Source organism: Lepeophtheirus salmonis, chromosome 9 (assembly GCF_016086655.4).
Source record: "Lepeophtheirus salmonis chromosome 9, UVic_Lsal_1.4, whole genome shotgun sequence".
In the NCBI taxonomy this organism is placed as follows: Eukaryota; Metazoa; Arthropoda; class Copepoda; order Siphonostomatoida; family Caligidae; genus Lepeophtheirus; species Lepeophtheirus salmonis.
In genome coordinates this window covers 25,731-97,819 of record NC_052139.2, presented here as the reverse complement: position 1 = coordinate 97,819, position 72,089 = coordinate 25,731, and the positions used below count along the sequence as shown (strand labels likewise).

The 72,089-nt window shown below is 32.2% G+C and overlaps 4 protein-coding genes and 2 long non-coding RNA genes across 7 annotated transcripts; 3 read left to right on the top strand and 3 right to left on the bottom strand.

Moving 5' to 3' along the window:
- Positions 1 to 23,871: 23,871 nt before the first annotated feature.
- On the bottom strand, positions 23,872 to 27,386 carry LOC121124304 (extended synaptotagmin-2). Of its 2 annotated transcripts, XM_040719461.2 has the most exons (6): positions 27,181 to 27,386; positions 26,861 to 27,118; positions 25,241 to 25,464; positions 24,699 to 25,146; positions 24,199 to 24,642; positions 23,872 to 24,131 (listed from the first exon to the last, which is right to left on the bottom strand). In XM_040719461.2, exons 1-5 carry the CDS (start codon positions 27,297 to 27,299, stop codon positions 24,207 to 24,209), a joined length of 1,485 nt encoding a protein of 494 aa, XP_040575395.1. In that variant the 5' UTR covers positions 27,300 to 27,386; the 3' UTR covers positions 23,872 to 24,131; positions 24,199 to 24,206. The 2 variants fall into 2 exon arrangements, with proteins under 2 accessions (XP_040575395.1, XP_040575394.1); XM_040719460.2 differs by having other exon boundaries at positions 23,872 to 24,642.
- Positions 27,387 to 28,400: 1,014 nt separating this feature from the next.
- Positions 28,401 to 29,448, top strand: LOC121124305 (uncharacterized). Its single transcript, XR_005866276.2, has 3 exons — positions 28,401 to 28,552; positions 28,740 to 29,134; positions 29,191 to 29,448. It is a non-coding gene; the product is annotated as an uncharacterized lncRNA (long non-coding RNA).
- Positions 29,449 to 30,808: 1,360 nt separating this feature from the next.
- LOC121124163 (extended synaptotagmin-3) lies at positions 30,809 to 34,876 on the bottom strand. The gene is made up of 6 exons (XM_040719289.2): positions 34,752 to 34,876; positions 32,979 to 33,132; positions 32,592 to 32,849; positions 32,299 to 32,522; positions 31,798 to 32,245; positions 30,809 to 31,729 (listed from the first exon to the last, which is right to left on the bottom strand). Exons 2-6 carry the CDS (start codon positions 33,032 to 33,034, stop codon positions 31,294 to 31,296), a joined length of 1,422 nt encoding a protein of 473 aa, XP_040575223.1. The 5' UTR covers positions 33,035 to 33,132; positions 34,752 to 34,876; the 3' UTR covers positions 30,809 to 31,293.
- A 103-nt stretch (positions 34,877 to 34,979) lies between these two features.
- Positions 34,980 to 36,791, top strand: LOC121124190 (sn-1-specific diacylglycerol lipase ABHD11). Its single transcript, XM_040719323.2, has 3 exons — positions 34,980 to 35,466; positions 35,531 to 35,872; positions 35,932 to 36,791. Exons 1-3 carry the CDS (start codon positions 35,203 to 35,205, stop codon positions 36,274 to 36,276), a joined length of 951 nt encoding a protein of 316 aa, XP_040575257.1. The 5' UTR covers positions 34,980 to 35,202; the 3' UTR covers positions 36,277 to 36,791.
- Positions 36,792 to 36,938: 147 nt separating this feature from the next.
- On the top strand, positions 36,939 to 42,017 carry LOC121124316 (ribonuclease H1-like). The gene is given in 5 exon segments (XM_040719469.2): positions 36,939 to 37,505; positions 37,580 to 38,841; positions 40,485 to 40,653; positions 41,344 to 41,490; positions 41,493 to 42,017. Coding segments are annotated over 4 exon segments (693 nt in total). The 5' UTR covers positions 36,939 to 37,505; positions 37,580 to 38,742; the 3' UTR covers positions 41,771 to 42,017.
- A 6,394-nt stretch (positions 42,018 to 48,411) lies between these two features.
- LOC139906315 (uncharacterized) lies at positions 48,412 to 62,314 on the bottom strand. The gene is made up of 7 exons (XR_011781754.1): positions 62,265 to 62,314; positions 60,864 to 62,157; positions 52,189 to 52,509; positions 51,996 to 52,135; positions 51,719 to 51,933; positions 48,986 to 49,093; positions 48,412 to 48,941 (listed from the first exon to the last, which is right to left on the bottom strand). It is a non-coding gene; the product is annotated as an uncharacterized lncRNA (long non-coding RNA).
- Positions 62,315 to 72,089: the final 9,775 nt, after the last annotated feature.

Genomic DNA, 72,089 nt, shown 5'->3' with positions numbered 1-72,089 from the left:
TATCAATGTGCCATAAATCAGATAGGCTTCTTTGTCATATCTCTCAGAGTGGAATCTTAAATTTAGATTAATTTCCTAAAGAAATTTTGTCACTTTTATGTATGTGTTAATATCTTAAACTTATTTTATGGATTAAATAGACCTACAAACTATAGTATTTCATAATTTCGACTAAAAGACGACAAATTTCAAAGATATGAGTAGGTTATAGTTAATAAATTGTTTGTCACTTAAGAGGTAACACCACATTTATCAACAATGGAGAGAAAGGGAATATAATTTCAAACCCCCTAGAATTGAATGACGTGTTCATTTAGCATGCATGACGTCATATGGGGTCACGGAACAGAAGTTTTAATATATATTTTTTTAAATGAAATATGGAACAACCTTCGGGACTGTTTGATGTCAAAAATAGCCCTCTATCCAATAAAATTCTAACAAAATATCAAATTTAAAGCACTCAGAGGGATTCAAATTCGTTGGAAAAATTCAAATTACTCCGTTGATTCATTTTTTTATCATTGAAGCTTACAGTTTATATTTTTCACAGTCATCGTTTTCGTTTAAAATCCTATTACATTTTGCCTAGCAGCGTGCATCTCTATAAGAGAAAATATCCACGAATGATTAAATAAAGATATCAGCTGACAAAAGGGGTATACTATGACGTCACATTTGTTTGTTTTTCTTACAACCATAATCGGTATTTCCAAATGAAAGAAATGATTATCAACTCTGATTCACTCTAATGGTGAAATAAGAAGTTTGCCAATCAAATATAAAGATAGCCAAGACTGTAGAACTGATGTGCCACAACTTAATTAATGGAGAAAAACCTGGACCGATTAGAAAAAAGACTCAAAGGATAAAAAAACGAATATGACCTATCCTACACTAGTTTTGGTGTAAAAACCAAAAAAAAAAATTCATAAAAAAAATGAAAACTAGTTTTCATTTTTTTTATTCCCAAAATAATTTTCAATACGTTGTTTATGCTTAAATTACATTATATATGTATGACAATACACATGGATTACCTCTGTGTCAAGTTATGCTAATTACGATGCTCTAAAGCAAAAATGGTATAAGAACAACATAGTAGAGCTTTATCCATTGATTCCAAATGTGACCTTGTTTTATCTCTGTATACCTCATGATCCTCAGAAAAAGGGAAATATGTTTTCGTTATTTTTTACTATTTTTAAGGTTCAACGCTTTTTTAATCTCTTGCAATTGAGGATAGTGATAAATTAAATTATGTGAATATATTTCAAAGACTAATGTTAAATTATTCAATAATCATTTTTTTAAATATTTCTTTCATGCTTATAATTCGAGTTTTCTTTCTATAAAGGTGAAAATAGGTGATTTTTATTTAAAGGCTCAAAGTTTCAAGACGAATACAATATGATATTTTAAAAGTATATCATTGGATAGCTGGAAATCGTAAATTTAACTTTAAAAAAAAAAGATATTCCCCACAAAACTTGACTCCTTGTAGATCCATAGTGAGTGATTGGGTCTAAGAGACGGATATGCAATGGAGTCCTCAGAGCAAGTCCTCTCAAATTCAAATTTCAATGGCCATGGGCAGTTCAGGTGGGATTTCAGTGTCAGGGATTCCTTCCCACACATCGTGGGCTTAGAGCCAAAATGTAACAAGTCAATTTTTCAAAAAACTTATCACATAATTTTTAATCATTAGAGTCATCAAATATAATTTTGAATGTGGTGTCTATATCTGAAAACATCCCAGTGGCGAAACCGAATTACAAAATGTAATAATAATTTTTGTAACCGTCCAATTTTGGAGCTAAATTTGTAACATGAGTATGTTGTAACAATTTGCTTCCAAGATTAACCCCTACTAAATGGTATGCCAATTTGATGTGTTTGTTTATTTATTTACTGACACAAAGAGACGTTATGTCAGCGAGGAGAATATTTTAGGCGAAACCCAAGGAGCTTTTGCAAGATGAAAATTTTAATGTGGCAACTGTTTTAATAGAAACAATCGAAGGAAAACAAATAGCCCACATTAGACCCAAAAAATCAACTCAAGACACTAAATAAATGTACAAACAATGCACAAACAATGCACAAACGGATTACGCATCATTACTTTCGATCTCCAACTAGTACTAACAGCCCCACAACCATTCAATGGAGCAGCTTACTATAAACTTAAACTAAACTGCTACAACCTTACAGTAAACGAGTTCCAAACTAAAAGAGGATTCTGTTGCACCTGGTATTAGGGAGAAGCATCTCAAGGAACCAATGAGATTTTAAGCTGTTTGGTGAAATATTTGAACCAGATTGACAGAGAGAGAGGTGTGGCAAAGGTGATAATGTACAGAGACACAAAGCGGAAGATAGAACCACAACAAAATCTTCTGCACCTCCATGATTAATTTCCTGACAACGTCTACCAATATAAATACCATCGAACATAAATATTTTGAGTCCCTCCACTTGCACGTGGAGTGCGATTCAATACAGAGTATAATATAAAGATCCTCCAAAAACAAAGAAGTTGATCTTCCCTGCGGATGTATTCCGAACATGATTTGAGCTCACTCGAATAACCTCTCAGTGGCATTATAAACACACACTACATAAACTACAAAAAGTATTTAAAACAGGCCGTGATCCAGCAATGGGATGATTAATGAAATAGGTGTGAGACAAATTTCTTACAGAAAATGAGTAGGGAAACATGCTCTGGATGTCGTTTTGGAAGCATACTCTGAATCCATTCCTCTGAATAAGGGAAAAAGGCTGATATCCTTGCGTTATTACCCTTCTGCACTTCCAGACAGATGGCAACAGTGTTTTAAAACAGTTTAAAATGTGACGATTGAAATATGCAAGACTATTTTCAAAATAAAAATTTTCAAACTGCCCTTCGATTATTATTTAAGAGTCAAATTGTAACAATACCTACTTGTAACGCTTTGCTTCTAATATTTTTATCTTCAAAATTGTGACAAGTGACATTCTCCCTAAACGAAACCAATTACTGTATTTACAATAGTCTAACTCTTTTATAGTGTGATTAAAAACTAGTATTCAAAAATTTATCATCTAGTGTGTTGATCTCAAGATTCAGAACATAAGCTCAAATTTCATTTACTATTAATTCATATATGATACATTGAGACTTGTTACATTTTGGCTCTAACCCACGACATGGACTCTTCACCATTGATGAATGCCAATCCCAAATTTGGGATCCTACTCTCAAGAGGGATTTCATTTCACGCTTTTTTAAGTTCTACCGTCTCCTTTTATTTTTTTCTCTCTCTTTCCTTCACTTTCCGTCTCTTCGTAGCTATATGACATGCAATTATCTCACTTTTCTTATTAGATACATTTCAAAAATGAATTTTATCCTTCAAATGTTGTCATAGTCTTACCTCAAATTGAGAACGATATAGTTATATTTTCTGTCACCAGACTTAAGTCGAAACTAAGATCAATGTGAAGATCAAAAACTCATAATTCAAAATATTTATTTAGAGTAAGAATTCCTGAACAAAAAAGAAATAAGGAATTAATGAGGACATGGTGAATTAGTCTTATAATGATTTTAGAGTAATTTGTGGGATATTTCAATCTGTTTCCTTAAATACAGGTCGATTATATAGTAAAATGCACTGCAATATGTAACTTTTTTCCAATCTTTTGATGAGTTATGTGAATAGTAAACTAGTACTCATTTTTTATCTTCTACTTCTTTATCAACAAATGGCAATTTTTCTAATCATAAGATAGTAGTTGTTTGTTGGTCAACCAATTCGATTTTAGAAATATGCTTTTTAAGGCTGTTATGGCCTTGAAGGGCAAAAAATTATTACTATCACTTGAGCCTTAAAAACCTACATGAAAAATAGCAGCAAAAATATTCATGGGTTTATCTGTTTGTGACCCACTTACTCACTAACATTCGCATTTAATATAGATATAGATAATAGTAATATGTATATTAAAGAATTAATTTTTTGTACGTCAATATGTACAATAAAGATGTACATATTTTTTTTTTTTTTTTTTTTTTTTTATCCCTAGATGTTGTATTTATTTAAGAATTATTAGTATAAATCTACAAGTTTGATATTTTATAAATAGTTTTTACATATCCAGGTACAAGCACTAAGTTTTTATACGCCTCTTAATATAGCAAGAGGAAAAACATCTGCTTCATCTCTCATATGTTTTTAATGATGTCTCGTAAGATCTTATGCATGAATACATATGTATACCTGGAATACATATTTAGGGTCTCTCATATCATGGGGGAAAAATAATTTAAATTTTGAGATATTTTAGTAAAATATAAATATTGTGAAGTTGACGTATTTTCTTTTTATTTTAAAGAATACATGTTAAGCTAGTCTTACCCTAATCTACAAAGTGGGGTTCCAAAACTTGACGTAGCATTTATTTAATATTTCATACCCATTCTTTTTGATAACGAGGTACCATTACACAACTAACCAAACGATAGCTGAAACGAAAATAGACGTGTCTGTAAGTGTAGAAATGTCGGAGTTAACAACAAAAAAAGCAAAGTCTACGCTGCAGAAACCGTTGGCATATCCATTCAGACTCCCTACAGCATCAATAAATTCATTTCAACTCGAAGCAACGAAGGAGAAATAAAACTTCTGAAACAATATGCATGACTTCTGGCCTGTCTCCATGTGGTCCAGGCTTGATCTCAACCCACTGGACTTTGCAGTTTGGGGGTTATTTTAGAAGAATTTCCTCTGCACCTCTCATACAAATTTGGATTTGCTCTGAGCTGCCATGCTGACAGCGTGGTACGCCATGAAATGCCAATCTGTACGCCGGCGTTTCAAGGCTATTATTGCTTGTGAAATGAAACATATTGAATTAGAAATTATGACTAAATATAGTACTTAAACATATCACAAATATGTTGTGATTTTTCTTTTCTTGATTCCTTAAAAATCCAGTTTTTTTGTAATTTAGTTATGCTATTGCAAGTTTTGTAACCCAATCTAACCTGCATTAAGAATTTTATCCATTCCCATTTTCAAGTCTTCCTTATTTACATATCAATCTCAAATTATACTCCAATTCAGGCAACTTCCATGCCAAATTTTTCATATATGGCCCTTACATATATAAAATTCTTTTTTAATTGATTTTTTATATTGGGTATATATAAGGATGTCATTTTTAGTAAAGAAAGATTATTGCGAGGAGAAAAAGGGAGCAAAACATATAGACCCTTGTTACTATCAGATGCTGTAATATTATTTTTGGGGAGAGAAAATGAGTTACTGCTGTAAAAAAGAGGACCTTCTACATTTTAATAGCTTTAGTGCAGAGAAAATATAATAATTATATGCAAATACATATAAACTTATTGTAATATTCCTTTTTAAATCAATTTTTTTAAACAAAGTTAACTCCACGACGACATATTAAAGAAATGGCACACACTACAACCGTTTTTCTTCTTCTAATTTTGATACTTAGTTTTTTCATTACAAAAATGTCATCCCCAGCTATAACCACGAGCGTGCCTAGCTGAAGCTCCGCGTGTCTTATTAAAAAATAAAAGTAATGGGGTGAACATATTTATATTTAGTGATGAAAATCGGTTGCCTTTTTAAGCTCGCCTGTTTATTTGGGATTGACAAACTTAATAGTATTTTTCATATGCTTTTATCATAGTTTTTTTATTTCTTTCGAGTAAACTTTGTTTTTTTACAACAAACAAGTTATCATGGATAAATACGAAACCCGAATTGAACATTGGCGTGGTGAATAAAAGACGGAGAGTCACCGTGAAGATTTGTTATGGAATTTAATTGTTATTTTGGATTTGAGGATTGGCATTGGAGTAATTCTTGCCTATGTCTTCTCCTCGTCACAACTGTTTTAAGCTGATCTAAGGTAATGTAATGACATCTAAGTCATTAATAAATTGTCAGAATTATTAGGTTGTTTTTTGATTTCTTTTTTTTTTTTTTATATTTTAACAAATTTTTCCCAATTAGCATCACTGTCTCTATTATTTAAAAAAAAAAGAGTACATTGTGCGTCATACTTTCTCTTTCTATCTCAAATTAGAAACAGTTACAGCTGAAAGTTGAAATTCGAAAATTGCAATCTTCATATAATAAAAAATATCTAAGCAAATAATATATTATAATTGGAGTGGTAATAGAAGCACTTTTTTGAGATATTTGAAGCACTTATGAGGAACTTGAAAGTAAATGGAAGATCTCATTAAGTGGAGGAAGTTGTGATTTTGTATCTTATGAAGTATTTTGCGGAAGAGGGAGGAACTTGGAGTCGATCCACGGACTGAGGGATGAGTCCAGAGGAGACCACATCGCTTTATTCCCAATATTCGCTTTATTGGGTTATAGCCTTATTTTTAAAAGGTTGGGCTAATTGAATTTAAATTATCCGTTGTTACTCTCTCCAATTTTGAGATAGAAAAGAAAATATGACGTGTTGGCAAACTTATACAATGCACAGAAACAAAGTTAATTGGTAGGCTAATAATTCCGAGGAATACCAAATAATCCCTCTAGTTATTAAATAAGGAAATATGTAAAAACTGATACATTCCAGGAAAATGGGATCCTGAGAGAGAACCTAAATTTACATAAATGAAAATATACAAACTAAAATTAATATCTAAATTACAGCCTAAATGCACACACATTTTTTAACATCAAAGTCAACTTCATATTATAATCATTATTAATTCAAAGTATGAATGTAGATGTATAATATTCTTTTTGTGGATTTTTTTTATTCTTTTTGTATGATTATAATATTATGTTGCATGTAATGGATTCTAATGAATATTTATATGTACATATATGCTTTAATTATGTTTTATTGAGCCCTATAGAGACTTATTTGTATCTCGAGAGATTCCTGTACAAAAAAGCAACTTTTAAATTTGAGAAAAAATGAACGAATAATAAAATGATTCGATATTGTCTGTTAATAAGTATTAAGTTAAATAGTATAAGTAGTTGTTGAGGTTTGAAAATTTTTTGAAGCAGAAGTGTGATTCCGGATCTGGTTAATTGAAAGTATTGGGCTTTCGGCTGAAGTTTCAAATGCTGGCCAAGCATATAATCTTAGCTTTTTTACAATAAGTACTGCTATAGGAAAACATTTATACCTTGTGTTTTTGTGTTACTTCTATCTAAATGGCAAGAGATATACTCTGTCTTTTCTTAGCGCTGAAAGAAATATATGAAGCTATGGAGCCGGGATTCTCAATAATTGCTTTTGAAAAGCCCATATTGAATTCATTTGGCAAAGTGGTGCATGTTAAAAAAATGAATTATAAAGGAATTTAAGTGAAGGAAGACACATTTTAGCTCGAAAAAGAAGTGTGAAGATACATGTTTATGCAATAATACCGGGTGTAAAAAAGTATTGAGACCTTCTAAAATACAATTTTAAATAGGTAGATTTAATTTTTAAGTTCCGATTATTTTTGAATGGATTAGATTCTAAGCCTTTGATTGTGTACATGTTCTAAGCAAAGGTTCCATATATGTCGCGCTGGAGTTTAGAAGATACATCATAGGCAATTTAATCCGCGCCTGGAGGACCACCTCGGACATCATTAAGGCCTTATACCTCAGCAAGGCCACAGTCAAAAATCGTTTGGCTGATGGGGGCAACCTTAAGTACAAATCCAAGAGTGGAAGACCTATTAAAGTGAAGCCAGAAGACATCAAGGAGGCCTTTAAGGGCAACCCAACAAGAAGATGTCACAGTACGCCAAGAAGAAGAAGGTGTATCGGTCTACTGTGGGCAAGGCTATCCGAAAGGTTGTAGGAAGGGCAATTAAGAAGAAATGAGAAACCACTCCTGTCCCAACGTCAAAAAGAACTTCCTATTGGATACTGCGACCGACTACTTGATGGTGTAGAATGAAAATGTGGTCCCATAAATCACCAAGACAAGAAGTCCAACCAGGCCACGTTTGTATTTCAGCAGGATGGGGCTCCGACCCATACTGCTAATATTGTAAAAGAGCGGATGACTAGCAACATGAATTTCTGGTCCAAGAGCCTTTGCTCCATCAGAGTCCAGATCTGAAACCACTGGATCACCCCATTTGGTGGCAATTGAGAAGAAGGCTTGCAAAGTCCACCGCACTAATATTGATGAGTTAATTAGCAGTGGATGATCACAAAAAAGGACTACGTTGCCAATGTCTGCAAGGGGTTCTGGAGACGGTTGAAGGCTGATGGTGGCCAGACTCATAATTAATGTGCGTTGTTATAATACAAAATAAAACTTTCCATCTACACTATCATCATGATCAATTATAAGTATTTCAATGACTACTTATAGATAGGTCTATGTACTTTTTCTACACCCGGCAGATATATATAAGGGCCAAAGTTCCTCTGACAGGTACAGTGTTGATCTTATTTAGTGGTAAATATTTTATTATTCTAAATTTTTCAAAAGTGAAATTTAAACTAGAGGTTTTTATGAGTCCATTTATTTTTCAACTTTTATTCAATAACTGAGCCTTCAACTCTAATCATTGAATCAATACGAGGCTTAAATCCCTTGCAGACCTTCAATATGTAATCAGACTCGAGCTTGGGCCACTTCTTCTTGATGGAAGCATGTAAAGACTGGATTGGATACTGGATAAGAGAATAAAACTTTCTCCAAATTTTTGTTGCCCTTCAGAAAATTTAGAATTTTCTTTGCTCTTTCCAATCGTCTCAGCTTCTTCTATTAGGAGATACGATGTATTGCTTCCCTCCTCCGTGATTTTGCACAAATTTCATTCCAGATGAAAATAATAATATGTGAACCACTAGATAAGATCAGCTTTGTCCTTGTAACGCAACGGTTCAGTTTTACCCTGGTGGTTAGGTGAGACTGTTTATTTTCAAAACACACTTTCAACAAAAATCAGCTTGTTAATCACTTATTAGTTAATTTTTTTAAGTCTTTAAATATTATCATCCTTAATAAACAAACGTGTGTGTATTCCAAAGCTTACATGTCTCTCAAAATAGGCTAGAAACTCAGCCAACCCCACCCTTTCTCATTCTTCTATTCTACACATTGGGATTTTCCTACATTTACTCAAGCATAGAAAAGTAACCCAGAAATTGATGTAAAAATCATTTTTTGGAAACTAACATTGAACATATGATTAAGGGTGGTGGACTCTGTCATTTCTGTGACAAGTTGTCATATAAACTTTGAGGATATATCATGAGTAAAAGGGTAATTGTGCAATTTGGTACAATAAACTGATAAATTGCAATTCAAAAATTATTAGTTAATTTTAATCTTCTCTTACTTTACTGGGTTCTTTGGCAACTCCTGTGTGAACTTTTGATCCTTCTTTAACGAAAATTCCTGATTTATGATCCTTATAATATGATTAATATTTCCAAAAAAATTATTTAATATTACAGGAGTCTTTGATACAAAAAATAGTAATAATACATTATCATTGACCTTGAATGTTGAAAGATATAAAAAAAGATAAAAGAATACCTTAAGAATGGGGGGTTTTTTTTTATGTTCCTTTAAATAGGAAGATGGAGTTGCATTGACTAAGTATAACATAAAAAAATTTCATCTGAACAAGGGATTGTCTTTGAAGTCCATACATAATAAGCATATTTCCTTCTCTATGAACGACTGAGTATCAAACCTACAAATATTAAGTTCAATAGAATAAATTCGTAGACCGGTCTGAGACCAAAGTATAAGATTTTTAGTGTATCGAACTAATTCCGTCCTTTAAAGGAATTTAGCTTCATCTTCAATTTGGTCTACAGCGCTTTTATTGAAGATAAATGATGTAAATTCTGTTTCAAAATGGGGATTATTGGAAAAAAAATGTCACAGGAAGTTAAATGAGTTACATAAACCATATTTGTACAGCTCAAAAATTAGGAGTAGGGAAAAATGCGGTTCATGATTTGAAGACGATTAAATTTCTGTCTACGATCTGAATTCGAAGTTGGGACTAAAATATCAGTCCAAATTGGTGTAAAAAAATCCTAGACAAAGTTTCAACACTAGTCATTACAGGATTAAAACATTTTCACAAATTGTTTATGAGTCCATAAAATTTTACTTTTTTGTTCTAAAAAAGTTAAATACTTTTTCTTGATCAATTTCTATTTATTTAATCCGAAAGATACAACGAAAATACAATTCAAGGCCTTTGTAAGTATCATAACCATATTTGCTCAATAATACAACTAGCAACGTCGATCCTCTATTGTAAATTCATTCTTCTTTATATTTGGACCAGCAATCCCCACGATCACCAAAACTTTGATAAAGTTTTGGTGATACAACAATATTTTTTCCGGTAAAAAAAAAAAAGAGACCCATCAAACAAATGCATCATAACAAAATTGCCGCTGCACACAAGCGCCAGTTTGATTTAACAACCTGAATATGTTTAATATTTAAATGAATTGTCTACAAATCATCCAAAAAAGTGGTGATTATTTATTTCCTGTTTATTTGAAGGTAGAATTTATCAAAAGTAGTAATTTTAAAAAAATGTTTCAAGAAGATCTGGGAAGAAAGGAAAAGAAATCGTGACTCACATTAGTTCAATGATTCATAGTAGCAATTAGATGTAGTTCCTACTTTGATTCAAAGGCATTTTTGAATGAACAATGAAAATAAATACCACTCAATACTCAGTCATGAAAAGCCTTCATAGACAACAAAAGAAAAAACAAGGTTAAACCCGATTTTATTCTTATTTAAATGTTGAGGTATTTTGCCTTAAATTTTGTAAAAGGCTATGGATTTTTCAAAAATATTAATTTTAGTATTTATTTTCAAAGTTGGGACGTTGTTTGTTGTTCTGGCGGCTACCCAGAAGTTTTTGAGGTCTGCTAAAAAAATGGCACCGATCAACAATGTATTTATTCCACAATCTTGGAAAAGGCTGACTGTCCAAATCTGGACTGGATGATACAATGATGAGATTGCAAACTTATTATACCGGGGAAAGTCATTTTTTTTGGAGAGCAAGGAAGAAACTGGAAGAGTCTGAAGGTGATTATGAATCTACAGCAATATGTGCTGATGACAAGATGAGGTCAAACTGCCAGAAGGATCAGGATTACATTGCAAATTTGCAAAAATCAAAAAATGATGAGTCATCCAAATCGATGAAGTCCCTATCTAGGGATCTCAACTTGTCTAAAAAGCTGATCTGGAAGAGTGTGGTAGATAATTTGCTATACAAATACTACAAGATGGAAAGAGATCAACATTAATCTAGATCTCAGAGTTATTATTTTTACTATGTTGGACCTTGGCCTCCATGCTTACTGGACATCAGCCCCTACGGACTTATTTTTTGAGCTTTCATCAGTATATATTGGATTACCTTTATTGTATATATTCTCATATTTTGGCCCGAAAGCCCGCAGGCTGCCCTGAAACACAACATCTGTATACCAACTTATGCCGAAGTCCGACATTATCTTGCCGGATCCACCCCTAATCTACAACAAGCAAAAATACCTTGTAGTTTGGTTTGGTAATGCAAGAAGAAACATTAAGACTCTGATCAAGTACCGTATCCTGGCTTTTGTGAAGATGTTAGTGATCAGACCTCCATGGGAGAAACAATCTTTGCCCTGCTGGTGCAAACTAAAACACTAATGTAAGCTCTTCCACCGTGATTATCTTGCCTCTTTAGTTTATCACATATATGCTGATAATCTAAGCTTTCAGTTAATTGGCAGGAACTTTTTTAATAAACTCACTAATCTTATCAAAAAATGCGATTGGAAATGGTATCAAGACTTTTCTCATCCCCTTAAATAGAAATTGAAGATAAGAAAAGAAAAGAGAAAATCTATTTATAGGGATAATAAATCCTTGTTGCATTTATTAGCAATATTTTATCCTTATTCACATTCAAATATTTTATATACAAAGTATAAATAATATTGTACATACTTCGATTTATTATTTCTTAATACCTATAAAGTATATATGTATATTCTACTTTGATGATCGTGAGGGAATTGTACTTGAAAAAACTATCCATAAATAAAATACGTAAGTGCATTCACCTCGTGTGTATACGTTAATCGTCATTGCATCATATTTTTCTAGGGAATTAAATAAGCTTTAAAAAATATTTGTAGCTTAGTTTTAAATTCATAACCTTGAAGAAAAATACTCAATTTGAGAGAGGTCAACAACGTATGGGGAAATTTGGGTGTTAAAGTAATCTACAAATTTAGGATCCAATTTTGATGTGCACAATATTAATTATGCAAGCAATTCAGTATTTCCACAACAACTGTAAAATATCTTACTATTAGATATTATGGCAATTATTTTTTTTTAAGAATTACATTCCATGTTATTAATATTTATTTTTTTTAAATAAGAACCACAATCTATAATTTTTCAATATGTTACTGTTTTGGGATTGTATAACTTCGCCCACACCTCATGCATACATTCTATTTCCAAATTGGAGACAACAACAGCAGATAGTTGAAGTTCAATCTTTGCAAACTTTTAACAATAAGGAAATAACTGCACTAAATGCAATGAGATGGCACTTTTGCAAAACGAAGAATATATTACTGGAATAGGTGGAGAGGGATCCTCCTCCGGGCTCATTCCTCAGTCTGTGAATGGACTCCAAGTTCCTCCCTCCCCCGCAGAATACTTCATAAGATACAAAATCACAACTTCCTCCACTTATTGAGATCTTCCATTTACTTTCAAGTTCCTCATAAGTGCTTCAAATATCTCAAAAAAGTGCTTCAATTACCAACCCAATTATAACATATTCTTTGCATTGCAAAGTTATTCTTTATTATTAATGAAAACACATCGCAACATTTGAATTTCAAATTATACAATGTTTTGTTCTTATTTAGATATTTTTACACTCTTTGTTCACTTGAAAGTCTAATTGGTCAATCTTTTTCATCCGTATAAAAAATTAAATAACTGAAGGCACCACGACATTTAATCTCTGCAGGTGCTAGGGTTTTTCTTTGGGGAGGGAAGGATTGAATATTTTCCCCAAAGATAATATAGGGGTGTCATTTAGTTTATTTTTAATCGAATGGCTTTTTTTCAGAAAAAGATTTCAGATCTACTCCGCTCCCTACCGGATACTTTTTGACTTCAATGGGGGCATGGTAGGGGGACAAGGAGTACTGTTGGAATCTGAGTCTCTTACATATCTGGCTATACAATCACCTATTGGCAACCATGATTATATTCAACTGTTTTATTATAGAGTAAGTAATTTCATTATCCTTGGTTACTGAGAGATGCCTAAATCCTCACAAGTACCAATAGGTGATGAAGCCCTGGTTGGATGTCAACTACTCCGAAGGTCATTACTGTTACAGCAAGACTCAACACCTGGTCATAAGTCTATAATAACGCAAGCTTTGTACTAGGAAAACCTCCTCACTTTCTGGCCTCTAAACGTGTTTCTCCCCTCATCACCGGATAGTTCGCTATTGGACTATGTTATATGGAGCTTCTTGTACAATAAGGTCTGCAAAGTTCCCTACCGCAATGCTGATTCCCTGAAGGCATTCGATAAGAAGAAGTGTACTGATTTGTTCAATGACCAAGTCGTCACAGTATTCAAGGCCGTAGGGACCAAACTGGGGGTCATGGTGGCTGCAGAATGAGGTTATTTTAAGAAATATTCGTTCATATTATGAGGTATTATTATGATAATAATAATATTTGTACAATTTACATGTTGTTCTTGATGAAGTTGATTTAAATCTTACAATCAAAAACTGTACTATTTCCTTAAGTGTAAATAGGATTAAACTGAACTTTTCTTAAGGGCCCTTTTATAGGCTTTTTGAAACCGAACTTTATATAATGGAAGTAAAATATTTCTTTTCACTTCTAAAATGAACTTTTTTCGTCGAAAGATACTCATTTGTCTATTTTCTCACATTTTTTCCCCCTTGACCCCTATGACGTGATTTATGTCACCTTGGCTTATTATACAGAGCAACATGGCTGACTCCCTCCCCCACCACCGATAAGTTGGCACGTGGTATGTATATTTCCCTTTTCAGATTCAACAGATCAAGTGCTTCTTAAATTAAATATGGAGGATTTTATCTACTAGGCCATGGTTTTTTTTATTATTTAGTTAATTACACCTTATAACATCGTCAATGGTATGTTGCTATAGAAAAACAAATAAACATGTACAATAATTCTTTCAACATTAAAAACCTATATACACTCTATGATTCTTCATTATTTACTTGCTCTACCATAAAATACATTATCCCAGAAACCACATACAATTGTTAAGGTAATATGAATCAATATTAATACCAACCTCATGTATACATACATACTTAAGCTCATTACATACATAGATTCAATATTTCTTTGAATTTAGATAAGGATCTAGAATTAAGCAACACAATTGTATGTACAATGCACGTAAACAATATTTAAGATAACGTCAACATCTTGTTAGTCGTTATAAATAGCTATTCAAAGTACAAACAGAGCGCGGGATTTCTGATCAATTTAATCGCATTTCAGTACTTTTTTTTGTGAGATATTCTGCGATTTTTTGATTTTGTAATTTCTTCATGTATAAGCCATGCTTAATACTGTATTTGTTTTGAGTCGGACCCAAATCAATGAGGAGGAGGCAACCAAATGCCATCCCACAGCGAAATTTGGAGGGCCTGAAGTCAAACATCTCCAAGGTATAGGCCAACTACTTCGAAAGCAAAATTGTTAAATCGGTGTGGCAGCTTAAGCACCTTATTGAGGCTGTCGTTATTTCATATGGAGACCATATCGAATAAGATGCAGCCTTTGTGATTTACCAACATTTTTTTTAAATATTTTTTTTTTCAAATAAGTTAATAAAATTTTGAGTTTTTGAACCATTTTTTTTTGTTTTTCCTGGCAGAAAAAAATTCAATCAGCCCCCCTTAGAATGGCCCGTCAATACATAAGCAAGATAGCAATATTTATCTAAGAATTAAGTTTGGATTCCATTTGTATTCTTCGACGAATATTCATCAATTTCTAATAACAAGTTTATCTTATTAACCCTATGAGTGTACCAATAGTTGCACTTGAAGTAGCCAAAATTGATCATAGCAATAAAAGAATGAGTGAATGATATTTTTTATTTTAAAGGGTCTATAAGTTTTCTTAATTTAAAATAAAGCTTTTAAGCTACAGTTAAAATTCTCAGGTATTTTAACTCATCTCACAAAGTTCAATATAAAGCCTATAATTGACTCAAATGTATGAAGTGTTTATGTGGCTTTATGTATTTATTAAGTAAAAATCAAATTGGATTTTCTTTATTTCTGTTCAAGATTATTTTATGTTGACACATCACGAATAAGGTTTTTACCTTGAAATATACATACAATATTTATTATTCCTATGCGTAAAAAAAAAAAATTAGTAATAATTGGCGTTCATTTAAGGAAACTTTTTATAAATATTTCACGCATTGGAGGTTGATAATATGTTCGTGTATCATTTTTTTTTTTTTTTTTGCTATGGGGGAGGAAATATTTGAAGACACAATAAATAAAAAAAACGACTAATGACGAATTTGTAATTATTTGTCTACATACGTCATAAATATAAATAAATGATTTTTTAAACCTGACAATTTTCATTTACCATACTTTACATTTTTACAATCTAAAAGGGAAAAACGCATCGAAAGCGACTGAGAAAATTTGTAATGTATACGGGACAGTACTCATTCAGTTTGTGTTGCACAAGAGTAGTTCGAACAAAATTTTTTTCTACCCTCTAATGTGAACAACTCGACCATTTGAAGCTGGCAATCGAACAGAAGCGGCCAGCATTGGTGAATAGGAGACAACAAAACATCACCAGGCCTCACACATCTTTTATGACGCCTCAGAAGCTCCGGGAGCTCGGATGCAAAGTTCTAGTGCATCCATCAAACAATCTATAACCAGCAACAAGTGACTACCACCTTTTTCTTTCTATGGGCAACTCGCTTGGGGATACAAATTTGTTCTCCACTGTTTAAATTGGTGGTACAAGTTTTTTGCCAAGAGGTATAACAGATGTAACAGAAGGTCATACTTGACTTAAATTGAATGGTCGTAACACTTCTTATAAAGTTTTGAAATAAAGCAAAAAATACGAAATTACTTTTTTCTCAACTTATTATTTATAGCCAGGGGCATTGCATCAAACTTTTCTAATAAATCTATAGTGGTATTCATCGTCATTCACGCAAAATATGGTTACTTTATACTTATAATATATATGCTAAAGTACCAGGCATTGCTTGAAGTTTGCTTAATAATTATAGATATTTACCTCTTTTTTCCTTTTAATTAGATACACTGATCTTTAATAGCTGGATGCTTCATTTCTTTGATCCAATAGTTGCGCAGTTTTAGGATATTAAACACACTTTCAAAAATGGATCATGTGCTGACAAATAGAAATACAGAAAAACTTTACTTTAAATATATATATTCTCTTCTCAAGAATTAAAGAATACTGATGACAGCTTTAGAAATAAAAAACACTGCTCATGTCGACAATTAGAAAAAAAATATCGCATCCTTTTTAGTTTATATTTTTTACATCTCTATTACAACTTTTATCGGCCTGCAATATTTCAGCTACAAATAGTTTGACTACTTCATCAATGGAATGGAATTTTTAATAGGATAAGTAGATTAAACCATAATTATAGGTTTTTCAACTATAAATTTCTAATTAAGATTGAGTTTTGAACAATATTGATTACAAATTTTAAGAGTTCAGTCCAATAAATGTTCCTGCACTTACAGTTTAACAAATAAAGACAATATTATTTAGAGGTTTATATAAATATATATTATTAATAATTTGTTGTTATTTGCAACAACAACCTTTGAAAAAAATAGGAAAAAGATTATTGAATTTTTATTGGAACTGCGGCCTAAATATCTGTGAAATATACAATTCGACCTGCGCCCATAATTAATAGATAAATATTAAATAAAATTTGTAGAAAGTATTCCAAACTATTAGAGGGATAATAGTAGATTTTAGGGATGTTAAAATGGTCGAAATTGCAGTTATATATGAGAATATCATAAAAATAATGTAACTTGAGAGACAACATATCTACTGACAAAGATCACTGACGACTATAACCGGAGATGTAAAAAATATTACTTTATGCAAGTGAGATACTTTTTGTAGTTGGAACTTGAACAGTATCTTTATATTTTACGGGGCTATTACCATTATTCTTTTATTTTTGAGGAGATAACTTGTAAGTATAAAGTGTGAACGTCCATAAATGACATAGAGTAATGCTGAATATTTCTTGTTAAACATTAGAGGCTCTCTGCATCTTTGATTAGAACAGTTTATTAGTTGTTTTTAAATTTTCGGAGTCGACATATAGGCATATGTGACGCTGAACGTTTTGGACGCCGTGCTGAGATTACTCCTCCAGAAATCATTGATAAAAACCATGATATGGTGGTGGATGACAGAAGAGTAAAGGTGTATGAGATTGCTAGTACTGTGGGCATACCGAGTTGGAGCCATGTTTCTATTAATTTTGCGACATCAACTGTTGAGGTTCCAGCCGGTGCATTGTCGGGATGGAAAATGACTTTTTTTGTGGCCCAATCGTCGGCGTTTTTCTTGCAGCTCGGTTTTCAAACCGTCCAATAACGATGAATAATATGCACCTATAATAGTTTTACCCTTTTCCAGATAGTCGATGAGGATTATTCCTTGCGAATCCAAAAGAAATTCGCCATAATCTTTAGGAGCCGATTCCTCGATTCAAACAAATGCCAAAAAGAAAGAAATAGATCAATCTGGCTGAATGCTGGTGTGTGTTCTTCCAAGAGTTTATATTAACTAAACATAACCTCGATACGGCCCAGTAGTGACATCTCTCGGACTTTGCGTGGACTTTTCAAATGACCCTTGTAAGTGTCAGTCCCTAATAGACGCAGAGTAGTGTCATTTTCCTTGTTATATACACGGTCGAATTTGTGTTTATTTCGTTCATATCAGAGCAGCTTGTAGCTAATTTGATGAAACGTCATAACAGCTAAGATTTTTTTTTCTCTCAAACACTATTCGAACTCTCAGGTTTACTACGTAATTGTCGGCTCACTTTTTTTTAAACATCGCTGCAGGTGGTATTTTTTACAGCTATAAACTATTGTGCACACAAATACGTTTGAATTTTCAAAATAGGAAGGCCCAAAACTATAAAACAATTGGCGAAACCTAAACCACATGATCAATATATGTGAAAAAATATATGTCTACAATCACTTTTTGTTGTCTGCTAGATGTGTTTGGGTGCTATGAAACTAAGTACTTAACGTACAAAAATCCATCCTTTTCATTTACAGTATGTCCAAAAATTGATGGTGGTTTTTTTTAAAAATCATGAAATAACCTAAACAAGTAATTTTTTTTGGCGAAAAACTTTATTTACTTCCTAATATGACACCCTAAAAGCTTGATACATTATTTTATGCGTTTTGCCATCCCTTCATAAAGATTATTCAAAGTATATGGAGAAATTTTTTCCCAAGCTTTTGTCAGTTTTTTTTTTTTTAATTCATCCTCTCACATTGCCTGGTGGCCGATAACCACCCGAACCTGACTTTTCAGAGGAAATTTCACAGTTGGAGTGGGTTCCACATCTTTTTTATCTCTTGCCCAAACCCGATTTTTTTGGGGGATTGGGGTCATTAAATAGCTCAAATGGACTTTCATCACTGAAGAGGATACATTTCCAATCATCTGCAGTCCAGTGTTTCCGCTCACGACAGAATTGAAGCCGGGCCTTCCTTTGGATTTCTGAAAGTTCGGGGTGCAGACAAGGTGTATATGGAAAATCATTCAAGGAGTGCCTCAGGTAGTTGAGGACAGATGAATTGGATATTAGATAGCCCTTTGAAGTCAATCTTGCTGCAAGTTTCCTTGTGGTTTGCTTAGTTTTGGTAAAGGATTTTGAAATCGCCAGTTTGGGAACTTTGCTAATTTTTTTCTTCCTTCCTCGACCCTTCTGATTTGTAAGGTTTTTTTTTCATCCTTCCTTTTCTTACCCCAATTCTCAATGGTCCTGAGAGGAATCTGTAACTTTTGAGCAACGTCGCTCGGGCTTGATCCACCCTCTATCATGGCTTTGGTGCTGGTCTCCAACGTGTGTTTTCTCACCATTTCGGATATTGAATTTCAACTAACATCCTGTGGTGTTTTCTGAACCCTTTTGCACTGATGTATGGACATACTGTAGTTAACAGTGTGAATTCTGCGCAGGGGAGAAGAGTTACATACGTCATGAGAGCAAAAGATAAAGTAATGTCCTGTGAGGTACTGACATCTTGTAGAGGGGGGGATTTCACATAGACAAATAATCTACTATCCCTAATGGGGGTGCTTCGCCATTTGGTTTATAGTTTCGTGGACAATTTGATAATGAATTAGGACACTAATAACTTTCAGGTTACAAAAAAAAAAACTTTTTTTTTAAATTTACGCTGACGAGGATTTTGATATTTTCCACATCTCTAATTATAATAAATATATAAATATTAGTCAGCTGTTATTATTCATCGCTCATTAGTTATAAGTAGTGTTGTATCCGTCCCTACAAGAATCTTAGGACCACTCCTTCGAAAAGAAGAATACAGTTGGGTGACGTAATTAAGGACCGAACTTTATTAGATTTAGAACTTATATGGAGGACCTTTCTTACGTCTTAAAAAAAGGACCGAAACAACAGTAGTTATAAGCAGTAAATAGATATTTAACTTTCTTTCTCATACTTCAAATAAGAGTAATGAAATCAACAAAGAACTAAAATGATGATCAATAAAATGAAATATTATAAACAATGTAGAAAGCATCATTCCTTTAATATAAGTCTAGAAGATAAGTAATACATGAATTTGTAACATTCCTTATAATCTATTGTGCCTGGAATAGTTTAATTTGTGATATAAAAGACTATTTTACAAGATACTTTTTAAATTGTGAATTGTCTGATAATTTGATTGGAATTTGATAAAGATTTAATATATCTTTGTTATATATGGTATATTATTTTTACAAAAATTGTTATGGTTACATGATGGATCCTTGTACGATGCAAGATGATTTGCAAATACGGTAATATCTTGTGATTTTCTCAAAATGGATATTTAAGTTCCTTTGTAATTTATTTTTGGCAACAGGTACATTAGGACTCAATATTGCATTATCATTGGCAAAAGATATAATCAGCTCTTTGTCTTTCTATTACTTTACAGAACTCTTGTTTGAAAAAATAGTCTACTCAACATTTACATACCTTGATTAATTTGATTTATTCGGTTGATATCAACAATTTTTTGAAGGAGACATATTATGTGGTATTTTTTTAGGTGCTTTTTTTTTTCGAGTCAACAACCTGAAAACGTTTTTTTTTGTTTTTTTTCATATTCTATAGCTGTTATCATTATTATTTCATTCTTGAGGAGATAACATCTAGTTATAAAGTGCAATCATACGTGTGTATCCCCGTAAATAGTGATGAAATTCGGCTGCACTTATTAGATCCACTTTTTTTTTCTCGGAGATGGTAAACTGAAGAGTAAATTTTCTTTTGCTTAGATGGTGTCATTATTATTTAATTCTTGAGGAGTCAACTTCCTTTCCTACTATATGCAACATATCATTGATATATAGGAAACGGGATGGAACATTTGCTTGAGCTCATAAAAGACAGAGAGTAAACCTTAGGATTTGTTGTAGAGTTATAAATGTATGTCCTTGTTGGACAGTTGATGTAAGATTGACATCGGAGTAATTCTTGTCCATGTTCTTTTTTTTTATTTGGCTTCACTCCCTACATTCTCTACGCAACTGCAGTTAGCTTATTATGTTATTTTTTATCATAAATATTTTTTATTTTTAATTACTATGTCATTTAATGATAATGTTTCAATTCCTTCAACGCAAAAAGGATCCGTAACTTACTACCTTAGCACAAAAAAAATGAATAAGTTTTGTCTTTAAAATACTTTTATCAAACAATATAACAAGAGGTGATATACTATTTTTTTCATGCTGGCTTGACCATAATACAGAAAACTTGATGAAAAGTTGACACAATGTGAAGAGGTTTTTTTTTAAAAAGAAAACACAAAATAAAAAATATTATATGATGATACAACTACACTTTTTCTGGAAAAATTATATCAAATAGTAGAAGGACAATAGAACCGATTTAACGATGAGGAAAAAAAAGTTGATAGAATCTTTAATATATCCATATCAAAAGTCAGAATTTTATTTTAGCTATATTATTTAATTAATCTCTATTTATACAGAAGGAAAATTAACATGGTACTCCTGACAATTTGAAGTATGTTTTGGAGGAGTGAAGTATGGCTGTCATGATGTGAGCGGCTATGAGAGTAAGGAAATAAATCCACCTCCGTATCTAACAAGGACATAGTCAGGAATTACTCCGATGTCGATCATCAATGATGATACTATGAATCCAACAATGACTTACACTTAAATTGCTTTGAAAATCTTGTGTACTATAAAATTGTTTTTTTTTTTAAAGCAACGGAAAGTAACATGGTAACCCTGACAATTTGAAGAATGTTTTGGAGGAGAGAAAGAATAATGCTCATGACGTTTCATTAGATCTACTAAAATCAGCTGTGACAAGAGAGGAAGGCAAAAAGGATATAAACTAGGACATTTGCTAGAATTACTCCGAAGTCGATCACAATTCAAATTCTAATTATAACTCAGTAACCAATCCTGAGTGTTACGCTCCGTCTTTAGGAGCACACACGAATGTTCAACCAGATTTTGAATATAATTAAATCTGTTTAGGAAAGGAATTACTCAGGAGTTTTCAGATGACCAATTCCAAAAAAAAATGGGGCAGAATATAACATTCACCGGATTTACATCTCTGCTTATAAATTCTAAGCGTTACTCTTTGTTACTTATTAGCTTAAAAAAACACATCTCAGGTTACCATCAACCAAAAAACTTGCATACTAAAAATGCTTAGGATTTACAACTGTACATATAGGTCATCGTAGTTTTTTTATTACTTGAGTAATTTATACATGGGATGTGTACTTTTTTTTTTGTTTTCTTCATTTTTGGTCAAATGTGCCGCCTAATTTTACCTTCCTTCTGTTAGTAAAATAATGATGAATTTAAAGAGTGAATCGAATTAAAACAAGGTATTAATTATTGTCTTAAGGAATTAAAATAATTAAACTTGGTTTTGCCAAATCCAGGCCAACAACTTGAAATGTCTGACCTTATAGTAAAACTCAATTATATAGGAAAAGTAAGTTTATTAAAATTAATCGGTATATTTGAAGGCCGCAAGTGTATCCTTGGAATAAAAAACATATTCTGTCAGATTGATGTTTGCTACTAAAACATAAACAAGACATCATTTTCTGAACAGTCAGTCTTGTACCATTACAAAATTTGGCAAAATGTATACTTCTTAAAAATGTATCATTTAAACTTCAACTTTTAATGACAACCGATACGGAGGCATTCCATGTAGCTCCGTAGAAATAAGAAACTTGGTAGGATAAAGTACTCTGGAATTTGTATTGATATCTTCGTTCTTAAAAGTTCAGATGTTTTACTCAACTTTTTTTCTCAAATTCTTGATTCCTTGGTACAAGAGTTGTTCTTTCTTGTAATCATCTTTGTAGCTATGAGCAAAAATAGTGAATAACTTCTCTTGAATTTCTGCCGAAGCAGAATATTTGAAACAAAAATCCGATTTTATTATCCCATCCGACAGAGCAACAGGGATTTTAGCTCTCCTTTTATATATATATATATATATATAACGCGTTAAAGTGTCACCAACGCTCGTTGCTACATAATTATTTCATTGATCAAGCTGTTAGGGAGTTCTAAGATATTAAACACACACTCAAAAATGAAGTTTCAACAAATACACTGACAAACTTCACTTTATACGGCGGTAATAACTAACATTAACCGAATTAATTAGTTGTCAACTAAAAGACAAACTTTTCTTTAATAATATAGAAGATAACTTCCAAGAAGTCATCAGATTTACTCTCCGGTTTTCGTGAGTACACTCAACGTAGCTACTCAATATTTATATATATATATATATATTCATATGACGTGTTTTGTCCTCAAGAATGGAGGAAAAGGAATAATAGTTTGAGGTTGGGGAAATAATATATTGAGATGAGTACTTTAGTCTCTAGAGCGCTCATTCACAAAAAAAAGGAGGGAAAAAAGTAATGCTTCCCGTGTGGCATACAAAAAGCTTATGAGAGTTAATTCTTAACATAAATATTTCATTAATACGACTGCATTGTTATTTCTTGGATCAAAAGCAGAATTGAAGATCTACATAGGAGTCATTCTTGCCCATTTGCTTTTTTTATTTCCTTCTTTGCCTCCTCCTTTATCTCACCTGATTGTAGGTGATCTCCTCCAAAACATTCCTCAAATTATCAGGGTTACCATATTGATTTTCGGTTTATTTTTTTAACATACCCACTGTACACAAGATTTTCATCACTGGATATACAGTGTTCCCCGTAGATACATTCCTTGTTAACTGCACACGCCTGCAATATTTCATTAATATTACAAATTTCTTAGACCGAAATATGTTTTAGATATACATCAGGAAGCACTATATACAGTGCCCCCTGTGACCGTTTTTTCAGATATATATACCTACAGATTAACTTTGCTCTATTAATAAGGTATTATAAAATGAATAGATAATTTTAATTATTTTAATTCAATTCTCTATTTCATTCCTTAAAAACTAATTGTGGTAATACAGAAAAAATGACACTAAGGTACTCAAAAAAGGAAAGAGAAAAATGTATAGAGTATTCCTTCAACTCTGTTCATTTATAAATAAGTTTAAATAGTTGTCATTAATTCCCAATTTTTTAGATTTATAAATGTTTGAATAAAATAATATGCTGAATCCGATCAAAAGTATATTGGTCTATCCTGATGTTATTTAGATCATCAATATTTTTCTAAAAGGAATAATTAATATTAGATACACTTGTGTAGATGATTAAATAATATTGTTATATAATCTACATATAGCTTTATAAGGTTTTCACATATGCCGATAAAGTAATGGTCATTGCTGAATTCTTCATATTTAATGGCTTAATCCTTTTTTTAATTGGATTGCTTGCTAGTTCTTTGAGGGTTAATCGTATCCCTCCAAACAGAAAACCGGAAACATCCATAACATTAATATCAACGTAATGCTTCTTCCAGTCTCTACTAAATTGAAATATTTTCCCATATTCGAAGTTTGGATGTTGCTCGTCTTCCTTTGTCTCACTCTTGTAAGGGTAAGGTCCATTGCTCTCTTTTATTTCCAAATATGAATTAACAGTCGTATCATAATTACCTCCAACAACAAGATTTGTGCAAGAATGAACAAAAAGAGATAATATCAATTCAGTAGGGCCGGTATAGTCGACATTAGACCCACCAAGAGGAAGCCATCGCATCGCAACCGTAATTGTACCCCTATCAAAATATGTATTATTTGCTACTAAGATGTTTGATTATTTTGACTGCCTTACTGAATAACGTATTGTGATCGTCTATTTTCATTAAACTTTAAGTTCTTTTTAAGTTTTATTTCCTGTCCATTTTCTGCACCTTGACTAACAAACTCATTCTGAAGATCAATAAAAACTTCGCCGAGGAATTCATCACGACTGAATGTATCTTCATCAAAAAGACGAATGTTGAGTCTATGTCCCTCAAATAATTCTAATAAAAATTCATGCCAATATCCATCTCTCTCCCAATTAGGATTCTGTGAATTTTTTTTCACGTCTGTTTTATATTTGTACGCTCCAAGACATATTTCAGCATAAGTATCTGGAGAGCCTTGACCAACTAAAGATCTGATTCCTCCTTTTTTGGGGAGATTATGAGCACTTAATAATTTGACAGCTACCATTCCGATGGGAGTAAATGCACGATATTTCATTGGGTCAACGTTATTTGATAAAGGGATTGTAACTGTAAATAATAATAGTTTGATTCAATTATAAATAAATAATCGTATGGATGTCATAAAAAAAAAAGATTAATATGTAAAAAGTTATAATCTTACTTCTGTTTGGGTAGACAATTTTTTTATTGATGCTCTCATAGAGTTCCTTCCTTACTTTTTCTCGAATAAGTGGCCAATCACACACAGCAGCAATGCCATCGAGATCAAAACTAATTATGGGTGTTTCTAACAAATAGAACTGAGCTCCACCAACAAAAAAGGGTAAAGCCTTTTTAGATGTTGGCTTTAGTACAATTCTACCGCGACTAAATAGGCGCAGATCCCTGACATTGAAAATTGAAGTTTAAATTTAGAGTTGCATAAAATATGAACTTAACGCGTGCGAGATTCTATCTTTTTTGCAATCTCAAGAGTGTTTTATTTTTCCAGACCCGTAATCATTATTCGTTAATTCTGGAAGAGAGAATATCTAAACAATCATTAGTGTGTGTACTCATGAACGACAATTTATCTCTAAAAACTTATAATGTGTTTAGTTTGTAGGAGTGAAAAGGACATAATAAATTAAATTTCGTAAGCACCAAGGTTAATAGAAATACAAAGTTAGACTATCTTTGAATCGGCCTTGCTATAATTTTCAACTCTATGTACTTAAACGACTGCTAGATAAGACAGATAAATTTTGACGTAATAGAGAATAACAAAGGTACATTAACACCATATAATACTAGAAATTATAGGATTAATGGTAATAGTATATGCTCTTTGACGTCACTATTAAAAAGCGTAGTGGAAGTCAAGCATCAGTTTGAAAGGACTATGGTATAACCTTGTATTTTTATTAACCTTTGGAAGCACCAAAAATTTAAACGCGGGATATTACCTCTCGTAAAACCAGAAACATTTTAAATCACTGCACCTCTATATTTTTACAGAGGGAGTTGTTCAGATTTGAGGATTATAATATGGAAAGTTTTTAGAAATACATGGCAGTACGGTTACCACCCTTATGTCCTTGTTGAGTACTATAATTGAGGATGAAAGTCGGAATAAATCGTACCTTACTAGATACGGAGTAGGATTTTCTCCTCTCAAAGTTACTGATTGACGCTAATATAATCAAACGTCATGAGAGCTAAGCTGCTCTTCCCCAAAAAATCCTTCAATTGTCAGGGTTACCACATCATTTTTAATTTATTTTATTTTACACACCGGCACCACATATTTTATACAATTCTATAGATTTGTATAAAATATGTCTGACAATTGGAACAGTTTTTGTTAGAAGAGCTGCTTAGCTACCATAAACTTTTATTAGATTAGCTGCGAGCAACTAGGAGTTGAAGAAAATAAGGACAATTACCACTCTGTAGGAATTGCTATGATGTCGATCATAGCAATTCTACTCTGAGTCCAACAAGGGCATGCATTTACTGTTGCGTCTTGACATAAATATCAAATAATAATAAGAAACTGGCGAAGAAAGGATAGAAGAAGATCCTTCGACATACACTACACATACAACCAATCATCTTAATTATTCTCAGTCTTTCATGAGGACAATCACTAGTGATTACTTTATACTTGTTCCCTCCTCAAGAATAATGATAACAGCTTTGGAAAATAATAAAAATCTTGAGACTGCCAACTGGAAAAAAATCCCACATGCGTTATGTTCATATTTTTATAACTGTTTGCATGAATTTATTGCGTACATACTTAACCCCACTAGAAATTCCTAACAGAGATACTCTTAGGTCACAGTTTCCATCATAATTTAACTCTCCATCAATAATAATCGTAGTTTCATTCCCTTCTTGTTTTTTATGAGTCTTGACATTCAGTAGCTTGGGTGGGATGATTCCAAAATCAATGTTATTGAACTTAAACGTGCCTGGGAGGCCGTTTTGAGACATTACATTTTGAATGATTGGTTCTACATCATTGTGAAGTACGTCAGATGCATACTCTTCAGCTCTATTTTGAAAGAAAAATTAAATGAATCAAATCATTGTCAAATAGTAAATTATCATCATTACTGAGGGGAAAGTTGTTCCACGACGTTGTGAGTCCATTTTTCATCTCCGACAGGCTTCATCATCTGGACACTGTTTATTCTTGAGATAAAAAGCATTTGAATCAATAAAAAGCAAATCATCGTATAAAACTAAACTCTTCTTTGTGTTGTAGACTATATATCACCTTACATTCAACATCCACACATTCAAATGATTTTAGGTTAGAGTATTTAACTCATAATTTCTTATCAATTCTCTAGACACATTTTGATTCATTTTGTATGCTATACATTTATATTCATATTCAATACTAGGCTCTGATAAGGTACTTAAAACCTAATTTTCATTTGTTGAAACATGTTTCAAAATAATATAAAAGTTCGGAGAAAAAGTCATTTTGTATATTTCCCCTTATTTCAATGCTTCATAGAAGTGTTATCATACAATTTAAGCCAAATATGCCCGTTCTGTTCGATAGGTTGTTGCCAACGAGAATCCAACTGCATAATGCCCTTTTCGTAAAAGCCCTTGTACCTATTGACAAAAAACTCGGACAACATACTTTCACAGGCCTCTATTGAATTTGTACCCCCAAGGGTATTGACCATAGAAATGCACATCTGGTGGTCACTTGGTTCCAGGTCAGGAATGCAGATACATAAAAACTTTCCATCGGATTTCCCGGAGCTTCTGGCCTGTCATCAAAGATTTGTGCAGCCTAGTGTTGTCTTGATAATATTTTGTTGTCTCCTATTCACCCATGTTGGGTGCTTCTGTTCGATCGCTTGGTCCAAACGGTCGAGTTGTTCACAGTAGAGGGAAGAATTGAGCGGGCAAAAATCCCTCGAACCACTGTTGTGTAACACGAACCGAAAGAGTATTGGTCACGTATACATTGCAAATTTTCTTGGTCACTTTCGACGCTTTTTTCCTTTCAGGTGTTAAAAATGAAAAATATGGCGGATTTCTTTCTTTGAGACCTCCATACTCGACGCACAATAATTCACGACAGAGCTATTCCAAGCGCAACACTGTCAAAAAAGTGTTTGTAATATACAGTCACATTTTTCCTACATCTTATTGCAAGATCCTACGTTAACAAGATATACTTTTATGTGAACTAGGAGATCACATAAAAGTTAAATTATAGTTTCAAGAAAAGCGTGGGATCTATCAAATAACTTTTTCACCGACCTAATATGTGGTGTACAAACTGTACCTTGTTTATATGCAAATTGCATCTAGGAGGGTGGTCTAAAAAGTTTCCAACCCCAACATAAAGATCCAGCACTCGTAAATAAAAGCTAGTCACATCCATTTTCCATTTGTGGACAGTGACTCCTCAAAGTTTCAGGGATTTTGGACGTACAGTTGTTATGTAACAGTCGTTTGAGTGAGTAGATAAAAGTGCTTTCGTGCAAAAAAAAATCTAATTTTTTTTGCACAAAGTAAAATGATCGATAATGTAATTTAATTAAGTCTAATAAATTGTAACTTTTATAATCTATTTATACAAGTTGCAACTTACACAGAACATATTAATTGGCCTAGTAAAAATAAATCCATTATTTTTCCAATAGATGACTTTAGAAATGTGTTTCTCACGTTTTATTACTGCGATCGGCTTACGATAGATGTTGTTAGAAAGATAAAATTTCGTCCTAAGAAACTTGATTAAACAGTTTTGTGATTGTTTGACTCAGGTTTGTTTGAGAGCGCGTCAAGGATGGACAGAAGCCAAGAGAAAATAAGCCATATTTTACAGTTTCTCTTCGATAACGGGGAAAACGCAAGCCGGGTGACTGAAAATGTAATTAATGTTTATGGTCCTGATACGGTAACAGCCAATTACAGGCAAGTTTTGTTTCGTCAAATCTGTTCCAGTAATTTTGATGTCAAAGATGCATCACACTCTGGAAGGTCAATTGTCGAAAATTTGGATAAAATAATGGAAAGCGTCGAGTCCAACTGTCATGTAAGCACTGTTTTTATTGCCAAGAATATAAATATTGATTGAATTTTTTTAATAAGTTTCTTTTTACTCCGCCGCGAGAAATTTTCACGAGAAAATGGATTTGACTTTAATTTGGTATATGATATCATTGGTAATGGTCCTACTCAGAAATTATCAATAAAATATGGGATCTATAACTTAATCCAACTCTTAGTTCTGAGTTCTCAAAAATGAGAAAACATAATATTTTCATTTGTGATGTGTTGTGAACTAAAGTAATAATTGGCAAGAATAAACAATCATTCAAAAGCTCTCAGTTATTATATAAACAAAAATTATGTTATATATATTTTTTTGTATGGAAAAAAAGTTAACCATGATTTTTGTTTTTGATTTTAAATTTTCCATGGTTGATACCTTTTGATTTTTTTTAAATGTTAACTATCTTAAAATCGAAAAAAAAAAATTATAAAAGTTTAGAATAGTAGTATTAGAATTATGAGTAATTGTGTGATTTAACCCTTTCACACCCAAAGTGAATTGAAAAGAAAATCAAGGGTAATTATACTCAATTCGTAATCTCTTTGATCATATTAGAACCTATTCGAATTATTTTTTTGTAATATCTTCAATAGGTTCACCAGAATTTGATGGGACACTGGTGTCGGTCTGGGTGTGAACGGTAATTCTTAACATTTATTAATTATTTTGATATATTTTTTATTTCTGATTCAAACAAGTAATAATTCTACCATGGAAAATTGACTAATAATAATATAATAAAAGCTTTACATGTGATACATAACGAAGCCATTTCTAGTTCTTACTAAGCATAAAGAAAGATTACAAGCCATATAAATGACCAAAGCTCGATTTTCTATATTTTTGCTTGAATAGTAAGCACATATTTTTCTTTTTTATTCAAATGCCAGTATTTATCCACTATGATTGTCCATTATAACATTTTTCTTTTCGTTGGACCAGACGATTGGGTTTCCCTCATACGCCCTTCAAAATATTCAATCAAACTCTTGTCAGTTACAACTTTGAAGTAAAAAAGCGAGAATTTATTTGGATATTTAATGTTATCAATCAACGATATATCTATTTACGCATGCATTATCGTAAAGATCGAAGAAGATTCTTAGATAAAATCGTATTGATGACTTGCAATCTTAGTGGTATGAAGCAGTTCTTTGATCCATGAGATCGACTCCCACATGCCTTTGTTTTTGAGTTTTACAATTCTAGGACAAATTTTTGTGAGCCTTTCGTTCAGAGAGACAATCAGTGATTTTACTTTATATTATTTATTATCTTTGAGATTATCGTCAAAGTGAAAATTTCGAGCTATCATAATAACGACATGAATGTTGGATTCAGGAGTCAATGAAGCATCTTATACATTTGTTTCTGTGGTGAGCTCTTCATCAGCTATAACTTATGTATCAGAATTATTTCATAAATTGGCACTGTCTGCTTCATCTAAAAAAATATAAATTCGGTCACTAATTGCGCTGCTAAAAAGTTTAAAATATTTTGTTTTTTGTTTTCTTTCCATTTATGAGCAACTCTACATTCAATAATAAAGTATTCATAAAAAAATATTTGTATCTACATCTTTTACTTGCTAAGCTATCTGCTAATAAAGAGTACTTTAATATGAATACTCGAAAAGGACCAAAATCAAAGATACAAAATTTAAAAATTTATTATACCAATATTTCATATTCTAATTTATAACAATAACATACGATAGAAACATTAATTTGAAAGTTAAGATGGGGGTTTCACTTATTTTTATTAGTAACTTAAGTAAGTAACACAGTAATTGTTATCTTCATTTTTTATTTGCCTAACTATGTACAGTATTAATTTTCTTCTGCTTAATATCACCTGGGTTAAGAATAAGTCTTTGAATTGAAAAGTCATGTTGTTTCACTTCTTATCAATATATAAAGTGTAAAAAAATGCAATATCTCTTATTCACTGTCTTTAAAGTTTAGTATAAAATATATGGAGATGACTAACAAGAAGAAATGACTATTCATAAAATATAAAGAAATAGATAAATAAAATTATTTAAAATTATGCAAGGAGAAATAAAACTTTAGGCATTATGGGAAAGCGAATGATTATAAAACGACAATTTTCATCTCCTAATCCAGTTAGAATGATGTCTAAAGAGTTTTAACAAAAGCAGATAGAGTCATGGTCATAGCCGGATTTTCTTCGTTAATGGGCTTTATTCTCTTTACTATGGGGGAACTTTCCAATTCTTCAAGAGATAACTTAACATTTCCAAAAACAAAACCAGATACATCCAAAACTCTAATGTCAATTGAATGGTCCCTCCAATCCTTGCCAAATTGAAATATTTTACCATACCCAAATCCAGGGTGTTGATCATCCTCTTCCACTTGAGTCTTGTAAGGAGAAGGACCATTACTTTCAAAGATTTTCAGATACGAATTGACTTTAGCATCATAATCACCATTTACGACTAGATTGTTACAAGAATGTACGAAAAGAGATAAAATGAGTTCCGTGGGTCCATCATAATCATCATTAGAACCTCCAAAGGGAAGCCATCTCATGGCTATAGATAATGACCCTCTATAATAATAAAAATGGTTAGGAATTAGATAATGATATCACTTAAATGAATATTAAAAGTTAGTTACTGAATTTCGTATTTCGATCTCTTATTTTCATTGACGAGCAATTCTTTCTCTAGTCTAATTTCCTGGCCATTTTCCGCTCCTTGACTTACAAATTCGTCTTGAATATCTACAAATATTTCACCTAGAAATTCATTTCGGCTAAATGTATCTTCATCATAGAGACGAATGTTGAGCCGATGCCCTTCAAATAATTCCATTAAAAATTCATACCAGATACCATCATCTTCCCAAACAGGGTCACATGAATTCTTTTTGACATCACTATCAAATCGATAAGCACCGAGGCACACTTTTGCATAAGCATCCGGAGATCCTTGGCCGACTAAAGATCTTATTCCTCCTTTACTGGGAAGATCTTTAGCTCTCAACAGTTTGACTGCCAACATACCAAGAGGTGCAAATGAACGGAATTTCATTGGGTCCACATTATTTGATAAAGGAATTGTTACTAGAATAAATCCTTTTAATATAGGCTTTGTCAAAATAGGATTAAGGCATTACTTCTATTGGGGTATACAATTTTTTTATTCATATCTTCGTAGAGCTCTTTCCTAACTCTGTCTCGAATAAATGGCCAATCACAAATGTCAGCAATACCATCCAGATCAAAGTTGATGACAGGTGTCTCTAACAGATAAAATTGAGCCCCACCCACGAAAAAGGGTAAAGCTTTTTTCGATGTGGGCTTGAGAACAATTCTTCCACGTCCAAATATTCTTAAATCCCTATTTCATAAAGATGTTACAAATATAGGTAGGAATATATTCGATATTATATTTTTAATAGTGATTCACCTCACTCCACTAGAAATACCAAGTAAAGAAACTCTTAAATCGCAATTTCCATCATAATTAAACTCTCCATCAATAACAACACTTGACTCGTCAACATCTTTCTTTTTGTGTGTTTTGACATTCTGTAACTTCGGAGGAATACTTCCAAAATCGATATTATCAAACCTAAAAGTTCCAGGAAGACCATTTTTATGCATCACCTTTTGAATTATGGGTTCCACTTGATTATGAAGAACATCTGATGCATATTCACCAGCCCTATTTTAAAAGATAATAATATTTTAATTTTTATCAATCTACTTACGAAGTTAATATTATTAGGTTTTGTACTCTAAGTACATAAGTACTTCATAGGTGAACTTAAAAAAATGGAAACAGTATACTTACTGCGGTGAAAGTTGCTCCACCACAGTTTGAGTCCATTCTTTACTTCCGACATCCATTTTTTTGACCTAAGAGGTAATATGCTAAATGATTAAATGTTCGGAGCAGCTCACTTCTTTAGTCTTCTACTCTGTGAGAGTAATGATGTCACCTATGACTAATATAACATTCATACTCTATTTTTGGGGAACGTGCTGTATAAGTTGCTTTATTCTATTATTAATTCTTTTTTTCGCTAAATATAGTTTGAAAGATAAGAAACTATGTCGATAAAATTATGATAAGAACCATTGACTATGATCGAATTTCTAAACAGTGGATAAATCCATGGATTAAGGGATTTTTATTACAGATTTATAGGTGAAACTATATATTAAAATAATATGTTGTAGAATTCGATTAAATTCTTAACAATCAATGTTGGTAAATCTAATTACAACTAATAATGAGAAGATTTAATTCTATTAATTATATGTCAACTGAAGTAATTTTACCTTATAAATGTTAAACTAAGGCAAAACTGAGAAAAATGTACTATTGGATTTATAAATATTACGTTAAAGACATAAATCAACCATTGAATATTGTATCCGTAGTTTTGAATTATCATAAGGTATATTTGCATGAACAGAGAACATAGACCTTTTATTTAAGTATGTTAACAATTAATATGAGTATTAGGGTAGGTGAAATTTTTCAATAGGCCTAAATAGTAAGATTTCGAAATTTTAAAAATCTACTTTTCCATTTCTTTTAGGACTTAATATTTGACGATAGTAAAAAAAATTACGATTTTAAGCTCTAGGAACTGAATCTCGACACTTGCGTTTTTCAAAAACATAATAAAATTAAAAAATGAAAGATTTTATTTTGATATCTTTACACTCATTGAGCATAATATCTAAATGGGCCTCAAAAATTACCCTTAAATGATAAGGTTTATGTTGAGATCCTATTAAAAAGTTCCGTCATCTTTTTTGATACTTTTTAAGGAAATTAAAGTACGTAATAATATGTTTTGAGAATGATTTAGGTACTTCATAATTTCATTCAATATCTCATTAGAAGTATAATGATGATATTTCTCTTAATACTATTTAATTTTATTTAGAGTTAAAATAGTAAAATTACAGATATAATAATTTTGTTATTTTTTATAGATAGCGCTGTTGTTAGGTCTTAACTCTAAAATTGCTAATCATTTTGTCTAATCTACTGTTGCTTTAAAGTGGAAATACTTCGTCGTAGAGTTATATTTTTTTCACGGCAGATGTCCCTTGTTATTATAAAACTCATTACGTCACTTTAACATATTTAATAATTTCCACTTATTATATAAGAAACTTTTTCTTCCGTTTGCAGAGTTTATCTTATTATTTATAAATTTAGTTAAAAGGGAGGTATTTGTGCAACTTGTACAGTCAAATTGTACAAATAGCAATAACAAAATGAGATGAAAAGTTTTAAAAGAATAGTTTACAGTACTTAGAATGAAGATAATGCAATAATAGAATAATCTATGAATGTTCGATATGATGGTCTGATTTTTGCTATTTTTAGTAAAAATTGCATAAAGTTCAAATGCCAATAGTTATATTACTCATAAATACATAACAATCATATAGTTTTAAAAAATCAAAACGAAATAATATTATCAATTAATAGTTGGCAATAAAAAATTACCAATGTTATAATTAAATAATGTTTAATTATAACAAAGAAATTGCAACTTGTACAATACGCTTATACAAGTTGCAACTCGTACAGACATCGCACCTTGTACACAACATATATAGTTTTATAACTTATAATTAAGACAGTTGATGGCTGCAGTCCTCAAATTCAGTTAATTAATTCTTATTCCTTCATATCCCAGATTTGTTTTTTTATCGTTTTTCTTTTTACTGACGTCACAAATAATTATGAGCAATGAAGTTAATGGACGATACAGTTAATAGTTGACTCTATTCTATCCATAGCTAAAGCTCTATCTCTAGCTAGTTATTTTTTTCTAGTGAACAAAATAAGTGTCTCCAGGAAGACTGATTTGTACAAAAATTGATCACGTTGTCTTCGTTTCCCTACTTCATTTTATGGGTTTATTGTAACTATTGAGCAAGTAAATCTTTTGAGTATTCACCTTTCATTTCAGTGAATTGTTTATTGTCATTGAGATGCAACAAACCTGAAAAAGTGTGGAGTGAGGAGTACAAGTTAGAGATCCGAAATGTTGTTCTGTAAAAGTGTTGGTTCAGCATCTCTGCCCCCCTTAATAAACTCTCGAATGTGTTCTGGAGTCTCACGGAAGAAAATGCAAGAGGAGAATGTGGAGAGGCTCCCGAATACTACTAGTCTTAGATTAGCTTATACATCCTATGAATCCAAAACCAAGAAGGATATCTCACCCCTCATAATGAACCATAACCTCATGGGAAATCGCTCGAATCTGAGTCGTATCGCAAAAGAAATCAACCAAACCACTCGGCGCATGGTAAACATGAATGATCTAATGAACTTGGTCTAATAATGATTTGAAATGATGGATTATTTTGCAGGTGGTGAATGTTGATTGTCGTAATCATGGGGAGTCCCCTAAAGTTCCTGAGATGACCTATGGCAACATGCAAAGGGACATCGAATTCTTGATCAACTCCTTAGATATACCTAAAGCATGTTTTCTCGGAAACGGGATGGGAGGAAGAGTTGGGATGCTTCTCGCATTGAATCGACCTTCTTTAATAGATAGATTAATAGTCATTAACTCAACTCCTCTTAATCATATGTCAATCATGCAACGCGTAGAAAAAATTAAAAAAGCTGGTCAGATAATGGAAACATGCAAAGAAGAAATCGAGAATGCTGAGGGCATCGTGGGCAAGAAGTCAATTGCAGACAAAGTATGTTGCTAGAATATCTTATGTTAATCCCTTCAACTCCCTGTTTTCTTTCTTAACAGATCCTCACGCCAATCCTTACGGATAGTTTTGATCGAAGTTTATTTTTGACTAATTTAGTACCAAGTAATACTGAAGATAAAAGGTGGAAGCTAAACTTCAACGCATTAGCGACTTCGCCACTAGGAGTTTTTCCTACATTCGGAGAGGGAACCACCTTTAATGGCCCATGTTTATTCATAACCGGAGATAAATGTGATTACTTAAAAGAACCAGATAGGGAAGAAGTAACCAAATTGTTTCCCAATGCCAAATTTATTCGGATATCTCATACTGGTTATTGGCTTCAAGTTGAAAAGTACAAGCAATTGCTAGAAAAAATCTTGCCTTTTCTCTCATCTGAATAGACTTCCTCGACTCATTTATTTTTCTCATTTAAAGCGTTTAATAATTATTATGACACTCAAACAAGGATATTATAACTTTTTTATGGATTGCTACGATCCTATCTTTAGATTATTATTTGACCATTCAATAATATATTTCACTTGCTCTCCATCGACAAATTGTCTCATAAACTAAAATATATTTTTGACCATAACATTTTGATTCAGTGAAAATTTACAAAATATAATTGTTTTTTGTTCGACTTTTAATGGTTCTTTTTATTGATGTAGTTGTAGAGGACAACTCGTATATATATTACATGAGATAGCTTAAAAGTCTTGCAATATTTGTTTATTGATCTGATTTGCCTTCCATTACAATGTGATTAGGTCATTTTTATTACTCTACGTATGCTTTTGATGTTTAACATTTCAATTTACTTATGTATTTATAAGAAAGTTATATTTTATCACTGTGCTTTCCTTTCAAAAAATGCTTTGTCAGATTATTTTTATTAATATATCTTAACGTATTTTTTTTAGCCATTTCTTTGACTCGGCGAAAGAGTTTTGAAGTATATAACATCTATTTTTAGAATTGGCGGAAGTGTATTCAAATTCTCATATGTTCTTAGTTAGAGGAATTTTAAAAATGTAACGTCCCTTATTTGAGTTTATTCTCGTGACAAGATGGTAGTTTATAATAGTCTACAGTGATGTATAAAAGTTGACAGGAAATTGGATTGATATCTATTGTTATTTGACTCTTTCCACATCAATATTATTGCTTCAACTCATACTAATTTTGGTCTTCATAATCTTGATTAATAAAAGTTATTAATTTACACATAAATGGAAAGTACGTACATATTTGGCGGTTATATTATACCTTGTAAAAAACAATATTTTTCACCGTTTTTGTTTTCCTCACTTCTAAGTTGACCTCTTTTCTAAGCAAAAAAGCATTAATTTTGGGTGGGGGAGGGGCTACTGCCCTTCCAGTCGACCCCCTTCGGATGTTCCTCCTATTAGGGTCTTGTACCTAGAACTTTCACTGTAGACGTACCTTCATGGTGTACATTCTTGTATCAGTTTAGTATAGTATCATTTAAAGTAATCCTGTAGCACTTTTGTACCGGTGTATTGAACAAACAAATGACAGATCAATTCGTTTCTACTCAGTTCTCAAACAACGCATTACTCAACAATTTTATAATTGAAAAAAAACATTCAAAAACTGCCGAAGATTGGTGAGTAACTACTGATTTATAGTTTTATTTAAATATTTGCAACATATACATATTTCTATTTATTATATTTACAGTTAAATAAAATTTGAAGATTTTGTCAGATCAACGTACTGTAATCGGATAACTGTAGCTCAACATTCCAAAATATTATATTCAAACGTTGTTTGTCTGCAAATACTTACTGTACATATTTGCTAACCAATACGATTTTATATCTTGTTGCAAGGTGTATTCATTTTATAGTTTCAAATCTATTTCAATAATTGACAAGATGTGTACACCATATTTAGAACGTGGATTTTTTTTTTTTAAATTGCATCCATTTTCGGTTACTTTAGATTATAATAAGTGCAGACATGATATCAACACCCATTTACAAACCATTATTTGATTACGGTACTATCTGATACATACAATGATATCAAATAATTTTTTATAATATGAGAGATTCTTAAAAAGATCTATTTATTTTTATGTATGTATATTAGACCTGTTCAAATTTTCACTTTTTTTTCAAACCTTTTAATATTTAACTTTTCCCCGTTCTCCAAGTTATATAGAAACAAAATATACCAGTCATTTGCATTTTAGACCTCGGCTATGCCTGCCGCATGGGCCTTAAAAATTTATTTTTGGTACCTCTAAAAAAACCTAAAAAAAATTGATTATTTGTATTCTTTTGAATATAACTTCGCAATGGCTTACTGTATAGCATTGATATGGGTATCAAATCAAGGCAATAAACAGCGCTTATATTTGTAGGATGGCTATGATTATGACCAATTATATTCAAAAGGTAATAACGGGTCCAATTAGAGTCATATTAATTAATGGAAGGCTGTAAATTATAGGTAATATTCTTGAAAATCACATGTCATCCCTCAAATTTGAACATAAATCCCATAATGCAAAAATATGCATATAAAATATTTGACTGTTAATATTTATTAAGTAAATAAATAAAAGGGGAATTTCTCAATAACTTGATTTTTACTCAAGTTTCGTTTCTAGTTGACTCACAAATATATAAGATATTAAATATTTCCACATAAGACGGTGGATCCACATTCACATCCAATTAAGTACATTGACGCTGACATTGGTTATGACGTCACAGTTCTAGAAACATATTTTATTAGTGATTAATTAAAAATTATTATTTTAATTTAATTATTTTATATCCGATAAGTGATAATGCTCTTTTAAAATAACATTTAGTTTTTCATTACTTGGTTGGATGTCGGTTCCTTCCTTACCCATGAAGATAAACCCAAGTTCAGATAAAGAACTCCCCCCCCCCTTCAGTTACATAGGGGGATATATATCAATGAATAAGGTAAATTTTTTCATTAGTAGGATTCATGATTATCAAAAGTATTGTTGACATAAACTTAAGGCATTATTGATTATTCATTATAATAATAATTGAGGAAGGCGAATTCTTCCCTTATTTGAATACTAGAGTTAGAAAGATTCCAATTCATTAACATTAAGTATGGGCGGCTCAGTGGAATTAGAAAGAAGTTGTATGTTTCTATCGGATTAGTTAAAGGAGTTTCACGAACATCTCATCCTTGACCTTAAACCCGTAACTCCTTCATTTTATTTTCATTCAGTCTTTCCCCCAAAAAAAAAAAAAGCATTCTCAAAGAGGCAAAGCGATGAAGGACCGAATATTCATCGTGAAGTTTGCAAAAAGTCCAAGGATATGATTTAAAAGGATTTAGTAATTCTTGTAAATCAAAGTTTGAGGTAGAAATAATATTAAAATGAACTCTCAAATATATGATATAATAATGCAGCTTTAATTATTGGATAATTCCTCCCAAACGAATCTACTTTAAAATACTCCATTTCCCCTTGGATAAGATGTGGAAAAACGTGGAATCTATTGAATTGATAGCGCATTCATTTGTTTATATCATCATTCTCAATAAGGAACTATTATCTTGGTTCTCTAGGTATTTTATTTCAATAAAACCAACCCATCTTTATTAAATAATTTCTTACTCATATTTCAACAACTTTTAATTTTAAATTCATTAATTATCAAACTATATAATTCACATACACATCATTCTACTTCTAGTCATCCGAATGTAACAATTGCCCGTATCATTCGTTTTTCTAATAAGACCATTGGGATTTTCATTGGTGATAGAAAGTATTTGAATAAATGCCATAGGGAGCAACTTATACATTTCCTCGGATTGAATCTAGTCATTTATGCAAATTTGGATTGCCCAATGCAACAGATATACTTATAAAAATTACTCTTGAAAGTGTTTTATCATACTCGAATGAGTCGGACTCCAGTTTAAAGTTATATCCCCAGATGAATTTGTCTCTTGAAAAATAAATTGTTTATTAATACCCCTACAAGGGATTGAGTTGGATATTAACTCAAGGGTAGAGTTGAAGATTGACAAAGGTGCTTCATCTATTAAGACATTTAGTCGATATTCGGGACAAGGTATTCTTGCAGCATGAATTAATTAATTAAAAAAGATACATAAATATAATTATAATTTAATATATATAGTACTTGAGTTCAACTTACCAACCATTTGTCACCCCAGTTCTATTGAGCTGATTGTTGATAGAAATTCACTTGATTGGGCCTGTATTAAAATCGGATTCCCAGAAGTGAACTTGATCTGTTGAATTCATATATTAATCCACGGAAGCTTCAGTGTCCCAAAGATTAGGTTATATTAAGTTGAGTGAGGCTCGAACGTTATCGTCACCCAAAATGAGAAATGCATATTATTGAGTTCCAAAATCACAAATACAATTGGCATATATAAATTTTAATTAAATACTGATATGTTAATTTTTGGGTATTAATAAGGCTAAATTAAAACCTTTAAAGCAAAATATATTGTTGCTTTATCCTTAATTTTAGAAGGGGTATTGCTTTATGTAAATAATCGTTAATTGATTTTAATTTCATTTCCTAAGCATATTTGATTATTATAGGTATTATCTGTGATACGTAGCGCTATGGGTAAAACTAAATCGGGTGGACATTATGCAGTTGCACGTGGGCGTAAAGTGGGTATATACAATTCTTGGTCCAAATGCCATTCTTCAGTGGACGGATTTAGTGGAATACGATATAAAAAGTTTTACAGTCTATCAGAAGCTTAAAAATTTGTTTAAGGAACCGGGAACTGGAACAAAATCAAATATTTTTAGTAGGAGCCATACTAGACATAAATAAAAATGAGTTTTCTTTTGATGAAACAAAGACGGTCCCTTATTACGCAGTTGCCCATGGCACGAGGTAGGTAAATATGCTTCTTTGTCAGAATGCCACGCTTTAGTGGACGGATTTGATGGAGCACGATATAAATTTTTTTACAATCAAGTAGAAGCTCAAAAATTTGTGAAGGAAGAGCCAGTAAAGAACCGTTGACTGGAGAAAATTCCAATATATTTAGCAGTAACCAAACACCATCTATTAACTATGACAGTGGGTCTTCAAAGTCGAGCGCTTATTACGCATTTGCACGTGGGTATATTCGATTCTTGGTCACAATGCCGTTTTTTTAGTGGTCAGATTTGATAGAGCACGATATTAAAAAAAACCTTCAGTCGAGAGGAAGCAGAAAAAATTGTGAAGGATTAGGCCTCTAAAGATTTATGGACTGAAGGAAAGTCAAATAATTTGAGGATGACCCATATCAAGAATGAAAGTGGATTTTCTGTTGATAGCACTGATTGGACTTACGCTAAAGGTTGAATTTATTTATGAAAAGTCGAATAATACAAAATATTAATATATTTTATTTTAATTGAATAGATAAGGAATACTATATGACTGATGATGGATGAGTTAACGTTCTCACGTATGGAGTTTGTACTAATAATAGAAGAAAAGGGTCGAGGGGAGGGATTGGTGTATTTTTTGGCATTAATAGTGGAAAGAACATTTCAGAGCCTTTCTCGAGAAATAATCAAACAAGGGATTCAAGCTATATCTCAAGCTATCAAAAGAGTTAAAGATGGTACTAAGGAAGATCGTTATCTATACAGATTCTAAACTTGCGATAAATTCAGTGGAAGACTGGATGCCTAAATGGAAGAAAAATGGTTGGAAGAAATCCTGTGGAGGACATGTGATTAATATGAATGATTTTTGTCAATTAGAGAACATAAATAAAAAAAAAGGAATGACAGCTAAATGTATCCATGTTCGGGCTAATAATGGTATCAAGGGAGACGAACATGCTGATGCATTGTCTCGAAATAGTAAATTTTGAATGTATTTATTCATTCTGTAACAATAAATGTGTTAATTTATTTTAATGCTACTTTCAGTAAAGTTGAATTTTAAGAAGACAAAATTAGAATTGACATGTTTAAGTTCAAAAATTAACAATTATTATTTATTTTAATGCGTATAACACTTTATAAGCAAACTTGTATATGTTCGTAAGGCAAATTTATATTTCATTGTATTATTTTGAAATGAATAATATAAACAGACTAATGTCATTATCTTAATAACCCAAACATTACTTTCTTCATATACTTAAATATTGAATATTATTTATTTTTACGATTTAGTCAAAACTGTGCTGCACTACAATTTTTTTTTCAAATATTCATATCTTTTGAGCCTGCGGTTCAATTTCAACAAAGTATTCACAAAAGTAGATATATATATATATGTATATATTCAAAAGTTTTGATGACAGCTCTTTTTTAACCCATGGTCTTGAATTTGCCCATTTTTAGCTCTGAATGTTATTTTTCAAAATCTTATATAAATATGAAAAGGATTAAATATTTCCATTTGAATAATCATCAAAGTTCTAAGTAGCCATTATATGTCAGATTTCGAATAAATTATTTTAAGAAGGAAATTTAAAAAACATAATAAATTACACATGTCAACAAATTTTTCCTCTTGGCTTGAGATGGGGTGTTTTCTGACTGTTTTTATTTCAAAAAATATGAAAATTACCTTTATAGCCGACAATTTTTCTGCACTCTACAGAGAACAATATTTCATATAGCTAAATAAATATAGAATAATATTTTTCAAGCATCAAATCTTAAATAACTTTAAAAACATAAGTTTTTTTAAGGTGATGTTTTTATTATGAAGTTCTTTGTCTTCACTTTAGGACTAACTTTGATTTTTATCATTATGATCAAAAATAAGGAACTTATTTGACTGTCAAAGAAGGTAGGGTACATTTTTTTTTAATTACAGGGCATTTTCTTTGATTTAGATAAAATATCCAAAATATTTTTTTAAATCTGAAAGGATGTGGGGGGTCCCTGCATAACGCTGTTTCAAAGCACGCGGATTTTACGTAGCGCTGTGTTTAAAATAATTCTATTATATTGCCATATATAAATATATTCACCTCATATCGCGTTTTTTGTATTAAGAAAATAAATTATAAAAAACTTGTACATATATTGAGATAAGAGCTCACACATTTATGGTGTCCAGTTGACGAGGGAGTTACTAATTTAAAGATTTTTTAGGATAAGGGGGGAAGTTATGGGATATTTCAGAGTCCACTAAATACAGAATTGATCATTGTTTAATTAATTAACAAAGCATTTTCAATATGAAGCAGCATATAAAGAGGGGTGTCGGCAGAGGGGGATAGAGGAGCAGTAGCCCTCCCCCCCCCCATACGAAGGACTTTTCGTTTTATACTAGAATATATCGGATATATACAACTTCATTCAATGAAAGATTAATGTATCAGACTGTAACAGGAATAATTAATTCAATGTTTATTCAATTTAACATTGAGCCTATAATAAGTAAATTGAATGGCAGGGGCGTCCACAGGATTCTTTTTTAGGGAGGGCTGGGTTTGTAGAATTTTTTTTCAAGTATTGAATTTCTTTGAAAAATATCCACTGCAATTCACAAAAAATTGAATTTTTTGGAAAAAAATTCAAATATCAAATTTTTTGGATAAATATTAAAATAATTTTTATTGAATATACGGTTAACATAGTGTGTTGCTCTCGGATATGTATTATGATGATGGGATATAGTATCAATCATTGTATAATTTATCTTTAACGTCTTTCCGTCATATATAATTATTTTTTAGTGTCACACTAATGATAATATAGTAATGATGTGTCGTTTGTATTTTCGCCCCATTCTTTCGTGTAAAAATCAGTTACGTCATCGAAACGGCAAAGGTTTCCAATATTACATAGTCAATAAATATTACTTTATTTATCACTTAAGGCTTAGCTATGGTTGATAGGCTCCAAGAAATGGTGTTCAAAAGACTCATAAAAGGCAAAAACAACTGCTTAAATGGTCACAACAACGGGTGTAGTTACATTGGGTGTAGCATTATAATTAGCAATTGTGTATATCCTTGATGATAATAGTATGTTGTTATATAAGCATACCTAAATAACGGGGAAAAATCTTTTTTGATGCTCTTAATAGGGAGTAATATCGCCGGACATTCCTACATAATTAGCTTTTGCTCTAAATCTTTACGATGAATGTATTTCTAACATGTTTTTATTAGTATATTTATTGTCTAATTTTATGATTTTGACATTTACTTTATTATTAATAATTAGTTAGATTTAATCGGTAGAGATATATCTATCCTGTGCACAATTGTATATAGCAACTTCCACATGAAGAGGGGTGATTGATTATCTTTTTGGTTAAACTCCACGTCTCGCTTGTGTTTTGCAACCTAAAGTTATTACATATTTAACTGGATTCCGATGTCAGAACAAGAAAATATTATTTGGATGAATCTATTATTTCAATATTCTGTAGATATAATTTTTGTTATTAGTTATATGATTCCCATTGTTTAATTTTGTAAATTTAACATAATGATGGTATATTTTTGAGTATGTAGATTATATCTAAATCTTTTTTAAACTTGGAACTTCAAATATATTTCGAAATACTCTACTTTGTCGTTTCATTAGCTATTATTCTGAGAATAAGGTTAATAATGAATTACAATTTCATGGAGTGTGATTGTAATCAAATCTACTGTAACGGATAAAAAACGTCTAAGTCAATTATACGTAGTATATCTTCATTAAACAATTTGCTAATAAATACTTTCGTTATACCCTCAAAAATTATAATAAAGTAGGCAGATCATAATCACATTAGTATTTTAAACAAAGATTCCATATGTCTTTTTTTTCCCTTCTCCTTGCACGCGTTTTTCTCTACAATATTATCAACTTTAATTATACTAAATGATCTAAATTTGCCGTTTCCAATTTAAAAATTACTAAACATAGAGGACATCTTGAAGTGGTGGATCGATCATTACGTGATATTAGAAACAATGCCACTCTCATAGGGAATATTTAACTCATTGGAAGTCCAAATAACTTATTTATTTATTCACCTCAAATAAGTTTTACCATGATATGAAGATATTTCAAAATATTCATAAGCATTTTAATAACCTTCACTATTGTTTGAATATATATTTTAGTGCTCTGATTTGTTTTTATCATTTTTTATTTTTTATCCAAAAAGTAAAATATCGAGCAACGCCGTGGATCTTAAACTAGTAATTACTTTTTAATAAGAGCATTTTTCTTTTTTTAAATCTACACTCACCGTAATTTATACATTATCTATTCTGTAATAACATCCCTCGATATGACTGAGGAAGTAAAGTTGTACAATGCTTTAGTTCTTCCCATCACTCACAAGGAACACATTTGCACAGTAGCCTTGGGTTAGATAAGACTTCAATCTTGCTAGTATTGACCACAAGTACTGAGTGCTCTGACAAATGATCCAAGGTTCTCAAGCAATTCTTTCATATTCGAAGTTATCTCTTTCAAAGAACCCATGCTGTTAATTCATCCAGGTAGAAGAGAGCCATAGTTTGCATTTGATTTATAGAGATGGGACGGAAGTTTTCATGTAAATAGTCTAGTGCTATAAGGAAGAGGTCTGGAGTTATCTCAAATAATCTTCCCCACACAAAGAGCTGAGTTTAGAAGAAGAGTATCAAAAAATAGCTGACACCATATTAATCACTTTCAGGGCAAATTCAAATCTTTTAGCTGAGTCATTATTTGTATATTTATGCGAGATGGAGTCGAAGGCTTTCCGTAAGTCTACCTGCATCCCTGAGAAGTCTCTCCCACTTATAAATATAATTAGCATCTTGAATGGATTCTGGTATGTCTTTTGATCGCCTTAGTTTCATAGAGCATTTATGTGATTCTGGTATACATATATGGACTATTATGTTTTTGATTGTTTCTGTTTAATTTTTTAGGAGGTATTTAGAAGCATTATTAGTCTGTTATTTGCTATAAATTTGTCCTTCTTTAGTTACATACTTAATTATTTTTTTTCGGGTGTGTACTAGGTTTTACATGTTTGATTGTTAATTTGATGTTCGGTTATATGTATATTGTTGAAAAAGTTTAGACTTCAAAGGTGCGCTCATCTAAAAAACTACTTTGAACATATTTCGTAAGATCATACCTATATCTTTCATCTCCCCTGGTGTTATTATAGAAGAAAGATAAAATAATTGTTGATCAGATATTGGAGGAATTCATCTTGACTCGAGTTCCAAACTTTGAGCTAAACAGGGCATTCATTCTGGGTGATGGCTTACACGAAGACCTTCTCTAATGTAATCAAAGTTTCTAAAGGACAACTCCATTGTCAAATAAATTCTACTCCAAGCATATGGGAATGAGATGACAATTAATATTTAATAAAGTCATTAATGACAGGATTTTCGCCAATGCAACTAACATATGAAGAAGAGTTGACATTGAGGAATCCTCCATGTCCTCAAGACTTTAAATCTCTAAACGCCAAAAGTATCATATAAGAGCGAAAAACATGTGTAAGTACCAAGGGAGTAATATCTGAGAGACAGATTTCAAAGATGGAAACATCAGGGTAATAAACTTGCGGATCGAAGAGAGGGATCAAAAATGAAACAAAGAAAAACTTATTCAAAAAAACGACTCAGTTATTTTCCTCTGAGAACACCACAAGAAAATGAACAAATATTGAAATGAGAACCATTTGAGAAAAGGATTGAGATTGCAGAGCTACTTCTCATGTAATTGTCCCAAAAAGGCATCGGGGAAGACAATTTACAATGTATCCATGCAGTTGAAGGTAGGGGAGAAACTCTTACCCTCTGCAGGAGCTGGCATTTAAGTATTGTAGTTAACTTTTTAATGACACTCTACACGCCTTAGTGGATTGTCTCGTTGTATCCTTGGTAAAGCCAATTATAAAAGGATTAAAAAATGCTTGTACTAACGTTGCCATAGGTATTTCTTTGTTCGAGATTTTAAAAGGAACAGAGGAGTGTCATCGGAAACCAAGGATTTAGATTGCGCTTTACAAACCACTAAATCCTTTATAGCAAACATAATAACGAATAATAATGTCTCATATCCTTAGGATCCGAGAGCAATTATTATTGCTGCAGCAGCAAAATATGCTGCACTTTCCATTAAACTTGCGTTTCTGAGGAATAATTCGTGGGCTTTGGATGGAGAAGGATTTTTTTCAACTTCAAGACACTACTTAAAATCTTTAAAAGGATTTTAATACAAACTAAAATTTAAATTTAGGCTTTTTCTTTTAGTATTTTCATAAATTATCTTTGTTTTATTGTGAATGCATTCTTTTTCACCTCCGATAAAATTGGTTTATTAGTTTTTGTAACCGTATTTTTTGTAAATTTTAGTAACATAACCATGTGATATTACTGCAAAGTTTTAATTTTTAGCTGAAATGTTTATCTATGTATGTAAGTGAAATGAATAAAAAATGATAATTATTATTATTAAAAAGGCATGAAAGATATGAGGTGAATTTTTCCTTAATGCCTGAGTAATACAAAGTATATATGCGAGGCACCTATCGAATTAACATATTTTTTGATACTTAGACATCGTTTTTAAATATATATCTTCAAAGAGAAAAATTAAGAATTTAATCTTAGTAGTCTAATGTATAGTATGTTGTCAAACAGGTTGGTTGCTATTATAAAGTATGAACACCAATTTTTGCCATTTCCCCTCTCATTTAGTACAAATAATGTACGTTTTCTATTGAACTTGTGTTCGCAATTTCCAAAAACCTTATCTCCTACAACCTGCTTGCATGCTTTTTACATTGCTCGTAAGGAACTCAAGGGAAAGAGCAGACAAACAAAAAACAAGAACAAGAAAATGTTAAAGTATAAGACTCTCATCCACCTATTCTGGGACAACTATTGACTGTATACATGGAGAGGGAATGCATTTTGAGGAACTCAGTTTGTAAGAAAAAACTCCTCACTATAAAATCGGCCATTTATATAAATCGATTTGAGTAGAAGTATATAATCGATTTTGGAATATTATAAGGTCGATTTTATCTCATAGAGTTAAAAAGGAAGCCGCCTTTACTAAAAAGAGGTTTAGAATTTAAAGTTATATACATATTATGACATACTCCTTTTTTAAATGGTTCTCATTTCAATTTTTCTTCCCTCTCTTTTTTCTTGTTTCCCTTTTTTCTACAAGTGCATTCTCGATGTTTTCTCTTTGAAATTCATCTCTCATATTATAGTTGATAATATTGTAGAGAAAAACGCGTGCGAGGAGAAGGGGGGGAGAAAGACATATGGTATCATTGTTTAAAATACTGATGTGATTCTCACTGATAATCACATCAGTATTTATCAGTTACCTGCTTTATTATGATTTTTGAGGGTATAACGAAAGTATTTATTGCAAAATATTTAATAAAGATATACTACGTATAATTGACATAGACGGTTTTTATCCGTTACAGTAGATTTGAAAACGTCACACTCCATGAAATTGTAATTCATTATGAACCATATTCTCAGAATAATAACTAATAGGTAAAACCACAAAGTAAGAGTATTTCGAAATATATTGGAAGTTCCAAATTTAAAATAGAAGGCTTAAATTGAATATAATCTGTATAATAACAAATAAACCACCATACATTTATGTTAAATATACAAAATTAAACAATTAGAGTCATATAACTAATAATAACAATAAATTATAAATACAGAATATTGAAATAATAGATTGATCCAAATAATATTTTCTTGTTCTAACATCGGAATTCAGTTCAATATGTCATAAGTTTAGGTTGCAAAACACAAGCCAAACGTGGGGTTTAATCAAAAATATCATCACCCTTTTTTCCTCATGTGCAAGTTGCATATACAATTGTGCACAGGATAGATATATCTCTACCGATGAGATCTTAATAATTATTAATAATAAAGTAAATGTCAAAATCATAAAATAATGTTAGATTTAAATCCATATATTCTTCCAATCTTAGTACGAACAGCTTTTAGAATCCCACTTTCATTTATTTCATGTTTATCTAAAAAAAGAAAAGTTAATCCATGCAGTCAAATTTTAAACCTTAATTACTTATCTTAGATATAAAAATACGACTCCTTTATAACTGATGAGACAATTCAGGCATCCATTCTTGACTTAATGTAGTTTTCTAACATGACATTGTAAAGATTTAGAGCAAAAGCTAGTTATATAGTAATGTCCGGCGATATTTTCTGAACACCATTTCTTGGAGCTTATGAACCATAGCTAATCCTTAAGTGACAAAAAAGTAATATTTATTAACTATGTAATATTGGAAAACCTAATGATCAAACCCAAGTCTTTAAGTGAAGAAACTAGTCTCAGACAAACTAGTTGCGAACCATCCAAAGCTACTACCCCCACTGTTGTGACCATTTAAGAACTTATTTTTGTCATTTAGTGAGTTGTGCATCAAAATTCTTGATATTTTTAGCTAAAATGAAGTAATTTATGATTAGATTTACAAAAATGAATACTTACTTTTAGATGGTACAAAATTCAGAGTTCCATTTCGATATCAGTAAATATTTTATACTTTTTACTAATAACTTTTATCGTAATTTGGTGCAAATGAGTCTAAACATGCTGAAAATTCTCTCAATTTCACAATTTACAATGGGGGTATTTCTATAAATTGAATCTTCAACACAGGCTAGGTCTCGTAATTCATTGTAAGCTGGATTTTCTGATAGGAAATTGGTCAATTGAGATCGGAATGGTTCTAGCTTAATATCATTTCATAGCAGTTCAACGATGGTAATGCTGACAAGTAAGGGTAATCGTCCTTATAAAGCTGTGATGGCCCAGAAATTTGATTGAGATTATTATGAATTGTGGTCAACTCTTCAAATGTATATTCGTCAGTAATAATCTCCTTCGCTTTAATTATAGAACGTTTTTTTTTCATGGAGGCTACTTAAATATTCCCTGATTACTATGAAGTGCTTGAAATACTAAACTGCTGCTTTTAACAAAGTTCCCTAACGTGTAATGACTGGAGCTGGGGGTAAGGGAATTTGGTAAGAAGCAGCGAATCTACTTTTTCTTAGTCCAGCGTTCAAAAATTTGATTTCGGATATTAATTCATTTGTTCAAGGGAACTCTTTACGAGCAAGTTCAGCAACGTTATGGAGCCCATGAGCCACGCAGATAATATGTTTCAACTGAGGGAGTGTCTTTTTAGGTCTTCGTCAGCTTTTTTGCAATAAGAAGCTCCATCCGTAATAAACACCTTCAGGCGAGTAGCATTAAAGTCGGTTCCAAGAGTAACATGAATACTTTCGACAACAAAATGTATTATGTTCTTGGCATTAGCACGTTTAATGTCTATCACGTTGATGAGATATGGACGACCCAAGAAATAGACGTCCAAAGGACCAATCAATAAAGCAGTGATTGATCGCTCCTGATTATCTTTTGTCTCATCGACAGTAACAAAAATATCCTTATCTTCGACTTTTTCTTTGATTTTGGAGATGACATCGTTACCAACATCCTCCATTAATTTAATTATGGTTCTTCGGGAAGGGACGGGTTTACCCGTACATTTCTCCATATATTTTTTTAACGTCGGGTGATTAGCAATGGATAAGGGTATATGACATGCAATAAACATCTTTGTGAGATCAAAGTTAAAGTCTGACTTGATGTATTCATCATTAACTTGATTTTTTAGATGAATATCCATGCTCTTGATATGAGATGAGGATAATGAGTGGCGTTTAATTCTAGACGGGGGACTAAAAGCAAATTTATGTCGACAAATCCAACAAGCCATTTGTTTCTCGTCCGGTAAGTATTTTCAAATTCCTGGCCCTCCATTTTCAGAAATCCAGACAGAAGGCGACGCTATTTTAGGTACTTTATTTATTTCTCTATCGACTATCCGCATATTTTATTAATATTGAATAATAAAACGTTTTTATAGAAGAAGATATATATTATTTAAACAATGATGCCATGCGTATTTATTCCTTCCTCCTCGCACGCTTTTCTATTCTTACCAAAATTATCACCCTTACTCATATGTATAGTTGATAAAATTGTACAGAAAAACGCGTGCAAGGAGAGGGGGGAAAAAGACATATGGTATCATTGTTTAAAATACTGATGTGATTATCATCTGCCTGCTTTATTATGATTTTTGAGGGTATAACGAATGTATTTATTAGCAAAATGTTTAATGAAGATATAATACGTATAATTGACTTCGACGTTTTTAATCCGTTACAGTAGATTTGATTAAAATCACACTCCATGAAATTGTAATTCATTATGAACCTTATTCTCAGAATAATAGCTAATGAAACGACAAAGTAGAGTATTTGAAATATATTTGAAGATAAAAGTTTAAAAAAGAAGGCTTTAATTAAATATAATCTACATACTAAAAAATAAACTATTAAACATTTAAGTTAAATATACAAAATTAAACAATTAAAATCATATAACTATTAATAATAATAAATTATAAATACAGAATATTGAAATAATAGATTGATCCAGATAATTTTTTCTTGTTCTAACATCGGAATTCAGTTAAATATGTCATAACTTTAGGTTGCAATACACAAGCGAGACGTGGAGTTTAATCAAAAAGATAATCACCCCTCTTCTTCATGTGGAAGTTGCTATATACAATTGTGCACAGGATAGATATATCTCTACCGATGAGATCTAACTAATTATTAATAATAAAAGAATGTAAAAGTCATAAAATTAGACAATAAATATACTAATAAAAAAATGTTAGAAATACATTCATCGTAAAGATTTAGAGCAAAAGCTAATTATGTAGTAATGTACGGCGATATTACTCCCTATTAAGAGCATCAAAAAAGATTTTTCCCCGTTATTTAGGTATGCTTATATAACAACATACTATTACATCATGAAGGATATACACAATTGTTAATTATAATGCAACACCCAATGTAACTACCCTCGTTGTTGTGACCATTTAAACAGTTGTTTTTGCCTTTTATGAGTTTTCTGAACACCATTTCTTGAAGCCCATCAACCATAGCTAAGCCTTAAGTGATAAAAAAGTAATATTTATTGACTATGTAATATTGGAAAACCTAATTATCATACCCAAGTCTTAAAGCGAAGTCAGTAGTCTCAGACAAACTAGTTGCAAACCATCCAAAACTACTACCCCCGTTGTTGTGACCATTTAAGCAGTTGTTTTTGCCCTTTACTGAGTTGTGTATCATAATTCTTGATATGTTTAGCTAAAATAGAATCATAATTTATGGTTAGATTTAAAAAAAAATTGAATACGTACTGTGAGATAGTACAAAATTCAGAGTTCCGTTTCGATATTCGTAAATACTTTTTACTGATAACTTGATCGTCATTTGGTGTGGATGACTCAAAACATTTTTATATGTGTTTCTATATATGACATCAGTACCAACGTCCTCCATTAATTTAATGATGGTTCCTCGGGAAGGGATATGTTTACCCTTGTATTTCTCCATAAATTTTTTGAACGTAGATGATTAGCAAAGGATAAGGTTATATTACATGCAATTATCAAAGATCAAAGTTATAGTCTGACTTGATGTATTCATCGTTAAATTGATTTTATAGATGAATATCCATACTCTTGTTATGAGATTAGGATAATGAGTGGCGCATAATTCTAGACAGGGGACTAAAGGCACATTTATATCGACAAATCTGACAAACCATCGGTTTCTCATCCGGTAAGTATTTTCCAAATTCCTAGGCCTCCATTTTCAGAAATCCAGACAGAAGGCGGCGTTATTTTAGGCATTTTATTCAGTTCTCTATTGACTATCCCCATCTAATATTATTATATTAATATTGAATAATAAAGGCGGGAATGATAACGTTCATGATTGATAGAAGAAGATGTATATTATTTAATCAATGATGCCATAAGTATTTCTTCTTTTCTCCTCGCACGCTCTTCTATTCTTACCAAAATTATCACCCTTATTATGAAATCACCTTCAAAATGGTTACAAGTTATACAGGGTCCACGGAAAGTTCTGTTAAATGTTTATTAAATTACTAATGACATAAATAACTACATAATTTGCAAATAATTATAGACACAGGTCTACACATGTTCCAAAAACATATCATATAACTTTAATTCAAAATGATCACCCTTAGCTTTGACCACAGCCTGAAGTCTCTCTGGAAAGGACTTGCATGCTGCAAGCAACATGTCCAGGAAGATGAAGTCCCATACAGTCACCAGTTTGGCCTTTACGTCGTCCAAATTCTTGCTTGGGATCAGACAGGCTCTTCTCTCAAGAATAGAACATATGGGGTGATCCATGACGTTTAGGTTGGGGTTGAGGGGGCCAGACTGTCTTGTTCCAGAAGCCTCTAAACTTGGCCTCACACCAACATTGTATCTCTCTGGATGTGTGAGGGGGATATCATCCTGTTGGAAGGTCGATGGCTCACTCTGGAAGTGCTGTTGAGCCCAGAGAACAAGACCTTCCTCCAGAATCGTGCTGATATTCTCCTTGATGTTGATTTTCACCCCGGCCGGCACAAACACCAAGGGGGACTTCCTTGTCTCAGTCACAGTCGCACAACCCATCACAGACTGTGGCTGTTGACTCCATGGTTACCCAGCTCACGTTTGTTTTTTCTACAGAATCCAATCATTTTGGGGGTTAAAAGCCTGTTCCAAACTGAAAATCTTCTCATAACAGAACACAATATTAGGAGCCGTGCCAGTCTTCAGCTTCTGATAAATGACATTGGTTCTCTCAAGTCTTTTAACCATGACCTTACTTGACAGGTGCTGTTGCCTCTTGAATTTGTAGGGATATATCCCAAGGTCATCTTGGATAAAATCGTTCATTGTTGTTGCACATATATTGAAATCGTTGGCCATCTGTGTGAGATTTTTCCAAAATTTTTTTTTCAGATATTTAATTTCTTGGGAGTATTGTATTTGTTGCCCTCTCAATGTAAGGCATGGCCAAGGTGAAAGTGAATGTTTTGTTTTACGTGTGAAGACTGTTGCCACTGTCTTGGAGGGTTTAAAAGTTAAGCCCTTGGCATGCCCCCATTGATTAACATGGCTTGATTCATAGTATGAACTATACTTAGAAGATCAAGTCCAACAACAATGAGTAGGACTCATCTACATAGCCGACAACCTTGATCTTAGTATACTCAAACTTGACTAAGAGGTCATTGATAGTGATATTCCAAATAATAGGGACAACACTCTTCCCCAGTGGACTACCCCTGGTTGGCCGACTTTTTTCGTAGCTCCTAGGAGAGTGGCACTTACAATTCTCCTCTCCGGATATTATCGTACCAAAAACATATAGGGCCCTTGAGCTTGGAGCCTGCTTAAGCACCAGTAAAGGAAATGTTATCAAAGATTCCACTACAGTCAAGACTGATATCAAGAGTTTATTTCTTCCCTTAAACAGCCTCTTCAGGAAGGAAGGTCTCTTCGGTAAAAGTTGAGTCCGTAGATCGACAAACCGTAAAAGCATGTTGGGAATATAGATATGGAGGAAGTTGTTCTTGAAGATGCCATTGAAAAATCCGTTCATGTGTTTTCAGAACAAAACTTTACAAAGTTTTAGGACAAAAAGACTTTGGATCAGCATACGATTTTTTTGCTGGTTTGGGAACGAAGATTGCTCTCAACTGAACATTAGGTCTTAAACACCAACAGTTATTGATTGCCCGTTTCCAGATGCTGATGAAATTATCTAGAGCGATTCAGAGGCAGTGGCAATTGCTCTATTTAATACTCATAGTTTGAGTCATCATAAACAACTTTCACAAGATTTAGATCCGGGTAGTTAGTCTAATCCACGTCTTGTGAGAGACCCAAAATTCCTTTTGAAATGACAGAAGATGGCTGGAATAGTTTATTGGCTAGATGGAAATGCTTTACAAGAATTAATAAAGTTGAAAGCGGAGAGAGAATAGACCAATTGTTTCAATGCTGTGAGGTTGCACTAGAAAATCATTTTCTTAAAAATAGACCAAAATATTTGAAACAAAATGAAAATTTTGTTCTGTCAGGAAGTCAATCCCAAGCAATCATACCGGAAATTCGCTCTGTAAAATACACAGATTTATTTGCAATGAAACAATTTCATGGAGAACCAATTCAAGATTATTGCGTCAAGAGTTCGAAGCAAAGCAGCTATCTGTTACTTCTCAACAAAGTGTAATTGCAGCAGGAACGTTGGTTTTACAGAAGAATTAGTTCGAATAATATTAATGACTGGAGTTAATGATCGAGAAACATTATGAGAGATTGTCACTGTACCAGAAATTGATAAGGAAAGTCTATCAGAGTTGACCCAAATTATTGAATCTAGAGAAAGAGCCAAAACTGCTACGAGCAGCCACTCAATATTGGCAGTAGTTTCTACTTTCAAACGCCGCTCCATGATGAACAAAAATGGATAGTACGGAAAAATACACAGATTGCGGAATGTTCTTTCATTTGTTTAGTGATGGCTATAAAGGTTATAACAAGGAACCTCATAAAGAGTGTCTAGACGTCGGTGCAAAATTAGAAATCAAAGTGAGCAAGAGTAAGTCAACAACTTATATTGAGTAATAGTTCGTATTAGTTAAGCAAGTGGCTCATTATGAACGTATGAAAGATATAATGAAACCATTCAACAGAATATGGAGTTAACTACATGTCTATGAACAAACTGGTCCAATGGAGGATTAGGATACTATCTTAGTCTAAAATATTGTCAGTGTACTTTTCAAATACCAGAATGTTGCTCTGACGGATGAAAAGTTACACTTTAAAAATTTGTCGTTGTAACAGACCATAAGCCACTCGTTAAGCTATTAGGAAATCGACTCTGGATGATATTCTAAATAGGAACTTATTTAGGTATAAACAGTGAACGTTAATGTGGAAGTTTGATATTTTTCATATGCATGGTATTACGAATTCATTTGCTGACGTAATGTCAAGAAATACAATGGAAAGCATAGTTGATGTTACTGCGGATGAAGAGGAGGAGTTGTTGATGGTGTTGATAAGGTATGCACATGAGCTGGGAAGAATCATCTTCAAAAAAGTTAGAGATATAACGAGACAGAACACCGTTTCTCAGACACTGATGATAACGATGGAAGATTGAGTTCTGAAAGATGATTTGTCCAAGGAGATTGAGGAATACAAACCTATTTAAAAGTTTTTATATCAAATGCATTGTGTGATTATGTACCAGGACAAAGTGATCGTACCAGAACCACTTTGAAAGGAAGTGTTGAAGATATACGATAACATGTGTGTGTTTGGCCAGAAATGACAAACGACGTTAGGCGTATGAGAGACTTACGTAAGTCATGCAACTCTATTGCTCCTTCACAGACAAGATGTCTACATATACGTACTTTCGAATGTCTCATGCACACTATTTGAAGCCATTTTTACTGACTTTTGTGACATCACAGGATACGGGTACTTTTAGTCGCAGATAGATCGTCGGGATGGACAGAAGTGTACGATTCATCTGATTTTAAAGGAGTAAAGGGATTATTAGTAAGCTTGAGTAGTTTCTTCGCAACATTTGGAGTTACTGAAGAAATTTCAAGCGACATTGGGGTGGAATTTGCATCCTATGAAAGGGGGGATTTTTGAAGAAAATGGAGGATCCCCTAACACACGTCCTCTGCTTATTTTCCGCAGTATAATGGAAGAGCATAGGTAATAAGAGAATGCTGCAAGACAGCATTGTTCGAAATGGACCGTTGAACAATAACAAATCTGTTAACTGTCACAAATACACCCGACCCTGAAATAGGAATAGGTGATGAAGAATTATATAACATTATCTAGGAGCCTTACAGTTATATGATTTATTATAAATCTTGATGGGAGTTGAGTTCTCTTTTTAATAGAAACTCCTTGTGGAGATTTTGTTGACTTAATTTATACTTTATTATTAGTAAGTAAATTAATTATTTGATTTATGGTGAGTAATGTTTAATTATAAATTGTTTTTAGCATTTAATCATCTTTGAATATATTGATTGTACAAGAGGATTTTTATTCAATACCAAACATTAAAAAAGGTTCAATTTGACTCTCTTCTTTTTTCAGCCCACTCTGTACATGGAAGTCAAAACTGAGGTATGACTTTGGCAACAAAGCTTTAAGAGAAAATTCATTATTATTTTTACACTTTCTCAATTCCCACTTCCATTTTCTGATATAGTTTCGTTAAAACTGATATATTGTTCATTTTCAAATTACAAAGTAGTTCATATATTTCAAAGTATATGTATAATATATTCGTAAACATTCCTTCAGTTTCATTGCTCTCGAGTAATAGTAAGTATTTCAAGTGATAAGGAGATATAAATAAACTCAACTACCGACTATGTACACGGACTGCTTGAAGCAAACAACTTTTAAGATTATCTATATGTAGTTATAAACTTTCATGATATGCATTTTTATGTAATGATTAAATTGAACTAAAGTATCTTAAAACGAATACGTTATTGATAAAGAACCGATAACAAATTTGAGATATTGAATTTAATTTAGCAATTAGAGTATGTGATGAAAATCTGTCATTACGATATGTATGATGCTGTTTACTTTATTAGTTAAATTATCTACACTGAAACTGAAAAATTTAATTGGACAACGTGGTCTTTACAATTATGATCATGTTCATAAAAGTGTCATCAGCTAAAACTTTCCACTAATAAACTCGATGCATCTAGAAAAACATCCTTCATCAAAAATTATTATTACTTTTCGATGTTCTGAATCGTGACTTGAGATATGTGCTTGTAGTAGAGGATATCCCTGTATTTAAATTTGAAACTCCAGACAATTTTCTCAAGTATAAAAAGAATTTAAGAGGTACAGGATACTTTTTTATAACTGTTGATGAGTCGATCCATCAGATATGGTTCAGTATCAAAAAAATTCCCATGAAATTGAATGAAATATTTCTCCATTTCTTTGCAAAGTTCAAAAAAATTCTGATGGTTGAAGCTGTCCCCCTCTTAACAATGGTTGAAGTCATGCACTTGAAGGAACTTGGACACTAGAAGTATTAAGCCCAAGAGTGGGAAATTGGTTATGTAATGATAAGGCCACATATCCAGCAATATAAATAAATCATTCTTCTTCACAGATATTGATTTTGGGAAGACTTAAATCATTAAATGGCAGTTCTTTGCTATTTTAACCATTATTTATATCTTCCTCACTTTCATCTTGAAAGATTTGAGAATAAATTTCATCATCCAAGTCTTGAGAAAATTCAATGTTGTTTTCTTCTGTATGTGCTTCGCTCAAAATAGGACCTTAAAGTAGATGCAGGATTAGTATATTTACCTTACCTTAATTAACTTATAATTTGTTGAAACATAGAAACAAAACATTGGTCTCCTCCCAATCTTTCAGGATCATTCTCAACTATAATTTTGTCTGAGTCACTTATTACAATCGATCCATGGCCTCTACTGCAGACAGTTTTCAAGACAATCTTAATTTAAGCAAAGGCCGATTTCATGATTTAACTATTTATACAATGATATAATAGATTTTGAAGAGATAATTATGCCCTTTGGGTAGGACTTCAAAGCATATGACTTCGACAATACCATTCACCATTTTTATTTCGCTCCATTGTTTCAATCACATTCACCATGCTTTGGAGAATATTCTTTTATACATCAAAATTTACTCCATAGGCACATCCAAAGTCTTATGCATATATTATATGTATATATGTCAGGTACTGTTTATAACATAAAACCATTTATCGACTAGGTCCACGAAATCGGCAACTTTTTCCATACATTGAGCCCTTAAAAATCGGAGGTCACACGCAGTGGCGTGACTTAATAATTCAGTAGCTGGACGAACTCGTTACCTACCATTTCCAATGATATAAAAATGATTTGAATTTAATTTGGGACAAACTCGGAGTTCTCCATCGTCTTTTTCATTTTTTTTAATCGATTAAAAATAGGGCTCCATCTAGCAGTTGAAAGCCATCAACAATGAGGGGATTTCCCAATATTTTTAATAAGTAAGTGACATTAGCAAATAAATATTATTTTTAGTTTTTTCATTAGATGGATGGGGAAATTATGTTGCTTCAGTTGATATTCCCAAATCTGCCCATTGGGCTACATTTTTTGGCCGCATATCAGAAGCCATTCCAACAATATGTAGGTCATTAGTTTTTAGTTCTGAAATAACCTCAAAAAGCAGATCCTTTGTAACTGAACAATCAAAATCAAAAATGATTGGTTGTTTCCAAGGACTCATCAACACACAAACAAACATAACCTAAAATTTAAAAAGTAAGAAATTAAAGAAGTGAAGTATAATAATCCTTAAAACTATTTTATAATTCCATTACTTAAATATATGAGTCCTTACTTTATGATACTAATAGAACTAAGATAATATTGTAGCTGTTGAGTTTAAGAGTATTTGTCGAATAGCTGCATTCTATTTTATATAATAGTGTATTAAAAAGAACTGACATTGAGTGGCTGATAATAGTTATATATTGAATGGCTGTTAAGTATGGGCACTTTGTGCTGTATATCTATATATTTTTCTTAGGACCATAAATTCTTTGGTATAGAATAGAGTATGAAGCTTCCTCTTTTGTCTTCATCCCATCGAAGCATAAATACCCGAGTTTCCATTTGGAATTTTGTTGGATTTGATTTGTTCAGCGATGATTTTATTAATATTTGAATGGACTCCAGGAGCTGTTTTGAATTTTTGGATCCACCGTTACAGGGTTGTTACACTAGGAACCGGAAGTAGACCTCAGAAACCTTAGAAAAGTGTGTAAAATCTCAAGGCATCCCATTGTAAACTATGATTGAAAATTACGCTGTATAACCTAAATGTAAATTTTCTGTTTATTTAGACAAGACAGTACTGAACAGAGCATATTAATACAAACTGAGGTTAATAATAATTTTAACCTTTAGAAAAAAGTGACGTTAACAAAATTGATTGCCCACCTAAGCGATACAGCACCACAAGACCCAACAATAAGACCTGATAAACAACTCAAATGAAGTAGGCTGTCAAGCTTTTGTGGGGCTTTTCTTTTTAGAAAACGATCCATGATTTTGTTCATTATTTCTTATGAAATCAGATGTATTTTTGGGGTTAAATGTAAGGTTGTTCGCTTATCGGTCTAACAGTTCCGGTTCTTGAGCCGCTAGAACCGGAACCAACAAATTCGAGACCGCAATACATTGCTAGTCTATCTCGGTACTAGATTATGAATCCAGGTCCGCAGGGAGGGCGGTACACCCCCAAATCGAGAAAATTAAAAAAATAATTTCCCCCCAAAATCAATTTAAGGATATAATAACTACGATATTTGTTAAGACAGGGTTTCCCAAACTTTACTATGCCAAAGGCTGCCCCTACAATAATGCATCTTTATCTGAGGCCCCCATTGTACAAACATGTATAATTCATAAACTACCCATTAATTTTCCATCTTCCTGGACGCCCCTATCTACCCTTCCCTCACGGCTCCCACTTTGAAAACCATTTTCTTAAACAACCTTAGTTTCCGGTCCGCTTCTGGAACTTAAAGCACTATGCGTACAAGTTTTGTATTTAAAGTAATGTCCTTTCCTGGGCCCGATCTTTCAAGGCCACGCCCCTTGTTTTATGTCCCTGTTACTAAAACTTAGGCTGTATAAAAAGCACCGGTACCGAAAACAATAGAACCTCTAAATCTGAACCGATTACGACGATGGTTAAATCATGAAACAATGGGTTACTCACTGCAGTTGCTGACTCTGGTGAGCTATTGAATGTTGTGTTAGAACTTGGGGAGTATTATGTTATACCAGCTCGGAGAAATTGAGGCAAAAACAAAATGTACTGAAATTCTTCTCTGTATTGACTTTTTATTCAACTGAAGAAAATATAAGTAACGAAGTATTACATACAAATAAGTAATAGAAACGTGGAAATGATGAGTTTTTCAATTCTGCATAACTGAAGGGAGTCGACTAAAGACAATGTGTGGAATTTGATACTTACCATCAGTTGTATTATTGTCACTTCCATTTGGACCATTCTCAAAGTAAAACTTAACTCCATCTTCTTTGACTTTTCCTTCATTCTCTTCCCTTTCAAACACTCCTGTTTACTAACGATTCGTCGTATTGAAGATAGACTCTATAAAGAGTCTGTGGTTCTATAGTTAAGGGTTCACAAAATAAATCGTAGTGGTTTCCATCCTCTATCATATTTTAAAATTCATCAATCATTTTCAGACAAATACTCCTCTTATTTTTTAATCTTCTTTAAAATAAGGACATGTTCCCCTAAGCCATGGATATTGATGTGTTTATTCACCCTAAAACAAAAGAGTATTTTAAGTTTATGAGAAGTGTAAAATCTTTTAATTCAAATTTATAACATGCACGTTCTCTAGAATTCACGGTAAAGTTACTTTTGGAAATGTATTTGAAAATATCAACAATCTCTTCGTCAGTAAGAAATCCTGATGGAACGACTTCAAGCACAAATTGAGATGGAGATAGAATTGGGAAACGAATCGAGTACAGAGCAGGTCCAAGAATTTCTCTCAAGTCTCCTTCTTTATCTTCAGTCTGAGATTTTGCCCAGCGGAGAACAGTTCTAGAGACTTTTATCTCATCTATATCCAGTTTATCAGATGACAAAAGGTCCTTGCGTATTTTATTGTCCTTGATTCTCAGGACAGAGTTGAAAGGAAAGTGTAATTGTTGGATTGAGTACAAATTGACTCACAAGTATAGGAACCAGATGATCAACACCATGTAATTTAGATTAATAATTGAGGAAGCAAAGATCCACATCTAGGACATCATTCATGACGGAAATACACTTTTTCTGGAGAGTGGTTAAATTATACCTCTTAGCACAATAGAGCAGAGGACACACGTTTTTAAGAAACAACGTAACCTGATCAGTGTATATCTATTTCAACATTTTCTTGAATCCAGATTAAGTCGCATCCAAAACCTCAAACACAAGATCATTGTCATCTATCCTAGACTCTTCCAAGTCTTCATTGAATATCCGTAGAAATACAAGACTAGCAGATCCAAGAATGTTTCTATGGCCATAAATCCTTTTGGGAGACTCTCGCTTATTTCCATCAACCATAAAGGAAACATCAGAGAAAAGTCATGACTCAAAAAGACGTCCATAGCGATTCAAAATCGTGTCAAACTCACTCATTTTAATGTTTATCTGAAACAAAATTACAATTTACTTTTTGAAATACACATAAGCGGTTCACTTATAGAAAGTTTTCAAGATATCAAATGAATGAAAATAATTCGAGTTAAATAACTTACCCGAAAATATAATCTAATATTAAGAACATAAATTTGCATATTCCTCTTATGTAAAGTTATCTAACCACCCTGTTCTAATACAAGTTATCAAATCAAGTTAACACATGGGTTATCTAATCCTTACAGTTATAGAGTATTCCAATATCGAAATTTTAGACACAAAAAGTAAACTTTTTAGGCAAGTGTTATTTGATATATATTTCTATTATAAAACATGTGAATTTTATTTAATTTTATTAAATGTCATAGTCTAGGAAGTTGTTCATTTAATTAACATGTTTGTAATATATTATTAGTTTCAATATACAGTTTAACACTATGGAGGATACTTGTCACACCCCATTTTTTAATGCAGAATACATGGACCACATTGTAACAAGTCTCCTCCATAACACATGTTTGCACCTAGAAAACTGTTCGAAATAAATCTACATTAATTACTGACTGTTGGAATGTCGTAGATATATAGCAACTTATTCAAAATGATTCGAATCCCTCAGGCCAACTGAACAATCCAGGATGTGTTTTCCAAACAAGGCCCAATCATCTCACTGCAACCACACCACTATGTATGTGTTAAATAAAGAAGCGGTTACAAAAAGCTCAACATCTGTTGCCCATTCATTGGGTAATCCCATTCTACCAAGTTGTTCTTGAACATTATGTACATGGTTCTTTAATTATTCTGTTTTTGTCATCATAAGGTTAACAATAGTTATAGTCTCTCTAATTTCGATATGCGATGATTGCGCCCCAGTTATAGCGAACGATATGTACCAAAGAAATAATGAAATGTTATTTTATGTTTAATTCACATTGACTAGACAAGTTCAGCTTTCATTGGACCATCTGTCTCTGAATGAGGTTGTGTAAAATACTTACCAAAAGCAACAATTGTCATCACCATTCATGCTTTCAAATGTTGCAGGTTTGATGAGTAAACATCTTCTTTTTTTACTTGGGCGATGGATGCTCTGAGCACTTATATATGTAATTGATTAGCCTTTTATTTTGCCAATATGCAGTGACAGGGTTGTAATTGCAAAGCTCCCTGTTTTCGATTCTTTCGACTAATAGCGATTGTATTTTGAACTACCACTTTTTTGACGTCTGACAGCTGTATTAATATTCTCATTCGTCTAATATTTTGTAAAAAGTCTCCGGTTTCCGAAAAGATTAAGTTTACGCTCGAAAAAATTGAGAAATACTGAAGACTCACTTCCAAAATGGAGAGTCTTCAAACGAAACTGCAAGAAAATTACGTCGGGGGAAATAAGACGCCATCCAGGTAGATTGTGGATAAATTTGGAATGCGCGAAACTGATTCGTTAATGGATAAAACGACGCACCTTCCAGGCAGTTTGTGGATAAAAAGCGTGTGATTCGTTAGTGGATAAAACAACGTGTTCCCGTGTTCGTCCAGTGCGATTAATCGAAAACATTGCTGCAGTTGTCGAAAGCGAAAAAAACACTAAAACGAGCAAGGAGCTGCCGTTACGGTCAATGGTGAGCGCTATCGGGACATGTTGGAAGATTTTTTGTTTCCCCAAATGGAAAATGAAGACATCGACGACATTTGATTCCAACAAGATGGCGCTACGTGCCACACAGTCAACGTTACAGTGGATCTTTTGCGCACTGTCTTCGACAATCGCATCATAAGCCGAAACGGCAACGTCAACTGGCCACCTCGTAGTTGCGATTTGACTCCGTTGGACAATTTTTTGTGGGAACCGTCAAGGATAAATGTTACACCAACCATCCAGAGACGATTGACGATTTGAAATACGAAATTAGAGTCGTCATTGCAGCTATTGAAGCTCACACAATCGAAAATGTATTGAAAAATTGGGTAGGCAGAATGGGCTACTGTAAGGCCAGCGACAGCGGTCATATGAGTAAAGTGGTGTTTCATTATTAACCGGAGTGTTAAGGCTTTCAAATAAAAAGATAATAAAAAGAAAAATATCCATCTGTCTTTTTTTTATAGCAATATCAAAAAGAAAAAGGTTAATGGGCCACTCTTTATATCATCTTCAGTTGTATCTTCTTCGTTTGTTTCTTCTATGTTTTCATCTACTCTTAACCTCTCAAAATTTGTATAATAGAGATGAGTAAATACCGTTTCCCTCCGGTATCTGTGAGATGTCAGGGATAAAAATTCCATGTTTTTTACAACGTTCTCGAAAAATATTTTATGCCCTCTCTTCTATCCTGAATTTTTTGGTTATAAGGACTCTCTCCAGTTGATTTGTGCCGTCTTACAATAAACTCATTAGTAACAAAGTGGGAATGAATAATTTCAACTTTAGTTTTGGGCATTCCAAGGAAGAATGAAAATATATTGATAGTCTCTTGGTCCTGTGATAAAACTTAAAAATGATGGAACTACTAGTCATATTTTTTCTGGAGAATTTTTTTACATTTTAGGTTAAAATCGGATAATTATATATAATTATAAATGTGGAGCCTGCCGTTCGAGTATTGTTTTTGTTTTTTCTGCCACCTTGGCTTCTGCTTCTAATACTGTTGTGGATTAAAAACATCCACAGGTCAAATTTGAAAAACAACTGAACACAATATTTGATGTATAGTCTCAAAAATAAGGCCACGAATAAATAAACTTGCTAATCAAAGTCAAGGATCTCATTAAAACGATTAAAATATCTGTTATCAAGGATGATTTTATATTATTTATTTTCATATAGATTGCTTACTATTTTGGAGGCGTAAAAACGGAATGTATCGTTATAATTCACAAAGGAAACATAAAAACAGGATGGAAAGTTTTCAAAATTTAAGGGCACGTAGTTATTTATAGAAATGGTGAAAGGATACAAGGTAGAAGTAAGTTTGGGAAACCCTGGTCCATGCACAAAAAAAAAAGGATGAATCACTTTTTATTATTGGCTCAATTACTCGGAGCTGGTTTGACTTAGACTCGCCAAATTTTAACATAATATATGCGTCAGTAGCTTTTTCACAAATTGTATCAAAAAAAAACTGACTGGGTAGTATTTTTTAAGCAATAAATAAAAATACTCTTGATGATGTTGAAGGAGTAAATTTCCATATATTTTTGTCATTTAAGCAACATTAATTTCAGTGAGTGTCATCTTAGCAGCAATCAAAAGAGCAAGTATTTATTTGGGAGAGCTTCTTCTCAGCGTCGTTCATCTAAAGACATTTTCATTTTGTAAACCAAGAGTAGCTATAGACTAGAGGGACTATCTATAGATTATTTTGTCCTTTAAGAATACATTGAATTGATAGTCTTATCAAAATAAGTATCAAAGACAGACTATGAAACGTTGCCGTTGTAGAAGTTAAGTTTCCAGATAGAAGATCTAGAATATTTGCCACTTATTTTCCAAATCCCGGGTTCCATTTTTAGCAATATATTAGAAAAATATACCATAGACCCAGAATATGGGATAATCTTACTCAGGAATCTAAATATCACAAGGAATCCTGCAAAAGATGCAAAAACAATTATAGAGGATCTAGAAATAAGAAAAATAGAATAAACCTTGAGACTATGGTTTTCAAGCATCTACTGGAAGACTTTGCTCTTTTAAAATCGACCTCATAACCATCAAATCACCTGGTCCTCAAATTCAGAAAGGCTAAAACAAGGTAGAATTGACTATATTTTAGCTTCACCAACGGTATCTAAAAAACTAAATGAATTATAAGTGATCCTTCTAATTTGTCTGGTAACTCCCTATTATAGAAAGGTTCTCAAACTTAGAACAAAACACCAAAGTTTTCTGGAAACTTAAAGTTATCAGAAGAAATAAAAACGAAAGTATGCACGATTATAAAATATTCTGACGAAAGAATACGAACGCGCTTTTATTCATCTTGTGAAGCTTTAGAGAAAATAGAAAATTGTTCCAATCATCTTTTTTTAAATATCAGTATAGTTGATAATATTGTAGAGAAAAACGCGTGCAAGGAGAAGGGGGGGGGGGAAAGACATATGGTATCATTGTTTAAAATACTGATGTGATTACCATCTGCCTGCTTTATTATGATTTTTGAGGGTATAGCGAATGTATTTATTAGCAAAATGTTTAATGAAGATATACTACGTATAATTGACTTCGACGTTTTTGATCCGTTACTGTAGATTTGAAAACGTCACACTCCATGAAATTGTAATTCATTATGAACCTTATTCTCAGAATAATAGCTAATGAAACGACAAAGTAGAGTATTTTAAATATATTTGAAGCTCAAAGTTTAAAAAAGAAGGCTTTAATTAAATATAATCTACATACTAAAAAATAAACCATTAAACATTTAAGTTAAATATACAAAATTAAACAATTAAAATCATATAACTATTAATAATAATAAATTATAAATACAGAATATTGAAATAATAGATTGATCCAGATAATTTTTTCTTGTTCTAACATCGGAATTCAGTTAAATATGTCATAACTTTAGGTTGCAATACACAAGCGAGACGTGGAGTTTAATCAAAAAGATAACCACCCCTCTTTTTCATGTGGAAGTTGCTATATACAATTGTGCACAGGATAGATATATCTCTACAGATGAGATCTAACTAATTATTAATAATAAAGTAAATGTCAAAATCATAAAATTAGACAATAAATATACATATAAAAAAATGTTAGAAATAAATTCATCGTAAAGATTTAGAGCAAAAGCTAATTATGTAGTAATGTACGGCGATATTACTCCCTATTAAGAGCATCAAAAAAGATTTTTCCCCGTTATTTAGGTATGCTTATATAACAACATACTATTATCATGAAGGATATACATAATTGTTAATTATAATGCAACACCCAATGTAACTACCCTCGTTGTTGTGACCATTTAAACAGTTGTTTTTGCCTTTTATGAGTTTTCTTAACACCATTTCATGGAGCCCATCAACCATAGCTAAGCCTTAAGTGATAAAAAAGTAATATTTATTGACTATGTAATATTGGAAAACCTAATTATGATACCCAAGTCTTAAAGCGAAGTAAGTAGTCTCAGACAAACCATCCAAAGCTACTACCCCCGTTGTTGTGACCATTTAAGCAGTTGTTTTTACCCTTTACTGAGTTGTGTATCATAATTCTTGATATGTTTAGCTAAAATAGAATCATATTTTATGGTTAGATTTAAAAAAAATGAATAGTTACTGTTAGATGGTACAAAATTCAGAGTTCCATTTCGATATTCGTAAATACTTTTTACTGATAACTTGATCGTCATTTGGTGTGGATGACTCAAAACATTTTTATATGTATTTCTATAAATGACATCAGTAACAACATCCTCCATTAATTTAATGATGGTTCCTCGGGAAGGGATAGGTTTACTCATATATTTCTCCATAAATTTTTTGAACGTAGATGATTAGCAATGGATAAGGTTATATTACATGCAATAAGCATCGTTGTGAGATCAGAGTTAAAGTCTGACTTGATGTATTCATCGTTAAATTGATTTTATAGATGAATATCCATACTCTTGATATGAGATGAAGATAATGAGTGGCGTGTAATTCTAGACAGGGGACTAAAGACACATTTATATCGACAAATCCGACAAACCGTCTGTTTCTCATCCGGTAAGTATTTTCCAAATTCCTTGTCTTCCATTTTCAGAAATCCAGACTGAAAGCGACGTTATTTTAGGCATTTTATTCAGTTTCTATAGACTATCATCATCTAATATTATTATATTAATATTGAATAATAAAGGCGGGAATGATAACGTTCATGATTGATAGAAGAAGATGTATATTTTTTAATCAATGATGCCATAAGTATTTCTTCTCTTCTCCTCGCACGCTTTTCTATTCTTACCAAAATTATCACCCTTAAATATCAGGAAGAAAGAAGTACTGTTAATAAAAAAAATCAAGACCACAATAGAAAGTATAGGTGGGAACTCAGCAGAGACGAATGCAGAGCTACAAAGAATAATGGAGCATAAAAACAAAGGAGATTTAATCAAAGCCGAGGCAGTGCCAGTAAATTCTGATTCTAGCTTATTTAGTCTTGAATTTTTATTAATTGTTCTATTATGAATAAATATTTATAGATTTTTACTCATACAATCTATATTGACAAACCGTATTAATATATTTTGATTAAAAAATAACATATTTGTGAACTTCTTCTAAGCCAACCCTTGAAGTGCACGCTTTCTAGACTGTTGTCCAGGTTCTCAAGACATCTATGGATCTAATAAAGAGGGATGAAGCCCGCTTATTACTCTAAACTTGCTGTGGAGAAAGAATAAATTATTTTGTTCTTTGAATTTTCCTTATTTGAACATCCCTCCAAAGAGAAGGTGAGTTTTCAATTATACATTTATGATTTATTCATTGATATTATTATAATAAATGTATAATTTAAGATACAATGGTCAATTATTGGCAGAGGTTGTAACTTGGACTCGAAGAATTGACTTGGAATCTATAGTCAAGTCTTACTACTCGACTAGAGAGTCCAAAGCTAGTATATCACTGTGTCGTAAGTTGCAGGAGTGGAATCGACACTACGAAATTTTTGGAGGCTGTGGTTAAAAGATATCTGTGGAAAGGATTATTCAGCTAGTATAATTCATGTCTGGACTCATTACATTACATCTTTGTACCCACAACAGACTCCTTAATCTTGCAAAATGTGAAATACGAATTGCAAGACGTTGTACATATTTTGAATTATTTGATGAACAAATAGACGCGTTTCACTCCTCCAATCAACTCAATAATTCGTCAGATATCCAATTAAAGTTGTTTTTAGAGCAAGAACTTACTTTTTATCCTTGTGAAAATAATAAGAGACTTACAGTCTCACATTGTGATTTCAAATAAAGTTTAGATTATTGATGCAATTCATATTGCCATAGCTTAATTAAAAATTATTCTTGGGTAGGAAGACGATAATGCGGAACCAAAAGAGATGATTATGAAAATTGATTTCTTCTAATGTATTGTGTACTGATAAGTTAAAATTTGCGAAGTTTGCTTTTGTCACCATCAATAAGGATAGAGGAAGACTAATGTATACAATGGACCTTGTTTATGAGTACTATATGCGTAGTGAAATTACATTATCATTTTTAAATCAATTGAATTAAGAACGTTTCATTTCAAAGTTAAAAGTTATGGTCTCCTATAAATGTGCAACAAAATAGGAAACGCAAGATACATGGTGATCTTCGAGTAAATAGAAGAGTATGTAAACTGTCAAATGTATCTTAAAGTATGGTATGTGTCTAAGTCCAAAAATTATTTTATTTAATATTACAAATATATCTATATCTATAGAGTATTTAAAAAAATTATTTGCATATTTATATTTAAAGTGGAGTTTTGGTTTTTATAGGTTTATATAATATTAATAAATTATTTTCTAGTAGTATACTTGTTCTAATAACATAATCTCCATGTATATCAAGATATTTCATCTTTTTCCTTGGTTTCTCTCCAAATCATGCCAAATATCAAAGATTTATTTATTGAAGGTTTCCCCTCAGCAAAAAAGAGGTTGTGGGATTTCAATCTCTGTGCTCCATCCCTCTTCATTATATCCCAGCTGATCCAACATTCAAAAAAAAAAAAATACTAATGGAATAAATATCTAACTTTTGTTGGAGCTGGGAGTTTTATAATTGTGAAATTGTACACAATGCGACCTGTGTGCTAAAAGTCAACTAGCCCATCACTAGAACCCATGTTTTGGAAAGGAAAGGACAATTAAATGAATATCAGTTACGCGCTCTTTTTTTGTTCTTGACGAGAATGCAAAATAATTTTTCTGGTATGACAGTGTTCCCCGTCTTGCTGCCAGATCCAAAGTCGGTTTTCCATGATGCTGAGAATCCAGGTGGAAACTTTAGAGCGCAGAAAACTTATGTAGACTTTGGTGATGACCATCAGACCCTGCATTGAAAATGAAGGGTGTCACCCTTGCTGCTAACATCACCAACAACTATAACTTGCTGTGGGTACTTGGCCTTCATGATCCTAGGAGCTTTTTTCCAACCATTTATTTTTCCTGGAGTTATGCTTCTAGGTTCGATAGAAATTTTTCCCATCAGAGAAGAACGATACAAGATCTTTCAACGGAGGTTTTCTTCTTTTAGCTTGATTAAAGCATTGGTTTAGGTGACACATTTATCCCTGTTTGATGGAGTTAGAATCTGTCCCTTGCAACGTGCATAGCTGTGGTACTTTGGGTCTTCTAAATGACACGATTTACAGTTGAACAGGACACTACGTCGATGCTGCCAGTGATCGCATTCATCGATTGGATGGAATTATTTTCAATTTTTTGTTTACTTTTCTCAACAAAGCAACATATCAGGCGATTTTGGCCATTCCCAGGAAATCATATATACAGAACTCCCTCAATGAGAATATTTTTTTTTTCTTTGCTAAAAAGTCACTTTTTGTAATACATCTAAGGAAAAAAACCATGACTTTTAATATAATTACTATACTATCCCAGAACTAATACTATTTTAAATGCAGAAGGTTCTCTACTTTATAGTGCTGCGTCGTTTTATAACGATTCGTTCTTTAGAAGGACTCTTATTACTCAAGGTAACCAGAAATACAAGGTATGTCAATAACATACATCGGACCAGCACTCCTTTTCAAACTACTGTACCGTACCAACCGCTAGAAAGATTTTTTTTTTTGACGTCAGAGTCGATAATAATATATTGCTTAGTCGTCATTTTAACAGTAATTAGTAATTAATTACTATGATATTAAATTCATACATTTATACAGTGACTGGCGATGGAGTCCCGCAATAAAACTTGGATTTGTGTAGTTGACATTTTTGCCTCACTTAATAATACGAGTTACAACGATTTACCTAAGGATTGCTTAAGGAGAAAGATTTGGGAAAGAGCCTGCCATCGAAAGGGTCGCCCTGGAAAGACACCCAGAATTTGTGAAAATCATTTTGAGGAAAACAAGTATGAGAGAGATTTAATGAATGAACTATTGGGCTTATTTTTAAACAGAAAATTAAAATCGGATGCTATTCCTTCCGAAAATCTTGTACCAGGAAAAAAACCTCTGCCGAACCCAAGCGAAAGGGAGTAAAGAGAAGCAAAGAAGAAGAAAAAGGATCTTGTTGATTCTATTTTGAAGGCAAATGAAGAAACAGTTCCACTTCCAAATTATTTTGCACCGGCTGTTGTTCCTGTTGTTGTTGAGTTTAAACTTGTGGACGCCTCCATTCGAACTCCCTTGGAACTGGCTGACACATCGTGTCGTAGCAAAGTAAAAATATACCCACTCAAATTTATACGGCGAAAACGACCGATTCATACAGCCAAGCGTGCAGATCCCTCACTTTAAAAATAACTAGATTAACCATAACACAAAAAGATCTCCTGGCTTAAGAACTCAAGTCTCGTAGAAAAAACAAACAGCAAATCAGGCAACTGTTAAGATCCTCCAATTGGAGAACAAGAAGCTTAAATCTAGGTCATATTTTCAAGAGTCAATGGAAGGAGAACTTGAAATTTTTTTTACTAAGGTTCAAAGTAAGCTTATCACCAGCAGAAAGAAGTGTGGTAGTTGGAATAAAGTGGATATTATTCAAGGACTGGTACTCAAGTCTCTCTACTCAAAAGCTGATATATCCATTCAGTATAGTGGCCTTCTTCCGGTATCAACATTAATAAGGTGGATCCTGCTGTTCAATCTAAAATTATCAATTATTGAAATTGTCTCTCAACAATTAAAATCAGCAGAAGTACGAATTGGAAACCTAGCAAGTATTGTGCAAAAATCGTCTTTCGTAGATATTCTTTCTTCTGGAA

Bases quoted from the DNA above. Each gene is read 5' to 3' on its own strand.
- LOC121124304 (XM_040719460.2), bottom strand. From the start codon at position 27,299: ATGATTTGCTTTTTATTGATTCAAATGCTTTTTATCTCAAGAATAAAC. The intron at 25,147-25,240 runs GTAAGATTATAA...TATTATTTACAG, and splicing joins AATTGTCTACCCAAACAGAA to TTACAATCCCTTTATCAAAT. The intron at 24,643-24,698 runs GTAAGGCAGTCA...ATATTTTGATAG, and splicing joins CGATCACAATACGTTATTCA to GGGTACAATTACGGTTGCGA.
- LOC121124163 (XM_040719289.2), bottom strand. From the start codon at position 33,034: ATGGATGTCGGAAGTAAAGAATGGACTCAAACTGTGGTGGAGCAACTT. The intron at 32,850-32,978 runs GTAAGTATACTG...CTTTTAAAATAG, and splicing joins GTGGAGCAACTTTCACCGCA to GGCTGGTGAATATGCATCAG. The intron at 32,523-32,591 runs GTGAATCACTAT...TTTATGAAATAG, and splicing joins GGTATTTCTAGTGGAGTGAG to GGATTTAAGAATATTTGGAC.
- LOC121124190 (XM_040719323.2), top strand. From the start codon at position 35,203: ATGTTGTTCTGTAAAAGTGTTGGTTCAGCATCTCTGCCCCCCTTAATA. The intron at 35,467-35,530 runs GTAAACATGAAT...ATTATTTTGCAG, and splicing joins ACCAAACCACTCGGCGCATG to GTGGTGAATGTTGATTGTCG. The intron at 35,873-35,931 runs GTATGTTGCTAG...CTTTCTTAACAG, and splicing joins AGAAGTCAATTGCAGACAAA to ATCCTCACGCCAATCCTTAC.